The following is a 53,476-nucleotide window of genomic DNA, read 5'->3' as shown; positions in this document are numbered from 1 at the left end:
TATAGACAAGGTCCACTTTGATCATCTCACTTCAGGTCCATAAATTAAGGTTTCTTACAGTTTATGCCCTATACAGGGACCCTTCAGACCCCTAAGGGTTTATTTTCAGACTGTATTACTTTTCCATTAGCTATCTTCTGAGAATTGGTAAAAATTCATATGCATCATTGTTATTGTTATCTAGTTCTTTAGAGGCATGAGAAAACATTTTTTAATTCTTCCTAAGTCAAATAGTAATGATTACTTGGAAATATTATTTTTATTTTTAGCCTACATTTATATATTCATCTTTAGAAAGAAATACTTAATGATTTTTATAGGTTTTTGACTCTGAACTTCTGTGATCTTAGAATAGAAAAAAAAATCTTGACATATTTCTATTTTTATTTAAAGTGCATATACAGTTCATTATCATGTGTACTCAGGTGTGTTTAATGTGTGCACGTTAATGTATTTGTGCATGCATAAATACTGTTCCTGCTTTTAAAGTAAATATTTTGCATTTCAGAGTCTGACTGTTTTACAGTAAATTGTGACATCTGTTCAAAAAATACAATAATAATCAAAGTATTAATATATACCATCTAGCATAGCAGACATTTGAAAATTTTATTTAGGTAATGTTCTCTCCTCCTGTCTGAACTTATGCCCCAAACTCTCAGTTTGGACTTAAAAAAAAAAGAAAACTTTTGTGGCCTTAAACTATGGATTCACTTTTGTCTTGTGAGTTTATTTATTAAATGGGCTGTCACTGGTAATGGCATCCTGAATGGAACATTTATCAAGAAGAATGAATAGAAAATGAGCTGAAAAGTGAAATGATTATGCATTGAATTCATGCTAAATATTTGTTTTATTTAATTAATAATAATTAGGTCATTTTTCAATTATGTCATTTTAGTAGTTATGGTTTGAATTACAAAACTCTGAATTAACTTTGCTTAGTAGGTATATTTTAAACTAAAAAAGTGATCACATTTTGCAATACATTTTGATGAACATTTCCTCTCCTAAAAGTGACAAGTGCAGAAGAATGTTGTTTTCTTTTTGAGCTATCATTCAGCCAGAGTATATTCTCATCACCACTTTTAATTAGGTGGGTGGAACCCGGTCCCCAACACATCAGAAATTTCTCCATCTCACAGATGCCTCACTACCACTTTAAATTGCTTTGGGAATTGGGGAACAATTATAATAACTGTTTCACAATACATATTTACTCTTCAGATCTATGGAATTGGGCATCATTTCTTGAACCTGACCTTAATTCATATAGTTGACATGAATGTTAAGGAAAATGTAGTTATTTCTTCTAGTAGGTAGAAATAATGTATCATTATAAAGGTGAGTTCTGAATATCTTGAAACCATAAGTTTTCATTCATAATTTGGACTAGTACTAAATGTGAATTTATGATGTGAATAAAAATTAGGCAATATAGATATAAATTTATTAGTACTGAATAGATTTATGGTTTAATATTATCATTATTATAATCTGTCCCATCTTGGTGAATTCATGAAGCAGTTTCTGCATGTATCTGAATTTCTCTGAAAACAAATTGTGAGGTAAGTAAGGTAGAGATTTCTATCTCTGTTGTACAAATGAAAACCTGAGCCTGTATGTTAGAAGAACAAAAAGAACCTCAAACTAAGAAGTTTTGTAACTAATTCCCAATATTTTCACTAGGTTAAGCATAAGTGTTCCAGTGACTTAGGTGACGCCATATATTTTTTGGTGCTTAAGCTTGTTCTTATTAGATATCTACTTATTAATACTGATAGAAAGAAACAAGTGAGAGAACAATGTGGGCCTATTAAGTTTTGCTGAACATGAGTCCATAAATGCTGTGCAGGAACTTCCTTAAGAATTTAGAAAGTAAGTCTTATACCTATTCAGTCAAAATTCATCTATTATGTGCAGCCAGTGGGTCAGGCCATAGTTGTACAGGAAGGAGCAAAATAAGTAAAGTGGTTTCCCATGTCTCTTGTTATCTCTCAATATAGAAAGTGACCCAATTAAAGTGCTGAGAGCAGAAGAAAACCAAAGACAGCATGACAGGTCTGGCTCAAGGTAAACTGGATCCTTGAAGGAGTTTCTGCTTGGGATGGGACGACAGAGAGCAGGTGCAGAAGTGGCTTAGCATGCTAACATGCGTCATAGTCACATCTGTCTGAAAGAGGAGTTCAACAGGCTCCCTGGTCCACCCCAGAAGGGCTGGATCTGGAACATTGTCACACTTTCTGGTAAGTCAGTGTCTTGCTGTTATCTTCCTTTGGCATTCATGGTGGGCTGGTCAGAGTGCTCATGTCCCTCATCTATGGCATCCCTTGACCAATTCTGAACTCCACTTCAGTAAGATATTGACTTATCTTAACAAGTAGCATAGAGTGAGCATAAAATCATAGCACAAGAAGTGTCATGTTCTGAGATATATGATCAATCTCAAGTTCCCCAAAACCTCTGTGATTAGAAATTAAGACCTTGAAAGTGACCATTTTTTCTTTCCATTGTTAACTGCTTACAGTTAAGTCTTGCCTTTATCTTTGTATCATCAACCATTTTTTTTGTAAATATATTGTAAAGATTTTAATGCAACCTCCCAAGCATGAAAGTAGTGGAAAGAGAATGGTTTTAGATTTTTGCTCTAATGATACATTAGCTGTGTGATTTCAAGTAAGTGAGCTAATGTCAAGTGCACTATCTGATACATAGGAATCTGTGAGCTAAATTATTTTGGTGACTTTTTTTCTACTTAAGAAATTTGGGGGGTAGTGCTGGTGTTACACTGAGTTAATAAAGATTAAAAATTGGTTTGAGACTTAAAGGTCTCATCTCTCATGTAGGAATCCAACATTCTTTCATCTGTGCCTCTCATCAAGGTTGAAACTTTCTACTTGGTGTTCTGTAAATTATTTCTGAGGTGACAATTTCTCTGTCTGGTTTGGCTTCTGACTCCAAGACATTAGACACTAGAGAGAAATTTTCCCACCTCTCTTCACAAAATGAACTGCATATTGGAGTGAAAGTTGAGCTGGTTAACCTGAAAGATGGTGCTGATTATGAAAAGATGATTTTTGTGTGCATGTGGCAGGTAGCAACTACGACAACCTAATTAATCTAGATCTCTCAACTTCCTTATGTCATATTTCTGCTCAAAAACCCCATAAACTGAATCCTGTGATGTCAAGTTTAGAGGGTAGCTAACATCACAGGTCTAAATATTCACTTTGTGCTTTGTTTCTCCTAACAGACTCCTTCCTTATCAAATAGATTGTCAAATTCTTTGTCTGACTTTTGAAGCTTTGTATACACCAGCCTCATGTGCTTTTAGCTGTGTTTCCCACCAGTCCTCCACAGAAACTCCCTGTTTGAAAAGCAGGTGCTACGATCCTGCTGATCCTAAATGTTGCGCAGTCTGTTTCTATTTGGGGTATTTTTTTTCTTTTTTCTTTTTAATGTCAGACATTCTTCCTTTTTTATATATTTCTTCAGATCTGCCTAAATTTGAAATTCTTTGAGAATTCTATCTTTACTTGTTTCTCCTTAGCCTCCCCCTCAGAGTTCTTATAAAATTCACCCTGGACTCATGATTGAATCATGTGCTCTATGATTGAATCATATGCTATATCAAATGGTGCCACGAATATTTTCCTCTTTCCCTGGCTGAACTGTGCACTTTTATTGGCAGACGTGATGGGTCATATTCATTCTCCCCTTTCATGGATTGTTAGTTTTGTGCTTAATTAAGCTGTCGGTAATAATGTCTGGTAAAAGATTTATCCTTTTATATAAATTTGTGTTTCAAAAATATTCAATTTCTGTAGTATACTGAACAGCAACAATATGTGGCTCTGCAGTTTACTAGACAATGCAAAATATAATCACCTTGGTCTTTTTCCAGGTTGTTAAAACACGTAATAATGCAAAAGAATATCTACTCCTATCCAAAACATCTCGATGAGCTGCCAATCACACTAAGGAAACTGACATCTTGCTTCTGAAAAGCTGTCCTCATACCAGCTGCTTTATCACAGCCTGTGGAAGTTCATTAGAAATACAAATTCACAGGACCTGCTCCAGGCCTACTAAAAGAGAATTTATGTTTAAACAAAATTCTCAGGTGATTAACATGTGCATAAAAATTTGAACTTCTGAAGTAGTGGATTATTTATATTTACATCAAGAGAGAAAAAATCAGACTGTGCTCTGTGGCAAAACAAGGTGTAGTAACCTTTTTTCATTGTAGCACATAGTATTTTAGATCTCATTGCCAAAAAGCTGAGTGTAGTGCTCCATTTTATACTTATTGCATGGTTAATCTTTGCTCCATCCTGTCTTTCACATTTGATAAAAATTATGGGATAAGGAGTATATTTGTCTGCCTTTTGTGAAGTATTACTACATGCCACACATATATGCAAATATACTTAAGCATTATTACTGTTTCCTCACATTTGCTTAAACAAATAAATCAAGGGTAATTCTTAAGTCATGAAAGAAAACATATGAAGAGAGAGTATGTAGTGTTTTGCACAGATTCTCCATCACATGCAGAGTTAGTCTACACAATGCTTGTGTCCCATGCGACTAAATAGAAAGAGTAATTGTTTCTGTGAAATCAATAATTAACTTTAACTTTGAACTGATATTACATTACTGTATACATGGTTCAGTGTGCTATGATGTAATGGTTGCCCTTATGAAAATACACATTTAACTCAGAAGTGATTCAGAATTTTAGGTAGATTAAGAAATGTGCTTAAAAATCAAACCTGATTTAAATTGTGAAAATTCCTGTTGATCAGAAGTTAAAATTCTAGTCTTCGTTGTCTTTTGCTTTCTCCACTCTTCTCTTCCTGTGCTTGATGAAATGAAGTAGTCAGGTTTATAGCTTGCAATATTCTGGGGCTTTTAGAAAAGTCAACTAGGAATGTTCTCAATGATAGGAGTATTGCTACCAAATTTGCTTCTGATCCTAGATATATCTTCACATATAGATACGGGATTCTAGATATATCTTCACATATTCAAGACAGGACAGAGGAATGCTCAGTATCCTGTCATAGGATATTGTAGTTTAGGCACAGACACTGTTGAAGATAACTGAATGACACTTTTGAAACACTCTCTCTTTCATCCTACAATGTTTATTCAAGAAATTTGTTACATTTATAGTTTGGCCATAAAAAAATTTAAGCCAACCTGCCTTTGACATCCTAAAGCTGAGATATGGATAGGACAAATGCAACATTTGTGAGAGAATTCATTCTTCTAGGACTCTCTGGTTCCCCCAAATTTGAGATAAGTTTCTCGGCTCTGGTTCTAATTATGTACCTAGTGATTCTCAGTGGCAATGGTGTTCTGATCATATTAAGCATCTTTGATTCCCGTCTTCACACTCCCATGTACTTCTTCCTGGGCAACCTCTCCTTCCTGGATATCTGCTACACATCTTGTTCAGTTCCCTCAATACTGGTGAGTTTAATCTCAAAGAAAAGAAACATTTCCTTCTCTGGATGTGCAGTACAGATGTTCTTTGCATTTGCCATGGGATCCACAGAATGTTTTCTCCTTGCCATGATGGCTTTTGATCGCCATGTGGCCATCTGTAACCCTCTAAGGTACCCCATCATCATGAACAAGGGGGTGTGTGCACTGATGGCCTCTGTATCATGGCTGTCTGGTGGAATCAACTCAGCTGTGCAAACCTCTCTTGCCATGGGACTGCCTTTCTGTGGGACAAACGTTATCAATCATTTTACCTGTGAGATCTTAGCTGTCCTCAAGCTGGCTTGTGCTGATATATCTCTTAATATTATCACCATGTCAATATCAAATATGGCCTTCCTGGTTCTCCCACTGCTGGTCATTTTCTTCTCCTATGTGTTTATCCTCTACACCATCTTGAGAATGAACTCAGCCACAGGGAGACGCAAGGCCTTTTCTACATGCTCAGCTCATCTGACTGTGGTGATCATATTCTTTGGTACCATCTTTTTTATGTATGCAAAACCCAAGTCCCAAGACCTGAATGGGGAAGAAAAGTTGCGAACTTCAGACAAGCTTATTCCTTTGTTTTATGGGGAAGTGATCCCCATGTTGAATCCTATCATCTATAGCTTGAGGAATAAGGATGTTAAAGCTGCTGTAAAATATATGCTGAACCGAAAACTTACTTAGGAAAGCCATCAGGAAGCCAAGGCAGGAAGATTGCCAGTTCACAGCCAGCCTCAGCAAAAGCAAGGTGTTAAGCAGCTCAATGAGACCTGTGTCTAAATGAAAATACGGAATTGGGCTGGGGATGTGGCTCCGTGGTTGAGTGTCCCTGAGTTCAATCTCTGGTACCCCCCCTCCAAAAAAAAAAAAACAAGAAAAAAAACCCCCAACATCAGAAAATGCAAGTTTATATATTTGTGTCAGAACTACAATCTTACCCCATATCACCTAGTCAGATGCTTCACTCTTTGCCATTCTTCTCCCTTCAGATCCGTTGTGGTTTCTATCTAATGCTCTGGTCCCTAAACCCTGTGGTCCTCTGTCTGTCTCCATCCATGTGAATATTGTTACTGCAGAGCACCTATGATTGCTGGTGTCTCTCTTCTTGGATCACACTGTTGTTGATCCATCAAGGTGTGAAGGAGACTGTGAATAATGACATTTGAACATCTGCTGCCTGTCCTTCATCCGTTTCACAGGATGTACACTTATTCTGATCCCTGTTTAGTTTTCTTGAATTTTTTATGTATTTAAATAAGGTTTTGGCCTTTACAAATTCTATTTTTATTGTTTTAGTCAACTTCTTAGCACCTAACCTTAATTTCCCCCCCCCCCCACAATATCATGAGTGCCAGCATCTTATCTGCAGGTGTATATTAGGTTGGACTCATCACCTGCTAAATTATTCCATGGATATATGTGATGAATATAATTTAACTTTTATATAGAAATGTACATTCATGTTTTCCAGTGATCAGGAAACTAACAGATTTAATAATTAATTGTCCTTCCTGAATGTTCAGAAAATCTTTAACAGATTGTTAGAAATATTAAATTTTGATTCATAAAAATCAAAATTCAGAGTGTTTTCTGAAATTTCAAAATCATAAGAAAAGAAAAAATGTTTATGAATTAAGATAGTGAAGTAGGAGCCAGCTGTAATTTTGTAAAATTCAAAAAGCTGAAGTGCAAATACTGAGGTGTGTGGCTGAGGGTATATTCTGAGGTTTAATATTGGATCCTCAGGGACTTAACAGAGACTCAGAAATTCTGATTATGGGAACAGAGAGTGCAAAAGAGTTCATACATGCCAAACCTGCATCTGGAGCACTGAGGCAAGGCAGGCGCAGACGTCGAACAAAGGGAAAGAGAGAGACACAGTTGAGAAAATTGTTAGGGAATTAGGTGCAGAAGAGATCATCAGTTTGAACTTTGCTGATCCTGGAACTACATACCAGGCTGGTGCAGAGAAATGCTTCACTTTTTAAAATTTACATTCGGAAACCCATCTTGTAGTGGTCATACCTAAGCTTGTAACTTTGGAAATATAAATCTCTGCATCTTCATTTCCACTGGATATTGCAGTTTATGTGTGCCACAAGAAAACAAATTTGAAGGAAACCCTATGAATAAAATATACAATAAAGTTGCTGTGAGCCAAAGGTTGCTAGCCGCCATGGAGAGCAAAAGAAACAGAGTGTGGCATGCTCTACCACCTGGGCTTGAGTGCTTCTTTGTACACAGGAAAAGCTCTTGAGCACCAAAAATCCACCAGCTCCTCACACCAGGGAGGAACCCATCTGCTGGGCTGGGAACACCCAACACAGTCCCCACTATTCAGTCACAAGACCTGCCTCTTCCCAGTCCACTTCAGAGCTACCACAGTCACCCCAGCCACACTGGAGGAGAGCAGGGTGAAAACTGTGTGAATAAGTTCTGAGCCTGAGTTCTGCACAGTTTATTTGATGAAGTTGTTGATTTAGATCTGGAAAAAAATGTGCAAATCCCCACCCCAGTGCAGAGTTGATTGGTTTCAGTTGCTCCCATGCCCAGAGACAATCAAAGGATATGTCACTGAGGTTTGGGCATTTGTCATACCCATAATACTTGATGGATTCCAAAACCAAAGTCCCTGAGAGTTGCCTGTCTTAAAAACTGTAGCTAAGGATGATATTTGTCTTCTTCATGTTTGTTTTTAATTTTGCTCTATTGTCTTCTGTGTTGGTTTGTTTTGTTTATACTCATTATTTGTTATTTCATGCTTTTGTCTAATTTTCATATATTTTTCAAATTCGTCAATTTGATTTTTCTTTTCTTTACTTTCTCAATTTTCCCCTTCCTACTTTCTTTCTTACTCTTCTTCTGTCTCTCTTCTCTAAATTGCTCCCACCTTTTTTGTTTTGATCTCTTTTGTTTTTTTTTCTATTTTGTTTTTTCATCTTTTTTCTATGTAGTTTAATATTAATTTGCTTCCTTTCTTGCCTAATCTTTCAGAATATTCCATATTATTACTTTGCATTTCTTCTCTTTGGGTGGTAAAATGATAGACAATAATTTTCATTGTTTTTAACATATGTTGGTATATGGTTTGTTTTAAGCTGTCACTGTCACTGGAGTTTATCTCTCCTCTCAAAGTGGTGCTGATTGAACACAGCACTTTGAACAGGTGGAGTGGGTGCTTTGATACCAATATGCATTGTGATCTGAGAGCACATCATAAAGAGAAAGTGCAACACTAAAATACCCCTAAATAAAAATGGAAGAGATATCCTCTCCAATAGATGTGAAAATCTCAACATAAAAACACAGGAAATATATAAAAACAAGGCAAGGAGGCATCTCTAAAAGTTTATAACTCTCAAATAACTGAATTCTTCAATATCAAAGTGGAGGAAATTCTGGACAAGGAACTTAAAACTCGATTGAAAAAAAATGATCAATGAATTAAAAGAAGATACAAATAAACAACCAAAAGAGGATATGGAAGAGCATTTCAATTGAAATTCAGAAATAACAAGCAAATAGAAATTTTGAAAGTGTAAAACTCAGTAAGTCAAATAAAAAAAAATCAGTGGAAACCCTCACCAATAGACTTGATGAAACAGAAGAAAGAATATTAGGGCTCATATTTGAAGTGAAGGAAATAGGACTTTTAGACAGTAATCAAGAAAAGAAACTGTGAAAAGAATTTATAAGAGCTCTGAAATAGCATTTAAAGACCAAGTTTAAGATTCATGAGTCTGAATGAAGAAGTAGCAATACAGGCAATGGTATCTAAAACTTATTTAGTTCAATAATAGCACAAAATTGCTCTACTCTTGGAAAGAAGATAGACAAGTGGATATTGAAGGGATTTAGAACCCTAAGTAAACATGACCAATAAGGATCTACTTCACAACTTGTTATAGTTAAAGCATCAACAATTTGGAAAAAACAAAGGATTTTAAAAAGTCCAAGACAGAACTTACAGGTTATTGATAAAGGATAACCCATCAATATAACAATAGATTTCTAAGAAGAAACTCTAAAGGTCAGGAGGGCATGGAATGAGATATTTTAAGCCCTGAACTAGAGTAAGTGCCAATCTAGATTACTAAATACAGAAGAGGTATCCTTCAGAATTGATGAAGAAATAAAGACCTTTCAAGGTGAGCACAAGCTAGAGGACATGAAAACTAAGCCAGGATTTTAGAAGATATTAAAGCAGTCCTATAAACATAAAAGGAAGATAAACATAATGAAAAGAGTATAGAAGAGAAAACAATCTCACTAGAAAAGCAGATAAGCAAATGATAATTAGGAACAAATAAAACATTAGCATCAAAACAAAATGACAGGAATTAGTATGTACCACTCTATAACAATCCTGAATGTAAATGATCTTAATTCTGGAAAGTTCAGTTAAAGAAGCAATTATATTGTGCCTGTTGCATACATACACCTCATTAGCAAAGACATACACACACTGAAAGTGAAAGATAGAAAATGATATTACATGTGAATGAAATCTAAAAACAAGCAAGGGAAGCTGTACACATATATGACAAGGCAGACTTCAAGACAAAATTAGTTAGAAGAGAAAGAATGTCATTATATATTGGTAAATGGAACAATCCAACAAGATTATGCCTTCAACATCAATGTACCCCATTTCATAAAACAAACACTACTAGAAATAAATGGATAGACCACCAATAAAACAATAGTGGTTGACTTAATTACTCCACTCTAGCTGTAGGATCATCCAGACACACACATATCAATGAAGATTCAGCAGAGTTAAATTACCTATAGATTGAATGGACATAACAGATATTTCCAGAATATTCCATCTAATATCCTTTTCATAAGCTCATGGAACTTTCTCCAAAATAGATCATATGTCATACAGAAAGTCTTATTAAATATGAAAAAAATAACATAATTTCTTGTATCTCATCAGATGAAACGAAACTAGAAATCAACAGCAAGAGAAACTACAAAAAGAATACAAACACATTGAAATTGAACAGTATATCTTTGAATGAAGTTTGGGCCATTGAAAAAATAAAGAGAGAAATTTTAAAATTGCTAGTATAAAATGAAAATAAAAACAACATACCAAAGTCTGTGGGATAAAATGAAGGAAGTTCTAAGATGGGAGTTTATATCTATGAGTGCCTACATTAAAAATCAGAGAGATCTCAAATAAACAAACTATTGATGCAAATTTAGGTTTCTGATAAATAAGAACAAACCAATTCTCAAACAAGTAGAAAGAAATGAATATAAAGATCAGAAGTTAATGAAGTAGAGACTAAAAGACCAATATGAAGGATCAATGAAACAAAAGAGTTGGTTCTTTGAAAAGATATGAAATTGATAAATCTTTAGCCAAATAAAGCAAAGAGAGTACATTAATAACATTAGAGATAAAAAGGCAATATTACAACAAATATATCTGAAATCCAGAATATCATTAGAGATTATTTTTGAAAACTAATATTCTGATAAATTGGAAAGTCTAGAATAAAAGAAAACATTTCTAGGGACATATGATCCACCAAAATTGAACAAAGAGGATATTGAAAAACTGAACAGACTAAGAATAAGCAATAAGATTAAAGCAGTAATTAAAATGCTCCCAACAAAGAAAAGCCCAGCATGGGTGAATCCATGGCTGAACTTCACCAGACATTTAGAGAAGAAGAAGCAACAATGCTTCCCAAACTTTCCCATGAAATAGAAATGGAAGAAGTGCTTTTAAACTCATTCTACAAAGCAACTATCATCCTGATATTAATACTGAATAAGGATACAGTTGGGAAAAAAAATTACAGGCCAGTATCCTTGATGAACATAGACAAAACAATTTCTCAAGTAATACACTGCAAGCTAAATTCAAAGACATATTAAAGAGATAATACACTATGATGAAGTTGGTTTCATTATAAGAATGAAAAGATGGTTCAACATAAACAAATAGATAAATGTATTACATTATGTAAATAGAATCAAGGACAAAAATCGCGTGGTCATCTTAATAGATGTAGAAAACACATTTAGCAAATTCCAACATCCCTTTCACAAAGAAATTGGGGAAAAAGTTCTTACTTCAACATCATAAAGGTTATATATGACAAATCTTAAGCTAACATCACAATGAATGGGAAAAAAGTAAAAAGTGAAATCATTTCCTCTAAAATAAGGAATGAAACAAGGATGTCCACTTTCCCCACTACTATTCAATATGGTTCTTGAAATTTTAGCCAGAGCAATAAAACAAGAAAAAGAAATTAAAAAGATACAAATAGGAAAGGAAGAAGTCAAATTATCACTGTTTGCAGATAATATGAGCCTATACTTAGAAGACCATAAAGGCCTCACCCACCACAAGGCTACTAGATCTGATTTAAAGGAGTAGGCTAAAAAATAAACATAAAAATAAATGGATTTCTATGCACCAGTAATGTACCCACTGAGAAAGAAATTCAGGAAAATAATTCCATTCATAATAATTTCAAACAAAGCAAAATAAAACAAACAAAAATTCCTAAGAGCCAGTTGTATTGGCATGTGCCTATATTTCCAGTGTCTTGGGAGGCTGAGGTAGGAGGATCATAAGTTAAAGCCTGCCTCAGCAATTTGGTAAGGCTCTAAGCAACTAAGAAAGATCCTGTCACAAAATGAAAACATAAATAATGGACTGGGGATGAGGATGTGACTCAGAGGTGGAATGCCCCTAGGTTTAATCCCTGATACAAAACAAACAAACAAACAAAAAACAATAACAACCACAATAACAAAAGCCTTAGGAATAAACCCAGTGAGGTAAAAGATATCTACAATGAAAATTAAACACTGAAAAAAGAAATAAATAATGACTCTATCAGATTAAAATACTTCCCATGCTTATGGAAATGCTAAATTAATATTGTTAAAATAAACATAAAAAATGATCTGCACATTCAAGGCAATCCCTATCAAAATACCACAGATATACTCAAAGAACTAGAGAAAACAATCCTAAAATTGATATGGAGGAGTAAAGGACCCACAATTGCCAAGTGCACCTGAGCAAAAAGAACAATTTTGCAAGTACCACAATACTCAATTTCAAGATATGCTACAGAACCACAGTAACAAAACAACCTGGTACTGGCATAAAAACAGGCCTTTATATTAATGGAATAGTATACAAGACACAGAAGTAAACCCATATAGCTACAGTCATCTGATTCTGGACAAAGGTACCAAAAACCTAAGAAAACACAGCCTCTTTAACAAATGATGCTGGGAAAACTGGATGAAAAACTGGATGTGTAGATGAATGAAACCAGATCCCCATCTCTCAAGCTGTATAAAGGTCAAGTCAGAATGGATTGAAGATCTAAGTGTAAGAAATGAACTTTGAAATTAAGAGAAAAAAACATAGGTGAAACCATCAAGATACACAGGCAATGACTTCCTGAATAGGACTCCTATAACTCAGGAATTAAAAGCAAGAATTGATAAATGGAATAGCATCAAATTAGAAAGCTTCTGCACAGTGACAGAAACAACAGAGTGAAGAGACAGCCTATAGAATGGGGGATAGTCTTTGCTAGCTACTCTTCCACCAAAGGATTAACATTCTCTGCATAGAATATATAAAGTATCCAAAAAAATTAACCATCTCCACTGACCCATGCAATAAATAGGCAAATGAACTGAACAGACACTACAATAAAAGAAGTACAAATAGCCAATAATCATTTGAAAAAAACATTCAGCACCTTTAAGTCTCAGGGAAATGTAAATTAAAACTACATTATAATTCCATTAACCCTCCTCATGATGGAAATTGTAAAAAATACAAATAACAATAAATGCTGGGGAGGAGGTGGAAAAAAATGTCCCGTGTACCTTTTTGGTGGGGATGTAAATTAATACAGTCTCTATGGAAATAATTATAGAGATAACTCAAAATACAAAAAATAGAACTACGATTTAATATGCCTTTAGTATATATTAGTATTTATCTGAAAGAAACAAGGTTAGTATACTATAGAAATATCTGCACACCCACATATATTGCGGTAGACACATTATGTAATCAGCCTAGGTGCTTGTTAACAGATGAATGAATTAAGAATATGGAATGTGGAATGTGTATACAGTGAAGTATTATTAAACCATAAGGATTATGTCATTTGTAGAAAGTGGATGGAACTTGAGATCATCATCTTAAGCACAATTAGCCAGACTCTCAAAAAGACAATCATCACATGTTTTCTCTAATATGTGAAAAGTAAGAGAAAGAAATAAAAGGCTGTTAATGTATAGGAAAGTAATTGGGGGAGGAGAGGAGGTAAAACAATGTGGAATGAAATTGAGGGAATCATGTTATATGCATGTATGAATAGCCAGAATGAAATTCACTCTTCTGTATAAGTAATTCAAAGCAATAAAAAACAAAATATTATAATGATAACCACCTCCCAAATATATAATATTAATGTATCTCTTATTAAGTATAAGTCATATATTCATCATGTCTTTATTTTGATTTATCAGTAGATGTAGTATAAAAACTGGAGGTTTAATATTTATTGAGATGTGCAGTCCAGGTTTTTACAGCATAACTTATAAGAAATTAAAATAATATTATAAGAGATATGAATGTTTAAAATTTCTGGCATAATTATCCTCAGAAACCTATGTATGTGGTTTTATTTATTGTATTGTCTTTTATTCCAAAAAGAAACTTGGTGGTGGCATCCTGTGTGGACTTAATTAAAAAAAATGAAGAGAAAGTGAGCTAAAAGACAAAAGGCAGTGCATTTAATTCATAATGAATACCTGTTTTATTTTATTCACAATATTTTGATAATTTTTTTTACAATTGCATGATTTCATTTTAGTTATTATTGTTTGAACTCAAGTATTTGATTTAATTTAGCTTGGGTTGATATATTTTAACAAAAAAAATTCTCACATTTCATAATGTGCATTTGGTGAACACTTGTTCATTTCCTTAAGTGACAAGGGCAGGGGAATGCTGTTTCCTTTTTGAGCTACAGTTCAGCCACAATCTAGTCTCAGCACCACTAGTAATTGGGTGTGTGGGACGATGTTCTAAATACAGCAGAAGTTTCTCCATTCCATAGATGCTTCCTAACACTCTAAATTGCTTTGGGAATTGGGAAACAATTATAATAATTGCTGTATAACTCATATTACCCTTCATATCTATGGAGTTGGGCAATTCTTAATGAACCCAACCTTAATTCATATAGCTAATATAAAGGTTAAGGAAAATGTTGTTGTTTCTTCTAGTAGGTAGAAATAATGTACCATTATAAAGGTGAGTTCTGAATATCTTGAAACCATACCTCTTCATTTATAATTAGCTATTACTAAATATGAATTTATAATTCATATTATAGATGAATATAATACACATACCAATTTATTAGTACCAAATAGATTTATGGTTCGATATTATCATTGTTATAACCTGGCCCATCTTGGTTAATCCATAAAGCAATTTCCACCTGTATCTAAATTTCTCTGAAAACAAATCATGAGGTAAGTAAGGTAGGAATTACTGTCTCTGTTGTACAAATGAAAAACTGAGCCTGTACATTAGAAGAACAAAGAACCTCAAACCAAGAAGTTTTGTAACTAATTCTCAATATTATTACTAGGTTAATGAATGATGTGAGTGTTCCAGTGACTTAGGTGACCACTATATTTTTTGGTGCATAAGCTTGTTCTTATTAGATGGCAGCTTGTTAGTACTGACATAAAGAAAGAACTAAGAGAACAATGTGGGCCTATTAAATTGTCCTGTACATGAGTCCATAAATGATGTGCAGGGAATTTGCTTGAGAATTTAGAAAGTAAACCTTCACCTTTAGTCAAAACTCCTCTATTATGTGCAGCCAGTGTGTCAGGCCATAGTTGTACAGAGAAGAGCAAGGTAAACAAGCTAACTTCCCACAGTTCTTGTCTCCAATATACATGGTAATCAAGTTAAAGTGCTGGTAGGAGAGAACAACCAAAGATAACAACACATAGATTCAATTATATATTCATAACCTATATTTAAACCAATTATACACATACACCTAACATGAAATTTGTCCATATATAAAACCATATATATTTTTATAGGTTTTTCATATGTAGTTTTACATATATATTAATATACATATTTACATATTTTGATATATATATATTCATACCCTAAACATACCCCTCAACTTAGTGCTAAACCTAACAGTAAAAATTATTTATATATAAAACTATAACTCTTTATGGGAATATTCATATGTTTTGACATATATCCTTATATATCATTATATACATTAATATATGTGTATATACCCTAACCCTAACAATAATCCTACCCCTAAACAAAACCCTAAACTTTTTATGTGTTCGTTTTTAAAATTTATTTATTTTTTGTTTGTTCTAACTAGTTGTATACGACATTAAAATTCATATTAACACATCATACATAAATGGTGTATAACTTCACATTCTTCTGGTTGTACATGATGTAAATCATATCAGTCATGTAATCATAAATGTGTATAGGGTAATAATGTCCAATTCATCCTACTATCCTTCCTACCCCTAACGGCTACCCCTCCCTTCACTCCCCTCTGTCTATTCCAAGGACCTCGACTCCTCATTAGCTCCACTCCCCTTATGGTGAGTTAGCATCCGCATTTTCGAGAGAACATTTGGCCTTTGTTTTGGGGGGAATGGCTTATTTTGCTTAGCATGATATTTTCCAGCTCCATCCATTAACTGGCAAATGCCATAATTTCATTCCTTTAAGGATGAATAATATTTTATTGTGTATATGTACCATAATTTCTTTATTCTTTCATCTCTTGAAGGGCACCTAGGTTGGTTCCATAGTTTAGCTATTGTGTGTTGTGCTGCCATAAACATTGATGTGGCTGTGTCACTGTGGTACGCTGATTTTAAGTCCTTTGGGTATAAAACGAGGAGTGAGATGCCTGGGTCAAATGGTGGTTCTATTCCAAGTTTTCTAAGGAATCTTTATACTGATTTCCATAGTGGTTGTAACAATTTATAGTTCCACCAGCAATGTATGAGTGTACCTTTTCCCCCACATCCTCACCAACACCTATTATTGCTTGTATTCTTGATAATTGCCATTCTGACTAGAGTGAGATGAAAGTTTAGAGTAATTTTGATTTGCAATTCTCTAATCACCAGAGACATTAAACATTTATCATGTTTGTTGTTTAAATGTATTTTTTCATCTGTGAAGTGTCTGTTTAGTTCCTTAGCCCATTTATTGATTGGTTTATTTTTTTTTTGTTAAGTTTTTTGAGTCCTTTATATATCCTTGATATTAGTGCTCCATCTGAGGTGTGTGTGGTAAAATTTTTCTCCCATTCTACAGGCTCTCTCTTCATATTATTGATTGTTTTCTTTGCTGAGAAGAAACTTTTTAGTTTGAATCCATCTCCTTTATTGATTCTTGATTTTATTTGTTGCACTTTAGGAGTTTTGTTAAGGAAGTCAGGTCCTGATCGACATATGACGATTTGGGCCTACTTACTCTTCTATTAGGCACAGGGACTCTGTTCTAGTGCTTAAGTCTTTGATTCACTTTGAGTTGAGTTTTGTGCATGGTGGGAGATAGGGGTTTAATTTCATTTTGCTACACATGGATTTCCAGTTTTCCCAACACCATTTGTTCAAGAGGCTATCTTTTCTCCAATGTATGCTTTTGGCACCTTTGTTTAGTATGAGATAACTGTATTATATGGGTTTGTCTGTGTCTTCTATTCTGTACCCCATTGGTCTACATGTCTATTTTGGTGCCAATATCATGCTGTTTTTTTTTTTTTTTAACTATAGCTCTGTAGTATAGTTTAAGATCTGATATTGTGATGCCTTCTGCTTCACTCTTCTTGCTATGAATTACTTTGGCTATTCTGGGTCCCTTAATTTTTCAAATGAATTTTGTGATTGCTTTTTCTTGTTCTATGAAGAATGTTATTGGGATATTAATAGGAATTGCATCAAATCTGTATGAGACTTTTGGTAGTATGGCCATTTTGACAATATTAATGCTGTCTATCCAATAGTATGTGAGATCTTGCCATCTTCTAAGGTCTTCTTTAATTTCTTTCTTAGTGTTCTGTAGTTTTTATTGCAGAAGTCTTTTACTTCTTTTGTTAGATTGATTCTGAAGTATTTTATTTTTTTAAGGCTACTGTGAATGGGGTAGTTTTCCTAATTTCTCTTTCAGAGCATTCATCACTGATGTATAGAAATACATTTGATTTATGAATATTGATTTTATATCCTGCCACTTTGCTGAAATTCTAGAAGTTTTCTAGTGGACTTTTAGATCCTCTAAATATAGAATCATGTTGTTGGCAAATAGTGATAGTTTGAGTTCTTTTTCTACTTATATTCCTTTAATTTCTTTCATCTGTCTAATTGTTCTGGCTAGAGTTTCAAGGATTATGTTGAATAGATGTTGTGAAAGAGGGTATCCCTGTCTTGTTCCAGTTTTTAGAGGGACATCCCTGTCTTCTTCCAGTTCAGAGGGAAAAATTGCTTTCAATTTTTCTCCATTTAGAATGATGTTGTCCTTGGGCTTAGCATAGATAGCTTTTACAATGTTGATGTATATTCCTACTATCCCTAGTTTTTCTAGTGTTTTGAACGTGAAGTATTTTGTCAAATGCTTTTTCTGTATCTATTGATATGATCATAAGATTCTTGTCTTTAAGTCTATTGATGTGATGAATTACATTTAGTAATTTCCATATGTTGATCCAACTTTGCATCCCTGGGAGGAACCCCACTTGATTGTGGCACACTATCTTTGTAATATGTTTTCGTGTGCAATTTGCTATAATTTTATTGAGAATTTTTGTGTCTGTGTTCTTCGGGGATATTGGTTTTCTTTCCTTGATGTGTCTTTGTCTGAGTTTGGTATCAAGCTGATACTAGCCTCATGGAATGTGTTTGAAAGTAAGTGTTCCCTCCTTTTCTATTTCCATATATATTAATTTGTATTACTTTACATATTCATACCCTGTTTTAAAAGCATCCAATAACCATACACCTAACACTAGACGTATTTGTATGTAAAACGATATGTATTTATATATTTACCATGTATATATATTCACATATATATCCATATAGTTTTTTATAGATATTTATATATATATATATATATACCCTAAACCTAAATGTAACGCTATGCCTACATAAGTCCTAAGCCTAAATACCCTAACCATAAAAATATTTATATATCAAAACATACATTTATATAAACATTTTTATATTTTACCATTATATTTTCATATTTATCCATATATATTTACATATATTCATATGAATACATTTGTATATTCATACCCTGTCTTTAAAGTAAACCATAGCCTTACATACAAAACTATATCAATTTATATATGAACAATATTTATTTATATACATTTTTACATATACATTTATGTATATATTCATGTATTTTGATATATATGTTCATAACCTAATCCTAACCCTAACATTACACCTAAACTTAAAACTATTTACCTACAAAACTATGCTCATGTACATATGCATTTTGACATATATTTATATATTCCATATAAATTCTTATGTACATTCATATATATTTGTTATACATCTATATATTCATAATCTATTTTACATAAACTGTAACAACATGCATAAGCATAAGTCTATGCAATATGAAACCTATGCATTTATAAAATTTTCACATGTATTTTCTCATAAATATTCATGTACATTGATATATATTCTTGTCCTAACCCTAACATTAAAATTCATAGATATTTTCATATATGTGGATATATGTTTCTATTCCCACCCTAACCCTCGTCCTACAAAGTTAATACTAAGCCTAACATTATCTATAATCATAATATTATTTTATATAAAATTGTATACATTTATAGAATATTCATATTTGAAATATATATTTATATTCATATTTTAATTTATGTATTCATATAAATTCACTTAGATATTTTTAACCTATATTTGAACCAAACCTAACCATACATTTACCCTAAATTATTCATATGTAAAAACATATATATTTGATTAATATTTTATAAATATTTTCAAATATGTATTCACATATATTCATATAAATTGGTATATGTGTTCATACTCTAATTTTAACCATAACTATGCCTTTAAAATTAGCCCTAATCCTAACACAACTCCTAAACTTAAAATGATTCATATATAAAACTATATATGCTTATATGGAGATTCATATATATTTTGATATTTGTTAATAAATTAATACCCTATTTTTAAAGCAAACTGTAACAATACACCTAATACTAAACATAGCCCTATAGAAAACCTTATGTATTTATAGAGGTTATTATATATATTTTCACACATATATTCATACATATATTTATATATTGTTACTCCTATCACTTCCCATAGTTAGTCCTAACTCTAACAATACTCCTAAACAATAACCATTTATATATAAAACCAAATACATTCATATTATTGACACATAAATTTATGTATTTACTTATAAATTCAAATGTATAATCACATATATTTATGTATAGATTTATACTCTATCTTTAAAGCAAAATGTAACCATACACCTAACAATAAAACCATGTATATATAAAAACATATACATTTATACTCTATTTCTAAATATTTTAAAATAAATATTCATATATATTTATATAAGTATTTCTACCCTAATCTGACCCTAATGCTAACTCCTCTTACTACTAACCTTAATAATAACCTAAAAATTGAACTATTTATATGTAAAATGTATATTTATATAAATATTCATATATAATTTGATATATATTTGCATATAAATTAATAGTCATGTATTCTTTATATATTCATACCCTTTAAAAATAGTTTTTTAGTTGTCAATGGGCTTTATTTTGTTTATTTATATGCAGAACTGAGAATCAAATCTAGTGCCTCACTCATGCTATGCAGGAACTCTACCACTGAGCCACAATCCCAACCCTCATACCCCATTTTAACCCAAACCATACCATACATTAATTCTAAAACTATCCATATATAAATTCTGTCTATTCCTATAGAATTTCATAAATTTTCACATATATATTCATACATATTAATAAATATCAACATACGTGTTCATACCCTAACCCTAACCCTACCCTACCTCTAAACTTAGTCCTAACCCTAATCCTATATCTAAACATAAAATTATTTATGCATAAACCATATATATTATACTAATATTTATATGTATTTTGAAATCTATATTTACATATTAAATCACATAGATTTTCATATGTAATCGTTTATATATTCTTACCCTATCTTGAAAATAAACCATAACTATACACCTAACACTAATGCGATGATATATATTTACTTTTCATCTATATTTATTTATTTAGATAGATGGATAGATAGATAGATATAGATATATATGTTCATGCCCTAACCTTACACTTAAACTTATTTGAACCATAACACTCCCCATAAACATTAAACTTTGGTTTGGGGTGGGGCATACTGAGGATTAAATTCAGGGGCACTCCACCACTAAGCCACATCCCCAGCCCTTTTTGTATTTTATTTAGAGACAGGGTCTCATTTGCTTAGTGCCTCACCATTGCTGAGGCTGCCTTTGAACTTGTGATCCTCCTGCCTCAGCTTCCTCAGAGGCTGGGATTACAGGTGTGTGCTGCTGATCTCAGAAATATTAAACTTTTTAGATATAAAAACATATATTTATGTGACTATTTATACATATTTTCACATATATATTCATTTATATTATCATATACATTGATATAGATATCATGCCTTTTTCCTAATCTTAATTATACTCCTAAATGAAACTGTAACTTTGATTTATACCCTAACTCTAAACCTACTTATAAACTAACCATAGTCATATATGTATATTTTATACTTTTCATATGTATTTGTGTATACATATTATTATTCTAACTTTAATCCTAATCTTAACCCTAAACACCAAACTCTAAACCTTAGTCCTAAACTTTGAATTCAAACCCTAACTCTAGATGTTAACCTCTAAAACCCAAGCCAATATACTACTCTAACACTAAACTGAACCTTAAATCTAACTCTACACATATACATATTCATATACACAATTTTTATCCCCTATCCCTAACACTAACTGTATTCCTAAATCTATAATTACCCTAAACCCAACCCTTCTCATAAGCATATATGTATATATTTATATGTATTTACTTAAATATATACTGATATTACATATATATATATATATATATATATATAAATCTGTTTATCCATTCATATATATGTTCATATATATTTTTGTATACATTGATAACCTAAACCCAAATTTAACACTAATCTTAATCCTAACCATATTCATATTTATAATTATATATATTTTATATAAATAATCTTATACATATTCACTTATGTTCTCAATATTTGGTTTATATCCATGTATGTACTCTAATCTAACCCTAACAATAACCATACTCCTATCCCTAAAACTAATCATGTTCATGTATATATTCTTGTATATATTTAATTTAAATTTATATATACATATTCCCTGTATTCATGAATATATTCACATATATTCACTTATATATTTATACCCCCAAACTAAACCTAAATTTAACTCCACTTCTAATAGTAAAGATATCTGTACATATGTGTGTGTATAGTCATATACATTTATATATGTATATACATATATTTTCATATGTACATTCATATGCATATGTATATTCATATATATATTCAATCCCTATTTCTAAACCTAACACTAACTTGAATCCCCAAAATAATCATATATATTCAAATACATATTTCATAAGTATTTCCACATATATTCATAAATATATTGATATACATATTTATGTATATAATGCATATATTCATAAGTATATTTATACTGTAATCTTAACAACAACTCTAACCCTATCTGTAACATTACCCATTCCATATTTTTATGCGTTAATTATATGTATTTTCATACATATATCCTTAAATATATATATTAATTTCTATATTCATAATCTGTCTTCAACCCTAACTGTAAACATATGTCTGACCCAAATCCTATACATATATAATATAGGTTTTCATATATATTTTCTTTTTTTTTAATTTTTTATTGTTGGTTGTTCAAAATATTACAAATTTCTTGACATATCATATTCCACACTTTGATTCAAGTGGGTTATGAACTCCCACCTTCACCCCATACACAGATTGCAGAATCACATCAGTTACACATCCATTGATTTACATATTGCCATACTAGTGTCTGTTGTGCTCCGCTGCCTTTCCCATCCTCCACCATCCCCCCTCCCCACCTCTCCCCTCCCCTCCCCTCCTCTCTCTCTACCCCCTCCACTGTATAACCCTGAGGGTCTCCTTCCATTTCCAAGCAATTTCCCTTCTCTCTCCCTTTCCCTCCCACCTCTCATCCCTGTTAAATGTTAATCTTCTTCTCCTGCTCTCCGTCCCTACTCTGATCTTAGTTACTCTCCTTATATCAAAGGAGACATTTGGCATTTGTTCTTTATGGATTGGCTAGCTTCACTTAGCATAATCTGCTCTAATGCCATCCATTTCCCTGCAAATTCTATGATTTTGTCATTTTTTAATGCAGAGTAATACTCCATTGTGTATAAATGCCACATTTTTTTTTTATCCATTCGTCTATTGAAGGGCATCTAGGTTGGTTCCACAGTCTTGCTATTGTGAATTGTGCTGCTATGAACATCGATGTAGCAGTGTCCCTGTAGCATGCTCTTTTTAGGTCTTTAGGGAATAGACCAAGAAGGGGAATAGCTGGGTCAAATGGTGGCTCCATTCCCAGCTTTCCAAGAAATCTCCATACTGCTTTCCAAATTGGCTGCACCAATCTGCAGTCCCACCAGCAATGTACAAGTGTACCCTTTTCCCCACATCCTCGCCAGCACTTGTTGTTGTTTGACTTCATAATGGCTGCCAATCTTACTGGAGTGAGATGGTATCTTAGGGTGGTTTTGATTTGCATTTCTCTGACAGCTAGATATGGTGAGCATTTTTTCATGTACTTGTTGATTGACTGTATGTCCTCCTCTGAGAAGTGTCTGTTCAGGTCCTTGGCCCATTTGTTGATTGGGTTGTTTGTTATTTTATTGTCTAATTTTTTGAGTTCTTTGTATACTCTGGATATTACGGCTCTATCTGAAGTGTGAGGAGTAAAGATTTGTTCCCAGGGTGTAGGCTCCCTATTTACCTCTCTTATTGTTTCTTTTGCTGAGAAAAAACGTTTTAGTTTGAGTAAGTCCCATTTGTTGATTCTAGTTATTAACTTTTGTGCTATGGGTGTCCTATTGAGGAATTTGGAGCCCGACCCCACTGAATGTAGATCGTAGCCAACTTTTTCTTCTATCAGACGGCGTGTCTCTGATTTGATATCAAGCTCCTTGATCCATTTTGAATTCACTTTTGAGCATGGTGTGAGAAAGGGATTCAGTTTCATTTTGTTGCATATGGATTTCCAGTTTTCCCAGCACCATTTGTTGAAGATGCTATCCTTCCTCCATTGCATGCTTTTAGCCCCTTTATCAAATATAAGATAGTTGTAGTTTTGTGGATTGGTTTCTGTGTCCTCTATTCTGTACCATTGGTCCACCCGCCTGTTTTGGTACCAGTACCATGCTGTTTTTGTTACTATTGCTCTGTAGTATAGTTTGAAGTCTGGTATCGCTATACCGCCTGATTCACACTTCCTGCTTAGCATTGTTTTTGCTATTCTGGGTCTTTTATTTTTCCATATGAATTTCATGATTGCTTTCTCTATTTCTACAAGAAATGCCATTGGAATTTTGATTGGCATTGCATTAAACCTATAGAGAACTTTTGGTAATATCGCCATTTTGATGATGTTAGTTCTGCCTATCCATGAACAGGGTATATTTTTCCATCTTCTAAGATCTTCTTCTATTTCTCTCTTTAGGGTTCTGTAGTTTTCATTGTATAAGTCTTTCACCTCTTTTGTTAGGTTGATTGCCAAGTATTTTATTTTTTTTTGAAGATATTGTGAATCCTTATACTCCAATAAATTAGAAGATAATGAAGGCATAGATAAATTTCTTAAGTCATATGATCTGCCCAGATTGAGTCAGGAGGATATAGACAACCTAAACACACCAATATCAATTGAGGAAATAGAAGAAACCATAAAAAGACTACCAACTAAGAAAAGCCCAGGACCGGATGGGTATACAGCAGAGTTTTACAAAACCTTTAAAGAAGAACTAATACCAATACTTTTCAAGCTACTTCAGGAAATAGAAAAAGAGGGAGAACTTCCAAATTCATTCTATGAGGCCAACATCACCCTGATACCTAAACCAGACAAAGACACTTCAAAGAAAGAAAACTACAGACCAATATCTCTAATGAACCTAGATGCAAAAATCCTCAATAAAATTCTGGCGAATCGGATACAAAAACATATCAAAAAAATTGTGCACCATGATCAAGTAGGATTCATCCCTGGGATGCAAGGCTGGTTCAATATACAGAAATCAATAAATGTTATTCACCACATCAATAGACTTAAAAATAAGAACCATATGATCATCTCGATAGATGCGGAAAAAGCATTCGACAAAGTACAGCATCCCTTTATGTTCAAAACTCTAGAAAAACTAGGGATAACAGGAACATACCTCAATATTGTAAAAGCAATCTATGCTAAGCCTCAGGCTAGCATCATTCTGAATGGAGAAAAACTGAAGGCATTCCCTCTAAAATCTGGAACAAGACAGGGATGCCCTCTCTCTCCACTTCTGTTCAACATAGTTCTCGAAACACTGGCCAGAGCAATTAGACAGACGAAAGAAATTAAAGGCATAAAAATAGGAAAAGAAGAACTTAAATTATCACTATTTGCAGATGATATGATTCTATACCTAGCAGACCCAAAAGGCTCTACAAAGAAACTATTAGAGCTAATAAATGAATTCAGCAAAGTGGCAGGATATAAAATCAGCATGCATAAATCAAAGGCATTCCTGTATATCAGCGACAAATCCTCTGAAATGGAAATGAGGACAACCACTCCATTCATATATATTTTCACATATGTATTCATATATATTCATATATGTTGATATATTTTATTAGGATAAGCCTAATCCTAAACTTAGTCTGAACCCTAACACTACCCTTAAACATGAAACTATTTATATAAAAAACTATATTTTTATATGAATATTCATATATATTTTGTATTCCAAATAAATTCATATATAGGTTCATATATATTTATATTATATATTCATTTATATATTCATACCCTTTCTTTAAACTATACTGTAACTATACACAAACCTAAACATATCCATATATAAAACCATACATATTCATGTAGGTTGTCATATATATATTCACCTATATTGGTCTATATATTCATACCCTAACCTTAACCCTAACCTTAACTTTATTGTAAGTCCTAACCCTAACACAACCCCAACAATAAAACTATTTACATATAAAACCATTTATGTTTATTTTAATATTCTCACATATTTTGACATATATTTATATTATCACAGACAAATTTATATATATTCATACTCTTTCTTTAAACCAAACTCTAACAATACACCTAACTCTAAACCTTTCCATATATAAAAACATATATATTTATATGAATTTTAATACATATATTTACATATATATTCATATAGATTGATATATATGTTCATACTCTAACTGTACCCCTAAACTTAGTTCTTACCCTCACACTGCCCAACTATATACTATTTATTTATAAAAACACATATATTTATATAAATATTCATATATATGTGACATACATTTATATATTCACACATAAGTTTATATATATTTATATATATTCATTCCCTATATTTAAACCAAATTTTAACTATACATCTATCTCATAATATTAGTAGTATATAAACAATATATTTATATAGGTTTTCATATATATTGCTACATATATATCTCTCTATATATTCATATAGAGAGATATATATGTTCATACCCTAACCCTAACTGTATGAATATGTATATTCATACATATATGACATATATTTATATATTCACATAAATATTTATATATGTTCATATGTGTTAATAAATATTCATTTATGCATTCATTCATAACCAATTTTTAAAGCAAATTGTAACCATATACCTAACACTAAACCTATTCATACATAAAACCAAATATGTTTATGTATGTTACCATATATATTTTATTCTAGAATAAACTGTTCCATGAGAAGATTCCCTGTTTAATGGCACTCATGATAAGTCAAATTTTTCTTATCCTTACATGTCTTAGAATAGGGTTTTACTCACCTTAGGCTATCATTAATATTGTACCCACATTAACATAGACCAGCAAAAAGTGTATTCTGGTTTTATGATATTCTTGTTTCAATGGTATGTATTTTTTGAAGTATACTGAACAGGTAGGTGTGACCCTGCTCTTTGCTGGAAAATGTGAATGAATGATGGTGTAGGTCATTATTCAAGTTGTTAATACATTTTATATAATAAAACTAAAGAAAATCTGCTAGGATCAGAAACACCTGGATAATCTCCCAACTCACAGTGGGTAAACTAACATCTTTTTACTCTGAATATATCATCATACCAGCTAGTTCATCACAGCCTGAACTTATTAGGAAGATTCACAGACCTTTTGCTATATTACTAAAAATAATTTTAATTAACAAGATCCTCCAGCAATGTGTATGCCGACAAAATACTTAAGCATTATTACTGTTTTCTCCAGGTTCACTTAAACATATTCATCAAGAATAATTTCAAAGTCACAGGGTAACACAAGTAAAGCAAGACTGTTTAGTTTTTCAAAGATTCTTCATTGCATATGTGCAGAGCTGGTCTATGAGATGGTCATGTCTAAAAGACACAAAATAAGAGTGAACTGTTCCTATGAGATCAATGTCTAACTTTGGATTTTAAATTGCACTGTATGTGGTTCAATTTGATATGATCTAATGGTTGCTCTGTGAAAATTTGTCTGACTGAAAAGAAATTCAGAGTTTCAGATTGAAAAACAAAAATGCAAACCTCCTTTGAAATTAAGAATACTGCTTTTAAACATTGAATCAAAATTTCTGTCGTTGTTTTCTTTTGCCTTCTTCACTGTTCTCTTACTATACTTGACTAAATGAAGAAGTCAGATTTGCTTTCTGAAATATTCTTGGGCTTTTAAAAAAGTCAACTGGGAGTTTCTTCAACAATAAGGAAAGTTGCTTCTGAATTTGTTTATGATCCTAGAGAAATCTCCAGATACGGAAACATGGCAGAGAAACTCTCAATATCTTCATATTATATTTTTGGCACAAACACTGTTGAAGATGACAGAATGACAGCTTTGAAACCTTCTATCACCCTAGAGAAACGATTCTACAAGATGTTTGTCATATTTGTTGCTTGACCCTGAAAATATTCTGTGTTGGATGTTCCTTTGACATCCTGAAAACGGGGACATGGATAAGGTAAACCAGACATTGTGACAGAATTTATTCTTCTGGGACTCTCTGGTTGTCCCAAACTACAGATCACTTTCTTTGTGTGATTCTCATTATGTACCTAATGATTCTAACTGAAAATGGTCTTCTGAACACAGCAAACATCTTTGATTCCCATCTTCACACTCCCACGTATTTCTTTGTGGGCAAGTATCTCCTTTCTGGATATATGCCACACATCTTCTTCTATATCCTCAACATTTGTTAACTTGATATCAAATAAAAGGAGTATTTCCTTCTCTGGATGTGCAGTACACATGTTCTTTGGAATTGCAATGGGGTCAACAGAATGTTTTCTCCTTGCCTTGATGGCTTTTGATCCCTATGTAGTCATCTGTAACCTTCTGAGATATCCCATCATCATGAACAAGGTGGTATGTGCACTGATGGCCTCAGTATCATGGCTGTCCAGTGAAATCAATTCAGCTGTGCAAACATCTTTTGCCATGCATCTCTGCCTTTCTGTAGGAAGAACATTTTCTACCATTTCTTATGTGAGATCTTAGTTGTCCTCAAGGTGGCTTGTGCTGATATATCCCTCAAGATTGTAACCTTACATTGTTAATAATGTGTCAAATATGGCCTTCCTGGTTCTTTCACTACTGACCATTTGCTTGTCTTTTATGTTCATCTTCTACACTCTCCTGAGAATTAACCTAGGCACAGGGAGACACAGGCTTTTTCCACCTGCTCTGCCCATCTGACCATCATGACCATATTCTATGGTACCATCTTCTTTATGTATGCAAAACTCACGTTCCAAGACTTCCTTAGGAAAGACAGTTCACAAGCTATAGGGGGGCTTATTTCTGTCTTTTATGGTGTAGCGACCCCTATGCTGAATTATAGCTTTAGAAATAAAGATATGAAATCTGCTATGAAATATTTGCTGTTTCAGTAAGCTGTTAAACAGTAACAGCAATGGGAAATATAGGTCTTTCATGTGTAATTAGCTCAATCTAGAGATTTCATAATATATACAAATATCCAAACACCATGTGGAACACCATTAATATATATTTTTCTTATTTGTTTTTGAATATAAATTTAAGAAGTATACTATAAATGGCATCATTGGGTAATCATAGAGTACCTTACTTAGGAAAAGCAAAATATTAAAGAAACATTTTTATTCATTGCCTTTACTAGTCCTGTGCAACTAGAATCTCGGAGAACAGAAGTTTGCTATACAGCAAGATTTTAAGAGGTTCTGATCCATCTGTCTCAAAGACAACGAATTTCTTTGGAATCATCCCTTGTGATAACTGGAATGAGTGTTTCTGGTGTATTTGTGGCAACTGAGTGGAAAACATCATAGATAGGCTTTGAAAACAGATGGTAGGAGTGTAAATTCTATTATATCACAAACTACTTAAATAGTATTGGGCATGTTATTCATCCTTTCTAAACTGTAGTTTCCTTGTTGTCAAAAGGGAGTAAATAAAGTCTGCTCCTGTGTGATTATCAAGACAGTATATTGCACAAAGTGCCATTGTAGTGGCATATTCATCGTATTTCCCTTTGTAGAGGATGTTAATGTAAGTCTACATTACTTTTCCATAGAATCAGAATTTAGGAATTGAAGCAAATATTCTGAATTGAATATGAAAGACCTACGTACCACTTCTTCTGTCAAGCACCAATTATTAGAGCCTGGCATCTCTCTCATGGAGTCTTTATATAAATATGAACCACTATTCCTCTTTGCCCTTTCTCTGACATATTTATATAAGAAAAGCATCATGGTTTCTGTGGAAAACTGGGAACACAGTTTGTTCTAATTCATCTGAGATAAGAAGATTCTGCAAAAGAGCCTACTTGAAGTTTGGGGTGTCTGTAAAGGAGGAGAAATTGACATGTGGCTCCATGAATGGAAGCTTGCTGACCTGTCTCCCTCTAGGATCTTTACCAGCGGCAAAATTGGTGTAGAAGAGGTCTGGTATGTATTTTTGAGGACCAAGAATAACCAAATGATTTTGAGTTTGCCTGAAGGTTTCACTCAGTATTTCCTATAATCAATCAATCAAAGACATTATTTTACCATAACCAGAATATTATTATTAACACAGAAAATAATACAACTATTATCCAGTTTCGTGATCAGCAAACAATGACAGGGGTAAAATCAGACATAGCATTTGTTTTTGTGTGGCAAAACAAGATGTTTTAAGCACATTTTGTGTTTTCCCATCTTACATCTTGGAAGCTGTCACTTCTCTAAGAACCCTGACTTTTTGAATGGAGTATATATTTAGAAATAGTATCTCACTGTTTCCAGAATGTCATTTTTTCTAGGTTTCTCAGTAATTGCAATTATGAAATACACACACACACACACATACACACACACACATACACACATATATATATACATATGCTAGAAATTGAACCAAGATATGCTTTACCACTGAGCCACATCCTCGGCTCTTTTTTTTTTTAATTTTAAAACAGGGTCTAACTAAGTTGCTGAGAATCTTGATAAATTGGTGAGTCTGGCCTTGAACTTGTGATCCTCCTGCCTCAGACTTCTGAGCTGGTGAAATTACATATGTAATTATTTTAATAGTTATCTTAATATCTATCATGTATATCATATTTAATAAAACCACAAGTTCATTCCAATGCACTGGAATACTAAATATTCCAGTATTTCCCCTTTTGATATTTGTACTTTTCATCTCCAACACTGACACATTTACAGGGCTAAAGTGAATACTAAAGAAAAGAAAATCACCAGCAAGTGTAAACCAAGAAATTACCAGAAATCGCATAGGTCTGGAAATTATTTGATTTCCTCCTCAAGGTTAGAGACCTTGTTTTCTGGGTATGGCATATTTAGTAGAGAACAATATGGGTCTCATCTTAATTATGGGCTAAACTATCCTATACTAGAGGCTATTGTAGATTTGCCTCGAAATTCTTTTCAAAAGTCTAGAATGAATGAAACTCATCTGCAAGGAGTTTAACTGCCTGCTCAAACAAAGTGCAGCATTCCAATGTTCTTTTAAGAAATAGTCAACAAAACCCAGCACTCAGCAAAGTAAATTTCATAATATCTGGAATCCATTAAAAATTTTCAAGATACGCAAAGAAGCTAAGTAATATAACTTGGTTAATAGAAGAAGACCGAGAAATGGAATTAGAGGACAAGGAATTTAAATGAGCTATAACGAATACAATAAATGTGTTGAATTACTTAAAGGGAAATAGGAATATAATGTGAAAGGAAAATGGGGAAGACACTATTATTCTAGAAGTAAAAGATTCAGTTTATGAACTTTTTATTTTACTTTTTCAGTATATCAAATGTTAAGTGGATGGGGTTAATAGCAGGGCAGAAACTTTAGAAGTAATGATTATAAAAATAAAGACACGGCAAAAGAAAATATCCTACAAATGGGCTGGGAGTACATCTCAGCTGTGGATTCGTGGCCTATCACATGTAAGACCCTGAGTTCAGTCCTACAACCACCAAAAAAAAAAAAAATCCTAAATGAACCATAGATTAAAAAATTTACTAAAAATAAAATAAATAGACCCTCAAAGAGTTATGGATGCTACCAGGCAAGGCAACATGCTATATTTGAAGTCCCAGAGGGAGAACAAAGAGAGAAGAGGGCCAACAAAATGTTTGAGGAGATAAGTGACTAAATATTTCTCCTATTTTATGGAAGCTAGAAATCCAAAGATCTAGACTTTCAGGATAACTAACAGGGAGAATGTCAGGAAAACCACAACCCCAGATATTACGATCATGTTGCTGAAAATCAGCAATATGTACTTAGGCTACCTTAAGTTCGTTAAAAGGTTTTCTGTCTTTAAAAATAAACAGACACCCATAATCCTGGAATAAAATAGAGACAGAATTTGAAAGATCTAAGAAGACGGCCAGGAACCTCCTATGATAACAATGGTTTTCTGATAGGCCATAATCCCATGTATCTGTATAGTAGTGAGGGTGGAAATAAAGGCAAATTTATAACAGAGTTAATTTGCTGAAGCCGCTTTTAATCTTTGTCCTGAGAGCAATTTCATCCTATCTTGGGTTTGTGACTTATTGAGATTTTAAGCTTTTGGCAACCATAAACCCTAAACACTTCAAGATTTACTAGTTTTCATGCAAAGCAGATTGACTTGAAATGGCCAGCAATCTGTACAAAGCTGCCATAGTACTTACTGTCGTTATTTGTCTTTTCTGCATTTTCTCCCTTCCCTCTTTCCTCCTCCTATTTTTTATTCTTCCTTAATATTTTAGGCATAATTTATTACAGAAAATTTTAACAAGTGTTCCAGGTGACTTTTTGGTCTAGTTAATTTAGGAAAAATTGGTCTAGCTTTTTTTCTTAGGTTGAGTTCTCAAAACAAGCTCAGAGAAAATTTTGATGCAGAACAATTATTAAGGAAGTTCTCCCAAGAAAAAAATGGTATAAGAGGAAGCAAGCAAAGCTGAGATTACAGGCCAATGTCCCAATGTGTAACTTGATACCCAGAGGAAATTTAGAATGTGACACCTCAGAATTCGGTCACCACACACAAACTAACTAGCTTGAATGAAATAGATTTTAAGAATGAAAAGGTAACCATATAAGGCAATCAAATTTTCTACTTTCTAGATACCAAAATAATATGAATGAACATTTCCTCACCTCTCAACTTAATATAAAGTCAACCGAACACACTTTGAGAGCCCTTGTGTCATTTCTCAATAATTGGTATTACTGAGAAAATGTTGATTCCATAGGAATATAGAAGATCCATGGCAAATGAAGAGTCAAATGTTTTCACATCATTTAAGTCTGCCATCTAAAGTGTTTGGACCTAGTCCTAAAATCAATTAGAAACCCTCACAAATTCCCTTCAGAGTTAGCATTAGACATTACTGCAAATGTCTCTATCCTTAACTTTTCTAATTTGTGAATTGTCCTGCAATTGGCTGTTTGCAACAGAGACCATCAGGTCTGTGATTTCATTCTGTAAACATGAGGATAAATAATAGCTTCACATGAAAAGATTAAACATAGAATAAGATTGAATCTGAAAAGAAAGTACCTAAACTTTCCAAGATGAGAAAATAAATGACAGCATTAGATGCATCAGCTAAATTGTGCTGTTATTTGTGGTATTTGTTACAATGATTTTGGAATGGGACACAATGATAGATCTCATTGTTTCATTTGAAATAGAGCTTATTACCCAAAGTAATCTACATTCAGTGTAAATGATCAATATGATTTGGTTTTTATGAGCTTTATAAATAAGGTTTCAGACAGATAGAGTTGATTTTTCTCAATTTGCTCAGGTTTCTTGTTTTAGGGAACAGTAAATATGAATATTTAATGAATATTTAAATATTTTTAAAATGTTTATTATGTATAATACATATGTATTAAAGTTGATCAAGATTTAAATTTGTGTGTAAATCCTGAATTTCACTGAGTTTTTTCTTATCTATTGTATAAGGAGGAAAATATCTATATCTGAATTTATTTGAGGATTAATAAGGCAATTTGTAAGGTACCATGTTCATGGTAACTGTAATTTTGTAGAAGTCAGTACTTCAGACTATCCCAGACGTTTATATCCCATGAAACAGCAGAATGATTAGTACCTAATTACGTACTGGAAAAATGATACATGCCTCCCTATTCATCTTTTATCAATTTCAAAAGGAAATTATTAAGTATGACCACTTGTGGAGTTATCTACGATTTATCAAACAGTGTATTCCTGAAATGATGACTTATGTGATATTTTGATAAATCCTAAAATAACTTTCAAGGTAGGTATTTTTCTCCCTATTTGATATGTAAATAAATTAATCTCAGTGAGATTAAAAATCTGTACACAAAACTAAATGGAATCAACGTTGGAAAACTGGTGTTGAATTTAATATATGTGCAATTGGTGTGCATAATATACACTTAAAATATCTGTTGAATCAGAGTCCAGGAGGAATGAGAACATTCATGCGGAATGGTCAATATAACACGTGACATCAGAACCCGAGCAGGATGGGGATGTCCATATAAAGAGTGATATTGACATGGGGAACCAGAGGTAGCAGAGTGAGGAGGTCACCCTCATGCGCAGGCTGCCTCATGCCTCATACTAGTTTTAGAACCAAACATGTAAGCAAGGGCATCCACATGGCGGGGGGAGGTCTGCCATTACAGAAGGAATTTTTAGTGGAATGAGTGGGAAGTCAGAGCCTAAGGAGGGTGGAGGAAAGTGTCCATATGGAGAAGCTCTGAGTGTGTAGTCAGAGTCCCAGCAGGGAGAAGTAGGCATCCTTTTGGGACTGTGAATGACAGTAGCCACATATATATGTAATAAAATAAGGAGACTCAGAGTAATAAAATATACAAAGATGTTACAGATAACATAAAGCAACTTTCTCACTACCCAAGTAAAGATTTAAATATTAGAGAGAGAGAGAGAGCGCGAGCAAGCACTAGAATGAAACCTGTAGTAAACTATTGAAATTGGAAACACAGGTATGAACTAGTGGTTTTCAATATTAAATAGAGGTGAAAATTAATAAAGGTAGAAATGTATATGTGTACACTGTGTGTGTGTGTGTGTTCCTGCATTGTCCACTGAGAGGGTCTAGGAGCAGCGACTCTTGGTCCCAAACCCCATTCCTCATTTTCCTTAACATTACTCGACAAAAAAGGGCCCACCTCACAGCTTGCTTTACTGACAAGGTCAACAGTATGTCAGATGAGCTCTCTGTCTTCAGATTTCTCTAGGTGTTCTCTAGTTGAGGAACTTTTCCCCTCTGATTACCAGGAAAATAAATTTCCATTCAAGGCTTTCTGAGATGGCCCTTAGAGCTGCTCCTGTTATGTTGTGACTCGGCACATCCTGGCTTCTCCTTCTGCCCTGCAGGCAGCTCCTCCAGCAGCTTTGGAGCCTGTGCTGTTTTCTTCCATCTCATGATGGGTGGACCTGAAGATTCAGAAAGTCCAGTGTTCTCTTTATTTGTGGTCATACCATGCCTGATGCCTCAGTGCCCTTGACTCCAATCAACATCTGCTGTTTTTCCCCCAACTCTCTCTCTGAGTGGAACCTGAGTAATCCATTCTTATCCTAAACACAAAACTTATGACTTAATTTCTTTCTGTCCCCTTGTCCCATGCTCATAGAATTTTTATTTTACCTTCCAGATTCAACACAAGTCTAATCATTGCCACAAAGCCTCCTAGGTTCAATTCTTCAAATGATTACTTTCTCCTATAAAATCTTCTGCATTCTGTTTACATGATTAGAGAATGAAGGAGTAGGAACTTAGAACGTTATAATAAAATTTTTCCCTAACTTGCAAGATTCTTCTTTTAGGCATAAGACAATTAAATTTTGAGTGTGGTACTCCTGAACTGAAAAAAGGTAATTGTAGAAAAAAAAACGTATTTTTGAATCAAATATACCTGGTTTGGACCCTAGATTCACTGTTTGTACGTTGTATGAATTGACCATTTGCTTCATCTATGAACTTTGCTTCTTCTCTAAAAATTGAGAATATTAATACCTACTTTTCAGATTTATTGATAGTCTTCAGTGAAGTAATAGGTATAATTATCAAACACAGTCCCTGGCAAAACAAAATTAAAATAGTGCAAAATAATTCTTTTTCTCCTTTTTTTCATTTTGTTTATATCTGTAATGTTCTCCAATTAAAGCATAGACTACAGACAGTACTTTAACTATGGAATATGATACAGGGAGATTTTCTTATCAACACTGACTTTTGGGTTTTCTTAAAAGGTGATGAAGCAACAAGGCCCTGGAATTTAAGATTGACAATAAAAAGATTAACTGTAAAAAAAAAAAAGAACTAAAGGAGATAGTTGTCTGTATATTATACATTAACAATTCCTTCTGGCTATAGTAGTTGATATACCCAAGCTATGAATGCTCAGAGACATGAGGTTTGGATTTGGAGGGATATTCTTGCTTTATTATCATCTGATTTCTAGATTTAAACTTGCTATCCCTAATGATCTTTCTCTTTACTTCATAGTAAAAACTGACTTTCATGGTCAATCCTCATCTTTAACCAGAATTAATCTACCTTTATGACTCAGCCTTTCAAAATATTACTGCTGACATATTCCACACTGATGCTAATATACAGCTCTGGGAGGAAGCTGAAGGGTGACTTCTTTTTTGAGGAGGTACCAGGGATTGAATTCAGGAGCACTTGACCATGAGCCACATCCCCAGCACTATTTTGTATTTTCTAATAGAGACAGGGTCTCACTTTTTATGAGGCTGGCTTTGAACTCATGATCCTCCTGCCTCAGCCTCCCATCTGAGTAATCCCATCTATAATCCCAGATTACACTAAATTTACAGGCGTGTGCTGCTGTGCCTGGCCCAAAGGGTGGCTTCTAAGTTCAGATTTTTGATTCACTACAGTCCAGCTATCATTTTATTTCCTAGTATATAAATATTTCCAAGTTGTGGAAGTGGGCCCAATTCTTCTTCAGTTCCCCACTGTATCTGAATACCCACTAATTTAATAGGAAAGGTGAAGGGACACACTGAGTGGAAGAATTGAAGCAAATAAACAAAATAGTTGCAGTTATAGGTATGTTGTGAGGAAATTAGCTTTAGACAAAGTGATTTAGGTTGAATTAATGCTGCAAGTTCTTTTAATTATATTATCTGTTTTAATAGAGATGTGGCCTGCAAAGTAAACTGGTACAATCACTGTAGAAAGCAATTTGGGGTTACATATTGAGAGTCATAAAATTTTTGTACTGAGAACTATAGAATTTTTCATTGCCTTTGATGATGTAAACATACTCCTAAAATCTATTCTAAGATAGAATCAAAAAGAAAATTCAGTCACATATAGGAGTGTGTTCATATCAGCATTAGTGATGGCAAGATGCCAGATTCTGTATTTAGAGATAAAGAACAGAGAGGCCATATGTTTCAGTCAGCTTTGTATTGCTGTGACCAAAATACCTGAAAAAAACAATGTAGAGGAGAAAAAGTTTATTTTGGTGTACGTTTATCAGAGGTTCAGTCCATGGTTGCCTGACTCCAAAGTTTTAGGCCCAAGATGAGGAAGACCATTATGGCAGAAGAGTGTGATGGAGGGGAGCAGCTCAGGGCATGGAAACCAGGAAGTAGAGAGAGACCAGCGATAAATTATAAACCCCAAAGTCATACCTTCAGTAACTGACTTGCTTCCTCCAGCCACATTCTACCTGCCTACAGATACCACCCAGTTAACCCATATCAGTGGATAAGTCCACTTATTAGGTTACAGCTCTCATAACTCAGTCACCTCTGATCATTCTTGCATTGTCTCTCACATAAGCTTTTGGGGGACACCTCATAAGCAAACCATAACACTGCACTTTTATGACATCCCTGCATGGTGACATATGAGAATCTGCCATAATGAATGAAAGCTGAATCTTCTCTTTATTACTAAGACTCACCAATCTGTTCATCTCATCCAGTTTCTTACATTTAAGTACCATTTGTATGATGAAATCTCCCAATTTATATCCCTAGTCCTGGCTTCTCTAAACACAAGACTTGCTTATTCATGTACATAGTTATTGTATTTAATACAGAATTTGAACTTAATAAACACATGATACCCTTAAATACATGATAATTTCCTACATATCCACCTCACCTGAAGTCTTGCTTCTTTTAGTGAGTGATAACTCCATCCTTCCCACTTTTTAGGCAAAACCCCTTGAGGTCATCTTTGATGTCTCTCTCTTATACCCATTTTCAATCCTTTATCAATCCTCTGCCTTCTCAGCATAGCAAAACTATGAATATTTCTCACCATTTTCATAAATATCACTCTTGTTTTAGCTAACTTTTTTCTTTCAGAATTACTACAGTGGGTTTTCAAAGTCTTCCTGGTTCTATACTTATCCCCCCATAATATGACATCAATATAATATGCAAATGATTCTTTCTGAACACACAACAATACCATCATATATCAACATGATTCACACTTTAATGAATATCAGATTAAACTATGGATATCAGATTAAACTCTTACATACCATTTTTCTAATAGTTTCTAGGATCACTCTGCAGTGATTGTTTTTATTGATAGAAATATTATATTATTATTATTATATTATATTCCTAAAAAAATATTTAACTAGCTTTTAAAATATTTTCCCCTCTATGGGGGTGGGGTTATGGCTCAGTGGTAGAGTGCTTGCCTAGCATGTGTGAGGCACTGGGTTCGATTCTCAGCACCACATATAAATAAATGAATAAAATAAAGGTCCATCAACAACTAAAGAACATTTTTTAAAAAATTTCCTCCTCTAATTGTATGTAGAATTCATTTGTCAAGTTAAAAACGGCAAACTTGACTTTTACCTATTTTTCTATACAAAGATTGTTTTCTTAAACAAAGCAGAGGAAGTCTTGCATTTGAACAGTTCTTTGAATAGTAGCAAGTGTATACTCAAAATGTCACATCATTGAATTCTCATTTTCCCTTGTGCTTTGTAACAATGTTCTGGTGGACAACACATTTTTTCTTAAATTCTGATCAGTTCTGGTATGTGATATTCTCATCTCCTTGATGCATATTTTCCCACTTACATTAAGTGAAACATTAAGTAACATGGTTCAGTATTTCCCGCTTAATGCTCACTGTCAGGATTTTCTAAAATTCTCATATAAAAATTACTGGATCTTATAAAATATACAGATTAGTAGATCGCTCCCCTGGAAATTCAGATCTGATGAATCTAGGTTGAGCCTGGGTATAATATCTTTAACAAGCATTTTAAATAATCTTTTTTCTGGATGGTTTGGGAAATCTTTAAGGTAGGTTAAAACAAAGTATCACAGGTTATTAGTGGGTTTATGAGAAATTACCAAAGCAACAAAAACTATCACATCAAAAATCAAATAAAACATTGTTAACTTGAACAAAGAAAAATAAAACCAGAAATACTTAGTAATAAACATTAATTACACTTTCATGAATCGAGTATGTGGGTGAGTTCCCATTTCCTGTGTGATTACAAAAGGAGGTAAGCATTTGTTCTGAGCTCACAAGAAAATATTTGCTACTACACAGAGGTGGGTCACAGTGAGAGACTTCTTAAGCTTTGGAAGCAATGTTGTTCTCTGAGAGCTTACATGCAATGAGGGGTCAAAGTAACTTTGTCCATTGAAGACAACCACTGGTGTGAGTGAAATAGCCAAGGACACAGAATATATAAATATTGCAGACAACATATGAACTTGATGTTACCTGAGAGAAGCAGAAATGAATGTGATGCAATCATGTGTGTTGCATCTAGAAACTGTTTCTTCTCCTAATATAGAGTATTTGTTACAGTAGAGGCTGATCATCCTGAGATGTGAAATAGTGATGCAATCAAAACCCAATGCAGGATTACATTCACAGTTCCATATTGGGGATGAGCAACAAAAAATATCTGGACCACACAGAAATTAACTCCATCTTGACTTTGGTTGTTTGGACATGATGATTCTTGCAGAAGCATCTGAAATCTGAGGACACTCTCTAGGCTTGTGGGGATCCAATCAAAATATTGGATTTTGCTTCTGGACAGTTTCTTATACTGCTCTACAGGCAATTCCTTACTTATCTACGTTAGTTAACAATACAAATAAAAACATCAGAAAAAAAGATGTTTAGTGGAGCAGATGAGACCTAAAATTTTCATGTCAGTACTTTTGATACAAGTTTTCTTTTTATCGATATAAATAAATATTATAAATTTGTGTATGCCAACTATTTGGATTAAGTAAAATTAGTGTATTTGTGAATTGGTGTGAAGATTGGATGAGTAATAGGTTTTAACATTCCTTTCTCTTCTTCAACCAAATAAAATTATCACATGTTGTCACTGTTCTGGATAGGGAGGTATTTAAGGATGAAAATAAAAATAGCTGTGTTGCCTTTTATTCATAATAAAATTTTCTAGTCCATACTTTTGGAGAGACTCGAACTGAGCATTTGATATCTGAGAAAGAAAAGTTTTCTCATTGTGCTAAGGGCACTTCGATTAAGATCACCAGCAGAGTTCCTACTCAAATTCTTTCTTCACCCATCATGAAGACATTCCTAAAAGGATTTCTAATCAGCAAGTTCTGCCTTGCTCAGACTTGGACATTGTGTGATAATTGCCTTTAATTATTGCCTTTCTTAAACCTAAGACTCAGAGAGATGAAATACCTTTTTTATCGGATAAAGCCATCATCCACATAACTCCAAGGAACCTTCCCTGATAAAGAGGATATATTCTACACACATTGGCCTCCATTTCCCCCAGCTCCAGGGAGAGTGTAGATACAAGGAAAAGCATATCAATTTGTATTATGGTGAAAGTGTAATTAATATAATTTTGTTCATATATATTAAGGACAGTCATGAATATTTTTCTATAATACATGTCTACATAAATAAATCATTTTTTGCAGTGTAATCACTAAAGGATAGAGCTCTTTTTGTCCTTACCTTTCATTGGTCAAATATTCAGCATGCTAAAATAAAAATAATAACATTGTGGGATAGTGTGTGGATTAATTCACTAAGACATGCAAGTACAATATGAGAGAACTCTGACCCTAGACCTATATAGTACTTAAAGATGCCCTGATTGTCACCTTACTGTACTTCATCCTTAGGATTATTATTGTGCACAGTTTTGTTATGAGATTGTTGCACATTCACTAATTACTCATCCCCACATACACATCCCAAGTAAACAAAATCATACTTCATCATATATAACATCATATATATTTCCGATTTTAATATTTTAGAAACTATAAAGAGCTGAAAATTGATGATGTTGTGGTTTATGATATATATGCATATATTTACTTAATTTAAAATATCTAATTTTTCTTAAGACAATTGCAAATTATTAAGAAAAAAGTTATTTCAAAAATTACCAAGTTCTAAATTTTACATTTTTGTTATATGAGTTATTTTCCTGGACATGCCACAGCTGGCTTCTGAGATTACATAATAAGTAAAATATGAAACAATAGTCAATTGTCTAATATTACATTGATATTCAATAAATGCTACTATCCTGGAAATATAATTAATTCTGTGTAAATGATTCATTTGTACAAAAAGTTTACAAGGCAAATCAGGAGAAAGGATATAATGGTGAGATCCTATTGAAAACAAATGCACTCTTTCTAATATTTGAGGGTGGAAATGAAGACATTCCTGAAAGTATTTCTAATTAGCAATTTCTTCACAGCCACTTTTACTTCTTTGTTCCGTAGACTATAGATAATAGGATTCAACATGGGAGTTAATCCTGCATATACCAAAGCCATAAATTTATCTATTTCCTGTGAATTTACAGCTGATGGCTTCAGGTACATGGAGAGAGCTGTCCCATAGAACAGAATCACCACAGTCAGGTGGGCTGCACAGGTTGAAAAGGCTTTGCTTCGGCCATCCGCTGAGCTGATTCTCAGGATGTTGGAGAGGATAAATGCGTAAGAGATACAAATCAGCAGCATTGGCATGGGAAGAAGGAACACACTTATTGCCAGCATAATTAATTGTACCACGGAAGTGTTTACACAAGCCAGTTTCAAGATAGCCAGAATTTCACAAGTGAAATGATTGATGATGTTGTTACCACAGAGAGACAGCTGCAGCACAGGCACTGTTTCTACCAGGGCAGCGAGGCAGCCTGTCACCCAGGAGCCAGCTGCAATCTGCACACAGACCCTCTTGTTCATGATGAGAGGGTATCTCAGGGGGTTGCAAATGGCCACATATCGGTCATAGGCCATCATGGAGAGGAGTACACATTCAGTGGAGCCCATGGCAAGAGAGAAGTACATCTGAGAGGCACATCCTAAGAAGGAGATAGTGTTTTTCCCTGAAATAAAGTTTGCAAGCATTGGGGTAAGAGCAGAAGAGGTATACCAGATGTCCAGAAAGGAGAGGTTGCTGAGGAAGAAGTACATGGGGGTGTGCAGGTGGGAATCCAGGATAGTGATAGAGATCAAAATTATATTGCCCAGCACAGTGCTCAGGTACATCAGCAGACACAGCATGAATATGATAACCTCAACTTTGGGGTAATGGGAAAATCCCAGGAAGAAAAAATCTGTTACAGATGTCCAATTTTCCTGGAACATTTTTTATGTTATGTTCATTTATAGATGCACAGATAGGTAAACATCAAATATTATATAGAGAGTGAAGGATTCCCTCTTCACATTTTCTGGCTTTTTTTCCTTTATATGAATCTGTGATCTTGCTTAAATGCTTCTCTATGTTGGTGAGAGTACTGTAACACATGTTAGAATGATCTGTCATTATTATAATTAATCAGGAAAACCACAGACCCAAACCCAGATTGTTACTTTTGCTGCAAAACATTTTTTGTTTGTTTGTTTTTGGTAATATCAAGACAGAGTGGGAGGAGGGTTAATTTACTAAACACAAGAGAAGAAGAATCAATCTTTTGTTTACTTTCTTTTTCCAAAACCGCATTTGTAACTGATCTATAGCTATTTCATCTATTTACCTTCGAACCATTGAAATGATTTTCTTCCTCTAGTTTGGTAACAGTCTTCTTACTTAGAAAAAGTTCTGCCAAGTTCACATTCTTCTGCCACTCCTAGAGGTATGTGAAGAATGATTTAGAAGATTCGGTGATTAAAAAAAGATAATAGATCTCCACAGACAAAAATTCACTGAAGATATTGGATATTTAGACACAAGCTCAGATTTTCCTCTTCAAATCCAGGAAAATGGTGACAGATGATGTCACAGTGGGAGACACATGGTAGATATATCTTTTACATTGTAGAAACATCCTTCAAAAGACCAGCCATTGGTACTGTAAGACAATTTAAGCTATTTGTTGCTTTTGAGAAGTTTCTAACTAATGCAGCAAATTAAAATTACCCTTCCATTTGTAAAGTATTACAAAACTCCAGGGATAATGTCCCATAGATCCAATTATAATCAGTAGTTTATGTGGTCTGATTACAGTGTTATTCAAACAAGTAATAAACATGTTCTTGTCAACACTCTGAGAAAAAGGGGCTTCACTCCTCTCCTGATTGTGTTATAAAATCAGTCAAGCTGGTTAATATTAAGGAGAATGAATAATATTGGTCTTTTCTCCCTTAGATTGAATAAGAGTTTCATAACATGAACGAGATCAAGTTGTACTAGATAGGAAACCCAGAAAAAACAGGGGACTGAGAGCTTAATTTCTATTGCCCCTCATGGCTTAACAGGAAGATTTATGAGAGCAGATGTTCTTCATGGAAAATGCAACTCCGTCTGCTTTAATGAGTGTTTTTCCTTTTAGGAAGTTAACTTCGTCATATTAAGGCATCTTGATCCTTCAGATTTCCACCGAAGGCTCTCTCTGAGTTTTATAATCCCTGTTTACAAGTTGCTTGTTCTCAAAATTAGGCATGGATGGTTAAGAGTGTGTAGTGGTTTGGGGAAAACAAACTGTCAATTTTGTCCCTTTACAATTGTGACTGATAACTTGCTTCTTAAGTAGCAGACTATAATCACAGATATTATTGAATTATTTATGCCACTTATTAAATATGTCCTCATTCTCAGAGAAAGCTATAGATTTGAACTATTGCCAAGATTTTTAAAGCACAACCCCAAATCCCCTCATCATTATCTGGTATTTGCAATCAGAATGCATCCTTTGACCCTTTTATTTACTCACTCCCATGGGGATATAACCTGAAAGACCCTGGGATTATGCATATGATTCACTTCTTTAACTCAAGAACAGTGCAGTTCACAGGAGACATGGCCTTTAGTGGGGCAAACACTTTCAGTCCACTATTTCATGTTTTTCATTTAGCACAAGCTGATGATCCTCACTGAGATGCTGCTTAATCATAAAAGGGTAATAGACAATATTTCTCTATCAGGGTTGTTGGGAGTTTGTTAGTAGAGATAAATTATGTAGATCAACAAATATATAGTAAGTACTTAAGTGTTAGATTTTTATCTATTTTGTTTTTTACTTGCTTCAATAAACTAGAAGTAATTCTTGATTCTTTATTCTCCTTATCTCGCATCTGCTCAGATCTTCTGAAAACTCTCAGACTTCTGACTTCTAGTAATTTGCAAAATCCTATAGCCCAGTAGCTTATATCAAACTAATTCTGCTCCTAACAACATATAAGTAGAAGGCATGAAGAGAAAAAGGTAGTAAGAAGATAGACACAAACAAACATATTAATAATAATATTTAGCACAAATAAACCAAAAACCAAACCAAAAACCAAAACCAAAGAGAAAGAGACTAGTTTGAAAAAGAAGACCCATATTTATATTATTGTCAAAATTACTCTCTAAATGAAGACATAGATAAATCAATGGTAAAAAAGTAAAATGACAATGACTAAATGAAAGCAAGGTAGAATGACCATATTAATAATAGGTCAATTAACTTCAAGGAGTGGAGCATTCCTAGAAATAAATAATAAAAGGGTGAAATCATCAAGAATACATTAAACATCTATGCAATAAATAGCCTTAATTCACAACTATATATAAAGGTATATATAAAGGAATATATAAAGTCACATTTAGGTATTCTAACTTCTACTTTCAGTAACTGGTAGAGTAAGTAGTCAGAAACTTAGTGTGGTTTAAAAGATTGAAAAATACTTATCAAATGAATTGATTTAATTGAACTTTATAAGATACTATTGAAAAATTTCTGTTTATAAAAGCTTTCCCAAGTGAGTATAGAACATTCACTGGGATATAGTATATGCTGATTCATAAAAGAAGGTCTCAGTAAGCTTCAGAACCTTGAAAACATAGAGAATGTTCTTTGCAAAATTCGAAACCAACATCAGCATCAAAAGTAGAAAATTCCAAAATATTTGTAAATTAATTAGTACACTCCCAGCTAAACAATGTGTCAAAGAAGAAATCACAAGTAAAACTAAAATATATTTTGAACTGAATGAACATGAAAATGCAATATATCAAAATTTTTGAGATTAAGCCAAAGTGCTGTTTAGAAAGAAGAAAACAGTGTTAAGTGATTACAGTAAGAAGATTTTGAGTAAATTGTGTAAGATTTCAACTAAAAACATGTTTGGAAAAGCAAAAGAGCAAAGTAACTCAAAATAAGTAGAAAAAAATAATAAAGGACAGAAATAAGTGAAATAGAAAACAAAATGCAATAGAAAAATAAAGTCAAATGTTGAAAGTTTGAACAGATTTATAAAATTAATAAACCTCTAGCTAACTGATCAAGAAAAAGGTAAAAGCACAAACTAAAGGTTTTAGAAATAAAACAGAGATATTCCTATGCTTCCTACAAATATTTAAAAGAGAATAGGGAACATCATTGACAACTTATTCCAATAAATTCAACAACTTAGACTTGATGGCTGTTTCTTTCAAGGAAGTACTTACAAGAAATAGAAAATCTGAATAGATCTATAACAAGTAAAGAAATCATACTTAAAAACTTCTACAAAGCAAACATCAGACCTGGAATGATTTACCAATGAATTATGTAAATGATGAATAAATGATATTATACCTTTAGAGACACACAAACTCAGCCAACAAAGGAAAGATTTCCATACTAAGAGGGCAAACCTTGTTTATGAGACCAATATACTTGTTATCAGCAAAACTTGATAAGTATATTAGGATAAAAGAAAATTTTTCAATAATATTCCTCATACATACAGACTTAACAATCTTCAGCAAAATATCAGCAAATTAATATGCCATATGCCATCATGTCAAAAAAAATATTTTATCATGAACAAGTGAGCCCAGGCCCCATAAGGGAATGCCAGTGTGATAACTATCCTTCAATTACTTATATAATTTTATCAGAACAGAGGTAAAAAATTCACATATCCACAATGCACAGGAGCAAAATCTGTTTTTGAATTTTATAAATTCAAAACCTAACGGGAATTTTTACGGCATGATAAAGAATGTCTACTAAAAATCTGAGCTAGCATCAAACAAAAAGAGTAAAAGTTTTTAGTTTAAAAAACTATAAATTGTGAATTTTTCTTTTCTTTTTTTTTATTGGTTGTTCAAAACATTACAAAGCTCTTGACATATCATATTTCATACATTTGATTCAAGTGGGTTTTGAACTCCCAATTTTACCCCAAATACAGATTGCAGAATCACGTCGGTTACACATCCACATTTTTACATAATGCCCTATTAGTAACTGTTGTATTCTGCTACCTTTCCTATCCTCTACTATCCCCCCTCCCCTCCCCTCCCATCTCCTCTCTCTACCCCATCTACTGTAATTCATTTCTCTCCTTGTTTCTTTTCCCATTCCCCTCACAACCTCTTATATGTAATTTTGTATAACAATGAGGATCTCCCTCCATTACCATGCAATTTCCCTTTTCTCTCCCTTTCCCTCCCACCTCATGTATCTGTTTAATGTTAATCTTTTCTTCCTGCTCTTCCTCCCTGCTTTGTTCTTAGTTGCTCTCATTATATCAAAGAAGACATTTGATATTTGTTTTTTAGGGATTGGCTAGCTTCACTAAGCATAATCTGCTCTAGTGCCATCCATTTCCCTGCAAATTCCATGATTTTGTCATTTTTTAGTGCTGCTTAATACTCCATGGTGTATAAATGCCACATTTTTTTATCCATTCATCTATTGAAGGGCATCTGGGTTGGTTCCACAGTCTAGCAATTGTGAATTGTGCTGCTATGAACATCGATGTGGCAGTATCCCTGTAGTACGCTCTTTTAAGCTCTTCAGGGAATAGTCCAAGAAGGGCAATAGCTGGGTCAAATGGTGGTTCCATTCCCAGCTTTCCCAGGAATCTCCATACCGCTTTCCAAATTGGCCGCACCAGTTTGCAGTCCCACCAGCAATGTACAAGAGTACCCTTTTCCCCACATCCTCACCAGCACTTGTTGTTGTTTGACTTCATAATGGCTGCTAATCTTACTGGAATGAGATGGTATCTTAGGGTGGTTTTGATTTGCATTTATCTGACTGCTAGAGATGATGAGCATTTTTTCATGTACTTGTTGATTGATTGTATGTCCTCCTCTGAGAAGTGTCTGTTCAGGTCCTTGGCCCATTTGTTGATTGGGTTATTTGTTATCTTATTGTCTAATTTTTTGAGTTCTTTGTATACTCTGGATATTAGGGCTCTATCTGAAGTGTGAGGAGTAAAAATTTGTTCCCATGATGTAGGCTCCCTATTTACCTCTCTTATTGTTTCTCTTGCTGAGAAAAAACTTTTCAGTTTAAGTAAGTCCCATTTGTTGATTCTAGTTATTAACTCTTGTGCTATGGGTGTCCTATTAAGGAATTTGGAGCCTGACCCCACAATATGTAGATTGGAGCCAACATTTTCTTCTATCAGACGCAGAGTCTATGATTTGATATCTAGCTCCTTGATCCACTTTGAGTTAACTTTTGTGCATGGCGAGAGAAAGGGATTCAGTTTCATTTTGTTGCATATGGATTTCCAGTTTTCCCAACACCATTTGTTGAAGATGCTATCCTTCCTCCATTGCATGCTTTTAGCTCCTTTATCAAATATAAGATAGTTGTAGCTTTGTGGATTAGTCTCTGTGTCCTCTATTCTGTACCATTGGTCCACCCGCCTGTTTTGGTACCAGTACCATGCTGTTTTTGTTACTATTGCTCTGTAATATAATTTGAAATCTGGTATTGCTATACCACCTGATTCACACTTCCTGCTTAGAATTGCTTTTGCTATTCTGGGTCTTTTATTTTTCCATATGAATTCCATGATTGCTTTATCTATTTCTACAAGAAATGCCGTTGGGATTTTGATCGGCATTGCATTAAACCTATAGTGAACTTTGGGTAATATCGCCATTTTGATGATGTTAGTTCTGCCTATGCATGAACAGGGTATATTTTTTCATCTTCTAAGATCTTCTTCTACTTCTCTTTTTAGGGTTCTGTAGTTTTCATTGTATAAATCTTTCACCTCTTTTGTTAAGTTGATTCCCAAGTATTTTATTTTTTTTTTAGGATATTGTGAATGGAGTGTTTTTCCTCATTTCCGTTTCAGAAGTTTTGTCACTGATATACAGAAACGCCTTTGATTTATTTGTGTTGATTTTATATCCTGCCACTTTGCTGAATTCATTTGTTAGTTCTAGTAGTTTTTTTGTAGACCCTTTTGGGTCTTCTAGGTATAGAATCATATCATCTGAAAATAGTGATAATTTAAGTTCTTCTTTTCCTATTTTTATGCCTTTAATTTCTTTCATCTGTCTAATTGCTCTGGCCAGTGTTTCGAGAACTATATTGAATAGAAGTGGTGATAGAGGGCATCCCTGTCTTGTTCCAGATTTTAGAGGGAATGCCTTCAATTTTTCTCCATTCAGAATGATGCTAGCCTGAGGCTTAGCATAGATAGCTTTTACAATATTGAGGTAAGTTCCTGTTATCCCTAGTTTTTCTAATGTTTTGAACATAAAGGGATGCTGTACTTTGTCGAATGCTTTTTCTGTGTCTATCAAGATGATCATATGGTTCTTATCTTTAAGTCTATTGATGTGGTGAATAACATTTATTGATTTCCATATATTGAACCATCCTTGCATCCCAGGTATGAATCCTACTTGATCATGGTGCACAATTTTTTTGATGTGCCTTTGTATCCGATTGGGTCAGGTTGCTCAGAAAACACATTAAGTCCTAGTTTTGGTCAAATTGGAGAGTCTTTATTTAGCCAGCCAGCTGGTGACTGTTACCTGCAGGACCCATAACTGTCTATGCAAGAAAACAGCTTCAGCCTGAGCATTTTATGATATTTAAAGGCAAAAACTACATCTGGGTTTATGTAGTTGTAATTAAGCAGGTACAGAAGTTGAATTGGTCAGTTCAGGAGACAATTCAATAGGTACATTGGTATTTCTCACAGGACTTTCCAGGTTGGCATAGCAGCAAGCAAGCAGAAGGGAAGCGGGTCAAAATGACCCTAGTTGAGTACAAGTTAGAGAATGGTTACTAATGTCTAGACCATCAATCTCTGACAAGGTACATTGCCAGTGAAAAATGAAAAGCAAAGAGAACAATTTTACACTGTATAAGAACTGCTATTTTGTGTTGCCAAATATATTATGCTAGGTAACTATTAATGAGTACAGAGGTGGGGCTTTCTCACAGGAGAAGCATTTCTTACACGATTTGGAGTCTCAGGGTAAAATGGAGTCTGTTTGCTTATTGCTCATATAGCCTGACCCATAATAATGTAAGTGAAATGGAGATGTTTCTGTCCAGATTGTCTCTATTTAGACACCAAATAGCCTGGGTCAGGGGGAGCAACTACAGTCTAGCTTTTTCTTCATATGTGCTCCTGTAGAACCACTTATCACCTGGTAATAAAGTATACAAGCTGAATTTTCCTTCTCCTCTCTCCAACCCTACAATAGGGTGAGTTTAGGAAAGTCTTGTTGTAGAAAAATGCATCCTTAGTACATTTTTTTAAAATTTAGGTTTGTGTGTGTATCTAATGTAGGAACTGCCTGACAAATAAACCCTCTGCCTATGGAGACTGGGGACTCCTTCACTCAGAATCCAAGTCTCTTGGGTGGCTTCTTCATGCACTCTCTTGAGAATGATATGAGTGGTCAGTTTGTAGAATCTGTGTTTTGTTCTGTGAATCATAGGGAATTCTCTTTCCACCTGACACTTCCCCAGGACCTTTCTGCCTCTTGAATTTTCACACAGGTTTTCTCCCTGTTCTCAAAGCAATGATTTGAAAAGTACAATGTTTTCATGGGCCTTTATTCCATAAGCTGTGTAATGGGCAAAACACAGCTTTTGCTGATGAGAGTTTTTAGCACATTTCTATCAGTCTGTATTTTGGGCTCATACCATTTGAGTAAACAACCACCATGTTGTGAAAAGATGTGGATAATGAATCTTGGAGATACATGTCTATGCAGTGTGATTTGCAATCTCTAACACAAAGCCCCTATAATGGAGCCCTTCTGAAAAGTGCTTGTCATAAGGGCTCCAATGTAACCCCAAAGAAAATGCTCAGAACCACGTCTGCAATAGAAGGAGCAAATACAAAAAAAAAAATTCCTTTACACACATAGGAAGTCGTCTCATGTGTGTGGTGCTGCATGTGCCAAGTTTCTACTAGACATATCCCTGCTTCTGTTGTCTCAGAACTACAATCACCACATTGAAATGAAAAAGCCCTGTGATTTTCCATTATTTGTGTAGGCCACAAGATCATTCTGTAGCTTGCCAAAGCTCTCATCACATTTGTCTCATTTTTTTCTCCCATGTTCAACCTTACTTATTTTGGAGGTGTATACAGACCCAGCGAATGGACATAGTTGGGTCTTTGAAACATTAGAAAAAAGGAGACTGATTTCTAATCTCCCAGAAGGAAAGACTAAAACAATGACCTTCTATGAAGAGATCTACTGACTTGGTACTGATTCTGCTGGAAAGGACCTACAGTATATCCATTCTTCCTTGAGATCTCAAGGATAATTCAAGTCTCTTCTTTGTAAAAGTTGACATATTTGAATTTAGAGTTCTCTACCTTTCTTTGTATTTTTTTCTTTTAAATAGAATGAAATACATTTATAAAATGTGTTTAAAGGAGTATAATCTGTAGATTTTGTTTTAGTGATTTTTTTAATTGCAGAATTGTTGTCGTACAGAATATTAGGTGAAGTTTTACATAATTATATGAGCATTGAAAATAATTTTAATAATTCAATTCCTGGTGAATCCAATTATCCCCCTCGCCTATTGCCTCCTTTTTCTTTTGGTCCACAATTTTTGTCTTTCTACCATTTATTTATAATTTTTCATTTAATATATTGTACATATACATAAAGAAGAAATTTCTTGGTGTTTTTCATGTATTTACATAGAACACTTGGCCAATTTCATTTCATCATTCTTCCCATTTCTCATCCTCTTCCCATGCCTTTATTTTCACTCTTAAATTTCAATCATCTGTACCTTTTGTGACAAAATTTTTACTGCACTTCCCATTTTTCCCCTCATGTTCTACATATGGGAGGAATTATTTTACCCTTGGTTTTCCAATTCTGGCTTATGCACCTTGGCATCCTCTTCTCCAGTTCCAGTGATTTGCCAAGATTTGCCATAATTGTATTCTTCCTAATGACAGAGAAAAACTTTTCTGCATGTAAATCACATTCTTTATCTATTCATCTGTTGACCAACATCTGTTCTGGTTCTATAACTTGCTTATTTTGAACTGCACTGCTACAAGCATTGCTGTGGATGTGTATCACTTGTATTACAATTTCAGTTCCTTCAGACAATTATCAAGGAGTGGGATGGCTACATTATGTGGTGCCTATATTTCTGGTAGTATTGAGTCATGTCTACAATGCTGTCCAGAGTGGAAGTCCTAATCTTTAGTCTCACACACAATGTGTGACAGTTAGTAGACAGAAGCATGTCCCTTATTTTTTTTTCTCAATTTACTGATAGGATTGTTAAAATTCTTCATATAAGCTCACCAGAGGAGATCTTCCTCTCTTGGACACAGTGCATTTTCCCCTGACAGTGCTGCAGGACTTTTTTCTATGAATGCATTTACTATTCTAAAATCTAAAGTTTCTGGGTTTCATCTGGTCTTCTGCTCTCTGTAGTGGCTCTCCAGTGTTTTCCCACTGACCCTCATATTCATGCACAAACCACACACCAGGAAGTAAGAGCCCAGCTCTGAATTCAGTACACACTGTATGTTTCTGTGCTGCCAAATTTCGATGGGATACCTTTTTAGTTTTTCCTTCAATGGAAACTGTTGCTTATTCTACCCAAATTGTGGGACTGTTATAAAACATAAAATGTAAACACATTTATCCTGCCTACGTTGTCTTTTTTCTAAGTTAGATTCCTTTCAGTGAAAATTTTAGAGAAAACTCTTTAGATTTTGTAAGACTGTAATGACCAAAATGGAGCAACTGCAACAGTGTTTTCTTCCACTCAACATCACACAATTCAAACTCTCTTATCACCACAAGTCTCATATTTTTTAAACATTTGTGTTTTTTAGATGTAGGTTGACATAATGCCTTTATTTTATTTTTATGTGGTGCTGAGTATTGAACCCAGTGCCTCCCACAGGCTAGGTGAGCACTTTACCTCTGAGCCACAACCGCAGTCCACAAGTCTCACATTTTAAAATAAAAAAAAAATATATCAGTCCAGTGTTTAAAATGGTTAATGCTATTCTTCAACAAATGGTGCTGGGAAAACTGGAAATCCATATGCAACAAAATGAAACTGAATCCCTTTCTCTCGCCATGCACAAAAGTGAATTCAAAATGGATCAAGGAGCTTGATATCAAATCAGAGACACGGCATCTGATACAAGAAAAAGTTGGCTACGATCTACATTCAGTGGGGTCGGGCTCCAAATTCCTCAATAGGACACCCATAGCACAAAAGTTAATAACTAGAATCAACAAATGGGACTTACTCAAACTAAAACGGTTTTTCTCAGCAAAAGAAACAATAAGAGAGGTAAATAGGGAGCCTACACCCTGGGAACAAATCTTTACTCCTCACACTTCAGAGAGAGCCGTAATATCCAGAGTATACAAAGAACTCAAAAAATTAGACAATAAAATAACAAACAACCCAATCAACAAATGGGCCAAGGACCTGAACAGACACTTCTCAGAGGAGGACATACAGTCAATCAACAAGTACATGAAAAAATGCTCACCATCTCTAGCTGTCAGAGAAATGCAAATCAAAACCACCCTAAGATACCATCTCACTCCAGTAAGATTGGCAGCCATTATGAAGTCAAACAACAACAAGTGCTGGCGAGGATGTGGGGAAAAGGGTACACTTGTACATTGCTGGTGGGACTGCAGATTGGTGCAGCCAATTTGGAAAGCAGTATGGAGATTTCTTGGAAAGCTGGGAATGGAGCCACCATTTGACCCAGCTATTCCCCTTCTTGGTCTATTCCCTAAAGACCTAAAAAGAGCATGCTACAGGGACACTGCTACATCGATGTTCATAGCAGCACAATTCACAATAGCAAGACTGTGGAACCAACCTAGATGCCCTTCAATAGACGAATGGATAAAAAAAAAATGTGGCATTTATACACAATGGAGTATTACTCTGCATTAAAAAATGACAAAATCATAGAATTTGCAGGGAAATGGATGGCATTAGAGCATAGCCAATCCTTAAAAAACAAATGCCAAATGTCTTCTTTGATATAAGGAGAGTAACTAAGATCAGAGTAGGGACGAAGAGCATGAGAAGAAGATTAACATTTAACAGGGATGAGAGGTGGGAGGGAAAGGGAGAGAGAAGGGAAATTGCATGGAAATGGAAGGAGACCCT

General features: G+C 33.9%; 2 protein-coding genes and 1 pseudogene across 2 annotated transcripts; 2 read left to right on the top strand and 1 right to left on the bottom strand.

Annotated features, from left to right (window-relative positions):
* Positions 1-5,232: 5,232 nt before the first annotated feature.
* Positions 5,233-6,183, top strand: LOC124097287 (olfactory receptor 13C3-like). Its single transcript, XM_046451730.1, has one exon. It carries the CDS (start codon positions 5,233-5,235, stop codon positions 6,181-6,183), a length of 951 nt encoding a protein of 316 aa, XP_046307686.1.
* Positions 6,184-28,046: 21,863 nt separating this feature from the next.
* On the top strand, positions 28,047-28,989 carry LOC124097286 (olfactory receptor 13C4-like; annotated as a pseudogene).
* Positions 28,990-41,279: 12,290 nt separating this feature from the next.
* Positions 41,280-42,242, bottom strand: LOC124097285 (olfactory receptor 13F1-like). Its single transcript, XM_046451729.1, has one exon. The coding sequence runs from the start codon at positions 42,240-42,242 to the stop codon at positions 41,280-41,282; it is 963 nt and encodes a 320-aa protein (XP_046307685.1).
* Positions 42,243-53,476: the final 11,234 nt, after the last annotated feature.

Source organism: Marmota monax, unplaced genomic scaffold (genome assembly GCF_021218885.2).
Source record: "Marmota monax isolate L192 unplaced genomic scaffold, Marmota_monax_Labrador192_F-V1.1 WCK01_AAM20220418_F8-fsc00020, whole genome shotgun sequence".
Taxonomy (NCBI): Eukaryota; Metazoa; Chordata; class Mammalia; order Rodentia; family Sciuridae; genus Marmota; species Marmota monax.
Note: the sequence above shows the minus strand (reverse complement) of the source record. Positions and strands in the feature narration are given on the sequence as shown.

What these genes read in the sequence shown, in the direction of transcription:
- LOC124097287 (XM_046451730.1), top strand. Translation starts at nt 5,233, where the DNA reads ATGGATAGGACAAATGCAACATTTGTGAGAGAATTCATTCTTCTAGGA.
- LOC124097285 (XM_046451729.1), bottom strand. Translation starts at nt 42,242, where the DNA reads ATGTTCCAGGAAAATTGGACATCTGTAACAGATTTTTTCTTCCTGGGA.